Source organism: Protopterus annectens, chromosome 3.part1 (assembly GCF_019279795.1).
Source record: "Protopterus annectens isolate FY-2018-M chromosome 3.part1, PAN1.0, whole genome shotgun sequence".
Taxonomy (NCBI): Eukaryota; Metazoa; Chordata; order Ceratodontiformes; family Protopteridae; genus Protopterus; species Protopterus annectens.
Genome location: NC_056732.1, coordinates 1,471,019,056 through 1,471,091,144, shown reverse-complemented (window position 1 = coordinate 1,471,091,144; position 72,089 = coordinate 1,471,019,056).

Genomic DNA, 72,089 nt, shown 5'->3' with positions numbered 1-72,089 from the left:
AATGGCAAGAACAATGGAATGATTACATCCCTGAACATGGACACCATACCTTTAGATATATGCTGTGGAATGAAAAAAATGATTTCCTTGTAATCGCAAATATACGGTAATCAAAGAACAATTCATTGTATAACAGGTTCCCAGATCCCTGATAAGGGGATCAATTTTTAGTGGTGTGTTGTCAATGTGAAGGTTACAAGGTGAGTTATGCTTGCTGAAGGATATATTTATATATTTCATGGCATTTAGGTTTTACACCAGCTATTTATTTGGGTCAGGCCCTCTTTAAGGATCAAGCTGAGCTCTGGGAGTTTACTATTGCACCAAGTTTACAGTCATATGCAAACTTTGTTAGCCACAAACCTTTAACATGAGCTTTGTCCACCCACTCCCACTGGGAACCCTTAAGTACACTCCTAGTGGCAGGTCTTTTGGAGAAGTTAGATTCACCACCTTGTTTGTGAGCCAGTTTGCTGTCCAACAAGCTGCATGAGGATGTACATTAGGCTGGGATAGTTTATATATGCTATCCGAGTACAGGATGGCGTTGAATGTCTTTATGAGATTAGATGTGTGGTTTGTACTGATCGGTTGTCATTCATTTCAACAGTAGCTTTTCTGAAAAAGGCAACCAGGTTAGGTAAGCAGAATCTGCCCTTGAGGAATCTGAATTTATTAATTTTATAATTGTTTTTTTCCAGATCCTTACAGATAAGTCTAGCCATGCTTATGGGTCTATAATTGCCCAGGTCCATTAAAGCCATTCTTTGTGTAAGGAAGTGACTGTTTCTGTCCTCCATTCATCTGGCACAAAGCCTTTCTTGAATAGTCTCTGAAGGGGGTCTAACAAGTGATGTTTCAGGCTGACCAGAAGGCAGCCCAATGTATTATCTGGTTTCATATAAGTAGTGTTCTTGGTAGGTGGCATATTGCAGATTTGTTCTTGGAAGGTTTAAGGAGGGTGTAGATGTGGGTGTGTAATCTAAGAATGTTGGCCAATGTGGGTAAAATCTGAGCTAAATTTGTCTGCTAGTGGATTGACAATGTCCTCTGGATCTGAGTATGTGATATAATTTACTAATAGCCCTGAACAGTGCTGGGCATAATTTCTGAGGTTTCTAATAGAGTTAAAGAAGGCTTTGGGGTTATCCTTCACTTGGGTGGCTATTTTTACTTCATATCTGGCTTTGGTTGATTTGTTCAGGGTCCAAAGTTACTTGTTTAGTTTAACAACACCATTTTGTTTTCAAATAGATGTCCTTCTTGACAGGTGGCTGGATGCCCAAATTAACCACTTAGAGACCTTCCTCCAGTGACTTTTTAAGTTAGATCCCTGCCCTGCAAGGCCTTACCATCAGAGCCAGGCCCCAGCCTATCCCCATCTTGATGTTCCCCTCCATTTTATGTCTACGCCAACCTGTTTGCTATCCATACCTTCACATGACATTGTCCTTTCTACGTGTGTGATGTTTCTTTCTTCATTCTGTTCCCCCTCTCTCATTGTGTCAGCATTTTCTCTGTCATTCTTGTCTGTCTTTTATATTAAGCTGTGTGTCCCTGCTGTCGCATGTCTCATGTATTAAATGAGACACTGAGGCACTGTGATGGGTTCAAGTTGTTTATTGTACATAAACACATCAATAGCTGTAAATGTAACATATACTTAAGCTAAGTAACTGACTCATTACTTTAAAAACACACTTGTACATGCAGCTCTATTCATGCCTGCATTCACTCTGACTAGCGATAGAAAAAGAAACTGATCTTGCACGTGCTCAGTATCTTATCTGTACATGCTATCTAGCTACAGTGGCTGACTAGGTAAAATACCCACAAAGATCTACATCCTCCCTCTTTGATTGGTTTGACATGCAATAGGAGAACAAGATATTTTAACAAGCTAGATATCACATCAACATATAACAACAAATGAATTCAAGTCCAAGTCGCAGTGTATCTCGGAATGGGTCTGGAAATTCCTCCTTATCTGGTCACATAAAAACTTTGACTGGGTTTAGCAACAGGTACAGTCTCTGGAGATTCTCTCAAATGGAACTTCAGAGGTTACATCAGGATTACTTGAGGAAAGTACACTGTCCTCTGGAATTCAAACAAGTGTAGAGTCACTCTGAGAAACAGAGTCTCGGCCACAGGCAATCTGCTGTGTTACTGGTTTAGAGTCTGGTAATATGAGTCTTCGATTACTTCTGAAATCCATTTCTTCAGATAGTATGATTTAAGATATTGGTTCATCATGAAGGTTTTTGCAGATACCCAATATGGTCATATCCTGTAGATGTTTGCATTCTCACAATCTCTCCTTGTCTTAATGGTCTAAGATGTTTGCTGGACTTATCGTATTACAGCATTTGTGACTGATGTTTTCTCAAAAGCTGAGCCTTGACCATTCTGTTGCTTTTTACATTTGGTGATAACAATTGTTTACTGATTGATAAAGTTGTTCTTGTCTGCCTGGACTCTAATCTCTGAGCAGGTGAACCAAGCAAGTTATCTGAAGGAAGGTTTCTGAGATTAAGTAAGTTAAGAAAAACATCAGTACCATCTCTGTTGGATTTCTCCAACAAATGTTTCTTACTTTGAACTGCATGCTCATCTAATCCATTGGACTGTGGATACTCAGGACTACTAGTAACATGGACAAAGTCCCAAGACTCAGCAAAATTTTTGAACAGCTGACTTGTAAACTGTGCACCATTGTCAGAAATGACTTTGTGCAGACTACCATGGACAGAAAAAAATGTCTCTTCAACTTCGTAATGACAGTGCTGGATGTTTAGTTAGGATGAAGGTCAATTTCAAAACAATTCAAACAAGAGTCTACTGACACTAAGTAATGCTGACCATTCCATTCAAAAATATCAGTAGCAGCCATCGACCATGGTAATTCAGGAATCTGGTTTACTTGAAGTGGTTCTTTTTGTTGGTGCAATTTAGTACTATTGCAAATTGAACATGCTAGAGTTTCCTTCTCTATCCCGGGGATTCAGGAAATCTAAAACTCCATCCAGGAGGAGTGCAAGCAGCTGATCCGAAGTGCACAAACCTGTCTACACTGTTCCTGCATAGAAGACCGTGTGGCACGCTAACCACCTCATTTGCTGGTGAAAACCATGCAAATGAGGTGAATTAGTCATTCAGGAAGCTGCCAGGTCTCCATGCAGGAACAGTGTCAGTGAAGAAATGTGTTCAGTTACTAACTGAACACATTTCTGCAAAAAAGAAAACAGAGGCATGACAGCACAGATAAAAGCATGTACTCACATCTGTAGGCATGACAATGGCCAAATATAATAATAAAAAAATATATATTTTGTGGCAGATCTCGGCCATTTAAGCATAGCGCAGTGGCGCGCAAACACGATCGTGCAGGAAAAAAAATGTGAAAACCCAAGTTTAAAGAAAATCTGCATTTTGCCATTATAGTCTATGGCATGCAGAATCAAAACAATACAGGGGGACAGTGGTTGTCAAGGGAAAAGCTCCATGTCAGTGCAGTATCTATGGGCTAAGGCAGTGGGGTATGCAAATGAGGGGGAATTTACTGAATCACAAAATATTCTAAGCCCAAAACCTGCACCTAATCGTGTAAGTGCTAGAACAGGATCTTGTAGGTAGGAGGAGCAACTAACATGAAAAGGGGGTGTGTCATGCTTGCTGTAAGCACATTGGAGCACTATTGGCTGGGTTTGCACTTAGCTAAGCCCAGCTAAGCAAGGGGATGTGTCAGAATCTGTATAACTTTGATTATTCCAGCTGAACGTGTTTGTGTGGCATGCACCAGGTCTTTAAAGAAAATAAAACACAAGAAATGGCAGCACTGTGTATATGTAAGCAAGGGGGTGTGTCCAAGGCTGTAAAGCCTTGTTTACCTTGCCTAAACGGGTTTGCGCGGCGTGCCCCGGGATTTAAACCACAAAAATAAAAAAATACAGGAAATGGCAAGAGGAACAAGAAAAAAGGGAAATAGCATTATAGAGGCACTCAAATACAAGTAATAGAGCTGGCAGGTTGAATGCATCATACTCAGCCAATCAAACAAGCAGCACACCACTATAAAATATGCAAGCACCTTTCAGTCTGTTTTTCCCCACAAACCCTACACCACCAGTGTACACAGATGGGGAAATTTTACCTGACAAAACTAGCAAAATGTTCGGGGCTGCTGTTGCCCTCATACCTCAGTATGTGCGAGAGGCTGAGGGTGGTGAAGAGGACAATGCTGACAACTGCCCCAGACTTATGAAGAGGAGGAGAAGAGTGTTCAGGCCCAGGGTAATCTTCCAGGGGCTACATGATCTGGAGATAGTAGAGTGCTACAGGGTGAACAGGGACATACTGCAGCAAATTGTGTAGCTGTGCCGGCCTTGCCTCACATCCAGAACAAACAGAGGGGAACCCATCCTAGTGGATACCAAGGTATGTGTGGCTCTAAGAATACTAGCTACAGTTACTTTCCAAAGACCAACTGAGGATATCATGGGGGTCTCACAGGCATCTGCATCCAGGATACTCCACCAGTTCCTGGATGCTATCTGACCAAATGCTGAGGAGCACATTAAATTCCCCACAAGCCATGAGGAGAGGACCCACAATATGCGTCTCTTCCACTGTGTAGCAGACTACCTGGAGGTACTGGCTGCCATAGACTGCACACACCTCCACATCAAAGCACCACCTGGTGCCCGGGGTAGGGTCTACATAAACCACAAGGGGTTCCACTCCATCAACTGCCAGGTCGTGTGCAATGCCCAGGGCATTATCATGAATGTGTGTGCTGGCTGCCCGGGAAGCTATCACGACTCCCACATCTGGCATTCCTCACAGCCATATCAGTGATTTGCAAGGGGGATATTGCATATGGCCATTTAGTGGGGATGCTGGCTATGCACTGCAGCCGTGGATGATGACACCCATCTGAAATGCACACACACACACCCACACAAGAATGCCATAATGAGGCACATCCACAAACCAGGAGAATTATAGAGCATGTGTTTGGGATGCTCAAGTCACGGTTCCGTTGCCTTGACATATTCAGTGGAGCCTTGCAGTACTCTCCAGCCACATGTGCACACATGGTCATAGTATGTGCCATGCTACATAATATGATCCTGCATAAACAGCTGCACCAGGAATAAAATGGGAAAGGACCACACAGCCCCTCACCATTGCCAAGGCCTCCACAGGCACAGAGGGACTTGGAGGAGGAACATCCTGAGTCTGCCCCTGTAGGCAGATGGAGGCATGTCCAGTGTGTCCTGGTCTTAGCAAAGATTCAATGCATGGCACATATACAGACACTGTAGGTCCCCAGGGACTGATCTCTCTCTCTCTGTCTGACTTGCACACACAGTAAAATGGATGCCAAACATCACACCACCTATACCTGACCATATATAGGCAGTGTACTGTGTGCATTTGACATAGTCAGCCCTCAAGCACCACCCTCACAACTGCTGCAGGCACAAGGTAAGCCAGTCTCTGTAGTAAATTAAACTAATCGAGTAGAATTTTCTGATAGCATATCTATGGTACTGATCAAGCATGTAAGAGAATGGGATGGCTAACTGGGATAGCAGCAGGCAGCTGACAGATCTGTGGGACATCAGGATGTGTATCCCCGGTACTGCCCTACTCACACCATGCAGTACCACCCTAGTCAACAAAAAACACTGCAGTATATGTGGTGAGCCAAATAACTGGGTGGGGTCATATGTCACATGCATGGATGTCAAAGTGGGGGTCCCATACCCACCACCAACTCCACACAGCAGATCAGCTGTAGACAACCATACAGAAATGCATGGAAAAGGCCCCCACATGGCGACATCCATGAAATCCCCACCCACAGACTTTCACACAGTGATATCATAGCAGGTCTGGCAGTGGCAGTATGGCTTTGAAAGGTAAGAAGTCTGAAACTACAAATGTCTATGCCAAAACTGTCTTACCTCTGGTTGATACTGCTATGCCTGTAGTCTGAAAGAAAGGGCACACCACTATGCTACATGGGACCAAAATGTTAAGCAAATATCAGCACAGTCTGTGCAGATGTATATCATGTACAGTTGTGTCACCCTCCCATAGTCCCATAGAAATGCAATAACATGTTCTTAGACTTAAGTAGCATCCAGCTGTCACCCAGAGTGATGGCACAATAGTAACAGAAAGCAATTGTCAATAACACCTACAGTCAACTTACTAGTGGCATCCCAGGGGTGTATCCTGCTGGCGGCCTGGGAACATATGATCATCAGAATGCACTGCCCTGCTACGGATGGCCTGCATCTGTCAAACCTGGTCTACAGGCCTCTGGCAAATGCCTATGCCTCACCCACACTGCCCTTTAGGGAGTGTCATGGGGTCCATAACACCACCATAACACAGTCCACAAAAGGCCATGCTGACAACTGCTAGGAGCAAACCTGCCAGCCTCAGGGACCCATAAATTGGGACAAAGCCATGAATAATGGGGCGATAAAGGTCCAAAGAGAAGAACACCGGTGAAATACTGCTCTAATAATGTTATAAATTTGATGGAATAATTTGTAGTAGCATGGAATGTATGATGGGTACAAAGTCTGAAACTGCAATGTCAACTGTCGGTAATATCTGACTTCAACCCTGAGTGACTTGTAAAACATTTTTGCTGGAAAACCACACTTGTTTGGGTAACCAACAAGATATATGAGTCACGGATGTGGACATTCAGGGAGGGCTAGGAGTTTAGACATGGAATGCACTCACTGCAGGCAGGCCTAACCCTGGAAGATGGTGACATGTCTGCACCCACAGAACCCTGGGCCACAGCCATGGGGAATAACCACATCCCTCCCTGATCACTCATCCTATGCAACATCCTGACCCCAACATGTGACCATCCAAACAAAATGAGGTGGGCCATACATATATGTGTGACTAACACACACCTCCAGGCTGGTCAAACAGTCTGATACACACAAGACCCTCCAAGTGCAGTCAACCATTGAGGAGAGCCCAATGCAAAGTACTGGTAGCTATAGGCAAACATATCTGCCCAGGAGACACACACCCCACATATCCTATCCCCTACAAATCTATCTGGAGTCTGACTGTCACCCTGATCCTGTCTGACTTATATTACCCAACTATGGACTAGAAATCAGACTAGGCCAGAAAATAAATGCACAGAGATTCCACCATTGTAATATATCACCAAGGTGCTGGACCATTTTCACAGCACCAGCAGTCAATTGCTTGTAGGCACACCCCTCAACAGGCTAGATTATGCAACAGCCCATAGCATTTGGCCCATAAACCTTGCGTGCACATCATGCATCCTGTATTCCTCTGGTAAATCACTGTGATGATCTGAGGAGGTATGTCTCCAGGTACTGAAACAATACATGACAGTGTCAAATGGCATATATGACAGATGTCTGCTAAAATAAGCCCTGTAACCCTAGCAACCCATACATTACTGAGAGAAATTGTCACAATCATTGTATGGCCCATTGTCCCCACATTTGTATAGGCTATCTCCAGATATCCTGCACCAACAGGTTGAGAGGTATGGCTGTAGCACAAAACAAATCAGACTGGAGTACAACAGTCCCTGGAATGGAGTCCCACATGTACTATAGAAGGATACACTGGGCATGCTCATACACTTGGAGATTTTTTTATTTATTTATCATTTGTTAACCGGGAAAGTCTGACTTGGAATTAAGCCAATTTTCAGCAGAGGCCCAGGGAGAAATGCTCCAGATGCATGTCTTTGTAATGTGGGAGGAAACTAGAGCACCTGGAGGAAACCCACACAAACGCAGGGAGGACATGCAGACTCCACACAGAAGGCACCCCAGCCGAGAATCGAACTGGAGAACCTCTTGGCTGTGAGGTGACAACGCTACCACTGCACCACTGCACTGTCCATATGTCAGTAGGATCTAGGAATGAACAGGCTTTCCCCACCCAGTGCACTTTCCATTGGCCCACCTTAGCAGTCCTGAAGATGTCTGCCACCATAGAAGTCAATTTTGTTAAGGCCAGCCCCATGACCTCTGTGGCGCATGCAATAACTGCATAACACTATAATGCAAATAACTAGTTAGGTAGGCATTCTAATCTCAGCCCTGGCACATGTAAAAGTGTATGTGTGTGTGCTCACAACTAAAGGATTTTGGGTCCATTCAAACCAAGTACACTTCCCCTTTCCCTACTTTAGCAGTCCTGCAGATATCAGTCACCTTAGAAGTGTGTTCTGTCAAGCCTCAGTTCCCTATGCTCTGTGGTGCATGTGATAACTGCATAACATGATAGTATAAATAACTAGTTTGGGAGGAGTTCTAATCACAGTCCTGGCAAATTTAGAAGTGCGTGTGTGTGACAGTTGTGTATGCAAGACTGTGGAAGTTGTTTATAGGTGAAACAGTTTTATGCCATTCCCACCCACGACACTTCACAGTGCCCCACCTTATCAGTCCAGATTATGTCAGTCCCTTATCAGCAACTTTGGGCAGTGGTCAGCCTATAAGCTCAGTAATGTGTGTGATAAATGCTTAACACTATAGCACAGATGACTAGATTGGCAGGGGTTCTACTCTTGTATCCGGCAAATGTGTGTGTGGGTATGTATGTTTGTAAGTAGAAGTATTTTGATATGTTTCCACCTACTGCCCTACTTTATCAGTCCTGGTGATGTCATTCCCCATATCAGCACCTTTGGCCAACTCTCAGCCCATTAAGCTCTGTAGCGTGTGTGGTAGCTGCATAACACTATGGTATATATCACTAGTTAGGTAGGGGTTTTACACTCACATCTGGCAAGTGTTTGTGTATCTGTTTGCAGGACAAAGTATTTTGATAAGTTTAACACCCACTGCACTACTTTATCAGTCCTGCTGATGTCATTCCCTTTATATGTTCACAAGTGTGTAGTAAGTAATGGCTCAGGAACCTTAACAAGCCTAGCACATAGAAGGGCCCTGCCATTGTGCCACCCGATGTTACTTCCTAGTGCTTATATCAAGTATAGCCACTGCAGTGATCCTTGAGTTGAACTGTCTATTACCCATCCACTCATCAAGATTTCTCTGGAACAGGGTTAACTAGGTGCTCTGCATGAAATGTATGGGAAGTGTATTCCAGGGCATGTGCAGTCTCTTGGTGAGGGACCTGTCCCACCAGCATGTCGTAGTGATTGTGGTACTGAGGTAGAGGTCTCTACAGTGTGTGGTATGGATGGATTTATATGTAGCATTTCTAAACCAACTGGGTCAGACATGACTTTGTAAGTCAAGCACAGATAGCTGCTAATTAGGTGATATGACACAGAAAAATAGCTTGGATCTTCTGAGTCTGTCTGTGTAGGATGTGTGTTTAATGCCTAAGAACCCCTTTGTGAGGTGCTTCTGTAGCTTTTTCCAGCTGTAGCAGGTGTCTAGTGAGGTACATGGCAAATGAGCCATAATACTTTGGGAGTGGTCTAATAAGGGAATAGTAGACAGAGATCATTACCTCTGTCTTCCAGGATGTAAAACCCCTGGTAATGCAATGTGCCATATAGAAGAACTTCCTGACCACAGTGGCAATGTGGTACTTGAAGGAGAAGTTGCTGTCAGCCTGTTTCCCCAGATCTCTTATAATGCCTACAGTGTTCATTGGGCTCCCATTGATGTAGAACTTACTGGGAACTGAGTGTTTTACCAAAGTGGATGATGATGTCCACACCACTCATTGGCCTCAGTGAGGCCTCTCTGTAGGATGTCTGCATCACTTGTGGAGTTCATGATAGCTCCCAGCTTGCAGTCCTCTTTGAACTTGGTCAGCCAGAGTTCATCTGTGTTGGTCTGGACTCCTGAGAAGTAGATGCTGGACAGGACACTATCCAGTACTGATCCCTGTGGGACTCCACTCGTGACTGCTTGCCAGTCTGACTTTGAGTTGTAAGTTCTCTGAACCAATTTGCAAATCACCCACTGATATAGGGGTTGATGCCTAGTTTGTTGGGCTTGCCAATAATCTCTGACTGAGAAATGGTAGCAGAAGCCATGGTCAGATTGAGGTAGGCTATTTGCAGTGCCTTACTGTCATACACAGCCCTGGTGACTCACTGAAAGACATCAACCAGGTTGAGTAGGCATGATCTGCCATTCACAAAGCCAAACTGCATGGGGTCTAGAGTTAGGAGATCACCCATATCTTGGTCAGTCAGGTCCCTGATGATGCACCCATACCCGTACAGTGTAGACTTGTAAGGCTAAGGACCCAATAATCCACAGGGTCTGTAGATCCTACCCCTATATGGAGAGGGATGACTGTAGCAGTGTGCCATTTTGGAAGGACAAAGCCTGAGGTGTGGCTGTGACTGACCAGGGAACACAGATGTGGTGCCAGTTCTCTTTGTATGTCATGTAGAACACAGCCACAGATATGTTGGGATCCCATGGAAGCTATATCATTGCCTGTGGACAATGCAGGTCTAACCTGGCCTGCAGTAATGCTGGGTGCCTGGTATTCATCTGCCATTGTGGTTGTCCCTTTGGGGGGAGAGAAAGCTGGCACTGAATGTGTTGGCAAGACTGTGGCCAATATCTGTTGTGTCAGGATAGGAATCAGCATTGTGCAGTAACTCACAGCACTTGTGGTTATTGCTGTGGAGGTCATTGATATAACTATCAAAGGCTTTTGTGATTGTCATCCATGTCTGCTGCAAATCTGCCTTTATAGTTGCCTGTAGGTGATTCCATGAGGGATCCCAAGTTGTGTTTCAGGCTAATAAGGGGGTTAACCAATTTTGGGACACCACCATATTCTGCAACAGTGTCCTGCTTCTGTTGTACACTTTAGTAATGGCAAGGAGCCATCACAATGGCTTCCAGTGTTTGGAGGACAGTCTCTGTGTTCTCTTGGCTATGGCTAGTACCATGCATCCATGTACATGTTTGTGCAGTGCATATGTGTATGACAGTCATGCAGCTATTTCCCATTGGCATGGGTGCAGTGAAGTCATCCACCCCTGTCTTTATGACTGCAATGTCAGCACTAGAGAGGTTTTGCAAGGTAGTTACCTTTGTGGAGGGTGTAGGTGAGATATTGAGCTCCATGTTGATTACATCATGTTTGGATCTGACCAAGTAGGGATTGACGATTGTGTTCAAGCAACAGTCCTATATGTAAGTAATCAACACAGGTCAAGGTTGTTGCATCTTCTACTGGGGGTCAGTATGAGCCAGTCCAGGGCATTGGAACTAATGAATTTCATGAAGCATTGGGCCAGTGTACTGGTGCTTGACTACCTTCCCCAGGTGATGGAGGGGTAGTTGAAGTCTCCTACTATGTAAGTGTCAGGGTGTTGAGGAATGTGCATTGACAGTCTATGGACATAGCTGCGGACCGATAGCAGGCTATGGTGTGGATTGCACTATTCCCCAAAGTCAGTTTTACCGAAAGTATCTCCAATGCATTATGCTGGGATACTAGTCTGGAGGTGTGCATATCCATTATGGATATGGAGACAACACCACCTGTGGAGGTGTGGTCCATGTTTTGATGCTGACAGCTGTGAAATGCATCATAGCCTGTTAGTGCAGGGCTGCTGTGTGTTGCTGTGAGCCACCTCTCTGTTACATCACAAATGTCAATGTCCTCCACTCTGAGGAGTGCTTTGAGTGACTGCATCTTGATAGTTAGATGTCTACTGTTGAGCAGCATGACCCTCAGATCATATACATGTCTAGCTGTTACGGTGGTAATTTAATTTGGAACACTGCCTAATAAGGCACTATAGGGGTGGCAAGACACTTACCCTGTACCTGGAAACCCAAGGCTGACAGATTTAGGACATTTCTGACAAGGCATTGAGGTCTGTCAATCATGTTATCCCAAGCAGAGAGATACTGGATCCCCTGAGAATGACACACAACACGTAAGCCAATGTTGCAGTCAATTATCTGTTAATAGTCCTGCAGCATGATTCTGGGTGATGGCAGTATACTGCTCAGGGCTACTGTCACACCTGCCTGGACCACATAATCCAAGTTTTCGAACATGTCTCTTGTCATGTAGCCCAGGGAGGTGTGCCCCAGGTCATTCACACCCACATGGATGATGACAGAGTGATACTTGTAGCTGTTATAGAGTGGCCTGACTAGGTGTGTCATGTGTTGGATGCTGGTACGTGATAGAAAGTTGGCTGTTACTTCCTCCATAATCAACATAGAGAGTGGGATATCTGTGTGCCGCAGTACTGAGTCATCCATGATCACTGTATTGTGCAATGTGGTCAGCCTTAGGAGCTTAGGTTGAGGGGCACACTGTGTAGGTGACATATGTGTCATTTGGCATGTGCTATGTTGTGGTGTCTGAGTGTGTGTCTTGCTGGTCTGTACTGTTTGTGTAAATGTCCATTGAGTGCCTCTGTGAAGATGGATGTGTGGCCGTTCAGTGTATGTCAGGGCTATCATAGTGGGTGTTGTGGTGAGCAATGTAGTCCACTTGGTGTGGTGCAGGTGTTGATCTCATCCTCTTGACCAGCTAGTCCAGTCTTTGCCAGAGTGCATATTTCCACATTTGGTGATATAGTGGTAACTCTCACTGGTCTGTGTTTGGAGCTTAGAGGAGAGGGTTGTCTGTGTACATGTGGCAGTTGCAACAGTGCCTCAGAATGGACAAGTGCACCAGGTTAATGGGTAAAAGCACAAAATACCGCAATTCAATCATGTCAGGAGGGGTGGTCATAAGTAGTAAGTACTGGAGCTAATTCTATGATGAACGAGTACGGCTGATGGCTCCCAGGTGTGATATACTTATGATACAATAACCTGTGGAACTGCAAAGCTATGATGCTATTTGAAGTGCAAGACAGAAAGAACTAGCAAGATGTATGGGAGAAACTGAAGGCAGGCTTCCTGCCACCTATAATACTTTACCTCAGCTGTGCAGTTATCAGCACCTTTGGCCAGTTGTAAGTCCAGTAAGCTCTGTAGCATGTGCAGTAACTGCATAAGACTATAGTACAAATAACTGGATAGACAGGAGTTCCAATCTGAATACCGGTGTGTGTGTATATGTGTGTGTGTGTGTGTGTGTGTGTGTGTGTGTGTGTGTGTGTGTGTGTGTGTGTGTGTGTGTGTGTGTGTGTGTGTGAGAATGATGTACAGTGTGGGTTATACCATTTTGACTTGTGTACCACTCTTCACACTTCCCCTCACTTCAATTTAGTAGTCCTGTTGATGTCATTCACCTTAGAAGTACCTTTGGGCATGGTGAAATTGTATAAGCTTTGTGGTGCATCTGATAACTGAGTAACATTATAGTAGAAATAACTAGATAGGCAGGAGTTCTGATCCCAATACTGACAACTGTGTGTGTGTGTGTTTGTGTACATGAATCAGATACTATGTGGCTTATACCATTTTGATTTGTGTACCATCCATTACACTTTCCCCACACGATTTTACTAGTGCTGTTGTTGTCATTCACCTTAGAAGTACCTATGGACAAGGTGAAATTGTATAAGTTGTGTGGTGCATCTGCTAACTGTGTAATATCATGATACAAATAACTAGACAGGCAGGAGCTCTAATCTCAATACTGCAAGTGTTTGTGTGAGAATCATGTACTGCAAAGGTTATAACATTTTGAGTTGTGTACCACCATATTCATCCTAGTTTAGTAGTCCTATTGATGTCATTCACCTTACAAGTACCTTTGGATGAGGTGAAATTGTGTAAGCTCTGTGGTACATCTGATAACTGCATAACACTATAATAGACATAAATAGATAGGTAGGAGTTCTAATCTCAATACTAGTGGTGTGTGTGTATGTGTGTGTGTGTGTGTGTGTGTGTGTGTGTGTGTGTGTGTGTGTGTGTGTGTGTGTGTGTGTGTGTGTGTGTTTGTGGATCATATCTTGTGAGGCTGATACCATTTTTATGTGTGTGCCATACATGGCAGGTGACCACCTCCTAATGCCATTACTTTATATAGTGTGGTAATGGCATCTGCCTCACATGCAGCATGTGAAACCATTGTACAGGCCATACCAGTCCTCTGTACAGATGTGTCTGGGACATACAGATGTTTGGAACCTATTAGTGCTCTGTCTGCCTTAACAATGCCCATGTATGTGATATAGTTGCCAAATAGGCCACAGTGAGTGTAGTGACACATGTGGCAGCATCTGGTATCATACCTGAATGAAACAGCATACTGATATAACGTCTGCTACCCTCACACTTGTCCAGGCTTGTAGGTGCAATACATGAGTCCAGATGCTTGGTTTTACAAGTGAATTGTTCATGTCATAGGTCACATTAAAGGTTAGGAAAGGTGTGGACTGACATATTGTGGTCTCAATCAGTATATATCAGAAACAAATGGCATCTTAACAGGTGTGTGTATACATTTTATATCCACTGTATAGCAGTAATGCTTCACACATATCCCTACCTTAGTCAGTTTGTCCAACACATTTTGCTGGTGTCTGTCCAGATGTCTTGCACTGACAGGTTGTGAGGTTTGCTACAGGAATGTTACATTCTCTTCAGATATGCTCCTGTGGTGACCACTGTGATGCAATACAATTAATCCCACCACAAGTGAACATGCACATAAATCAATATGGCTATCAGTCATAGTTGTGTGCATGGTAACTTGCATGCCCTCCACATGCCTGGGGTATTGCCAAAGCACAACTGAATAATTCCATACTCACCAGCTTCAGGCTGCTGTCCCATATGCAGACCAGAGTGACCTATGTAATTGTGGGATAGAGGTATTGTCAGCAGACTCACATGTGCCCTTGGTAAATGATGGATGCAGCATGTCTGCACATTTATAGTACAACACCCAATATTACACAATTTGCTGTCCTTCACCATAGAGTTGCACTTTTGTGCATTAGAAATCCCCATCCACAACTGCAGTCTGATCTGGCACATGCATGTAGATACTGTACAGATACAAGTATGTCCCAAACAGTAATCTACTAATCCCTACTGGGACCTTACATGCATGTTCCTTGTCAATTTTGTGGGTACCACCCACCTCCAGCAAGTGGGGCTTTGTACCCTGGTGTTGTACTGTGATGGGTGGCCCAAGCTTGGCAAGAAGCTCCTCATTTGGTGTCAGTGGGGGCTGCAAAGCTGGGCTTCCACCTGTGGTTGTGGGGTCCATGACCACGGCACCAGCCCTTTACCAGGCATGAGGTTGGTGGCATGATGCTGCACCTGCTCATATGTACGCGTATGCAGGCCCACCTAATATACTCAGTGGACAGGGTCATCCCACAGGGTGGTCCTCTCCTGCAAATGTTGCTGGCTTCATCCCAACAGTACTGTGTGGTTCTGTATTATGGCTTCCATTATCAAGTTGTATTCTGTTGTTGAAAAGATCTCCCGCCGGTGATGTGACATTGCACCTGGTAGACACTAACAGGGAAACACATCACAGGACCCCATACATTTAGCAACAGTATGCCCAGTACCTGCACATGTACCTTGAATACCAGTAGCCAGCACTCACAACCATACCAGTAGCCACTACAAACAACCACACCATACCCCTGTAATCTATCAGCACAGTATCAACTTGCATTGCACTCCTGGTCCTGATATTGCCCGCAGTGAGGGCAAGTTGTTTGCATAATCCATCATTCCTCATTCAGGTTTGTGTACATGGATGACATTAGCCATCTTCCATGCGGATGGTGTGTGGATGGTGCTGCGGCTTGTTGTGACTACAGTGTGTAATGCAGCTGGGAGCACATCTCTGAGTTCATGTAGGATGCAGACAGGGATGATATGATGTCCCATGGATACTTACATTTGTTGCCTTTCACTAGGCAATATGTACCTTATCACTGGTGATGAGGGGAGGGGTGCGGGTGCAGTACAGATTTACCTATAGTGATGCTGAGCCAGGGGGGGTTGTTTGCCCTAACCCTATCTGCATCAGGTTGCCTGTAGCTATGTTGTGTGTGTATGTGATCTCATTGGCCCCCATTAAAGGTTGGGTTGGGTATGTTGCCTCAAAGATTGCAGACATATGGGAAGATGGCCTTGTGATTGTCCCTGGTGGATGTCACCAATTTGTACTCATAGTTGGCCTTACAGTATTCCACCTGTGACCTTATATGCTTGTTCAGACAATGGCTGACTTGGTGCCAGGTTGGTTCCTGCCCCTACTTTGCCCTGTACAGCCACTATAGGGACCAAGTCTGTGGTTTGTGTAATGCTGCTGTCCAGCAAAGGAGATTACTCTACGTTGGTGGAGGCAGGCATGACAAATAAGGTATTTCTGAGTCCATATAGCCATGTATGTGTTCAATCAGTTGTTTGTAGTGGGCATGACCACAAAGTCATAACACAGTTGGACACCTCTCCAATTTAGTAATGATAATCATGCTTATTGTACTAACCATGGCTTTGTCAGGGCAATGCAAGAACCAGTAGCTGTAGAAATGTCACTCTTTTGGGTGCACAGTAACTAAGATTACACACGCGTACAACATGTACAGCTGTTTTAACTGACATTTTGCATCCCATGTCTGTTTTCATGAGGTGGACACATACACCTACTCATACTGACATGTACATAGCTAATACCTCACATACATGTCTGTTCTATGTCAGTATGGCACACTAAATTCACTCTCTTGCTACACAGTCATCCCTCTCAAACTGTTACAGCAGGACATCTGTAGGATGCCATGCATACATGAGTGCAATGGGACAAAATCAGTGACACTATCTCAATATTGCTGCAACATACTTGAGTTATTCAGTAGCACAGTAGCCTTTGCACTGAAAGGCATCCCCTGAAGGATGTTCAACAGTCATATGGCAGGAAGAGAGGGGAAAGGCTAAGAGGGTGGTACTGAGGGGAAGAATTGTTAATGTTGGCAGTATGAGTGGTATAGGGACCAGGCTAGCTGATATGATGACCAGGGGATGGTTGATATCTTGTGTGTGTGCAAGAGACTACATGGAAGGGGATTATGGCTGGGTGTATGGTAGGCAGGTCACAATTGTACTATCAAGGTGTGGACTGGAGGTGGAAGGGGTAGGGTTTCTACTGAAGGAACAGTATGCCGAAAGTGTTTTTGGAGGATGACATAAGTGTCTGATAGAGTGATGTTTCTGAAGCTGTAAGCTGATGGTGTAATGATGACTGTTGTTAGTGCATATGTTATGCAAGTTGGTTGTGTGATGGATGAGAAAGAGAAATGTGACATCAGTTGGATGACATGGTGATGACTATACCCAAGGGTGACAGACTGGTTATTGCAGCAGATGTCAATGGGCGTGTTGGTGAAGGGAACAGAAGGGATGGGGAATTTATGGGTATATATGGTGTTAAAAGGGGTGGAGATGGTGAGGTGGTAGTGGATTTTGCAAAAATGATGGAAATGGCTGTGGTGAATATGCACTATAACACGAGCGAGGAGTATAGGGTGACATACAAGAGTGGAATAAGATGCACACAGGTGGAATATATTCAATGTAGGAGGGGCAGTTTGAAGGAGATTGGAGACTGTAAAGTGGTGACAGAGGAAATTGTATTTAGACAGCAGATAATGTTGCTATGTGAGATGATATTGGTGATCGGGATGAGGAGGAGTGTGGTGGCAGTACCAATGATCAAATGGTGTGAATTGGAAAAGTGTGCTTGTGAGGTGGAGTTCAGGGATGAGTTGAGACAGGGACTGGGTGGCAGTGACAATCTAACAAATATCTGGTTAAGTACAGCAGAGCTGTTAAGGGAGACAGCTAGATGGGTGCTTGGTGTGACATGTGGATGGAGGAAGCAGTACAAGGACACCTGTTGGTGGACTGAGGAAGTACTAGACAGTATACAGAGACAGAGTTTGGGGAAGAAGGAGTGGGATTGTCATAGAGATGAGGAAAGTAGGCAGGAGTATGAGGAGATGATGTGCATAGCAAAGAGAGAGGTGGGAAAGGCGGAGGATGGGCATATGAAGAGTTCAATGACAGGTTGGACACTAAGAAAGGATGAAAGGAATTGTACCAATTGGCTGGACAGATCCACTTAGCTAGGAAAGATGTGCAGCAGATAAGGGTGATAAAGGATGATGAAGTATATGTACTCAAAAGTGAGGAAAGTGTGTTGAGCAGATGGACAGAGTACTTTGAGAGGCTGATGAATGAGTAGAATGAGACAGAGAAGGTTGGATGATGTGGGTATGGTGAATCAGGAAGTCCAATGGCTTAACAAGGAGGATGTATGGATAGCTATGAAGAGGATGAATACTGGCAAGCCTGTTGGTCCACATTACATACCTGTGGAAGCATGGGGTTGTTTAGAGGAAATGGCAGACTGTTTACTGATATCTTGGGAAGTGTGAGGTTGCATGAGGAGTGGAGAGAAAGTGCTTGAGTAGGGTGTTAAGAATGAGGTTGATGTGCAGAGCTGTGATAACATTGACCAGTCACAGCATGAAGTTATGGGTGAGAGTAGTGGAAGCTAGGTTTCACAGGGAGGTGAGGAGTACTGGTCAGCAGTATGGTGTCATGTGAGGAAAGGGCACCACTGATGAAATGTTTGCTCTGAGACTGTTACTGGTGGAATACAGGGAAGATCAGAAGTCGCTCTGTGTCTCTCTGGACTTACAGAAAGCATATGACAGGGTGCCTAGACAGGAGTTGTATTATTGTATGATGAAGTCATGAGTGGAAGAGATATATGTAAGAGTGGTACAGGATATGTACAAGAGTGGTGTGACAGCATTGAGGTCTGCATTGGGATTGATGGATGTGTTTAAGGCGGAGGTGGGATGACATCAGGGATCAGTTATGAGCCCTTTCTGATTCGCAATGGTGTTGAACAGGTTGATAGACAAGCTCATACGGGAGTCCCCATTGACTATGTTGTTTGCAGATGACATTGTGATCTGTATTGAGAGTAAGGAATGGCTTTTGGAGACCCTGGAGAGGTGGACATATGCTCTAGAGAGGAGAGGAATGATGATCAGCAGCAGTAGGAAAGAATACCTGTGTGTGAATGAGAGGGAGGATAGTGGAATGTTGGGGATGCATGAAGTACAGTTGGCAAAGGTGGATATGTTCAAATGTTTGGGATCAACATTTCAGAGTAATGAGGACTATAGAGGATAGGTGTAGAAGAGAGTACAGGCAGGATGGAGTGGGTAGAGAAGAGTGTCAGGAGTTAAATGTGACAGGCGAGTACCAGTAAACTTGATATGTAAGGTCTAGAAGAGAGTAGTGAGACCACATATGTTATATAGGTTGGGGACAGTGGGAGTGAAAAAAGGCAGGGGTCAGAGCTGCACATGGCAGAGTAACAGATATTATGATTTGCACTGGGTGTGACGTGTGCACAGGTTTAGCAATGTGTATATGACAGGCTCAGGCCATGTTGGATGGATATGAGACAGTACAAAAGATAGGCATAGCTATGGGCACGACTTTTGCCAATAGCTGCGCCAGTCTTGCTTTGGTTCACTGGGAGTTAACATCATTTTTACAGACCAGTGAGTACAATCAATACTTGTTGTGGTACGTCTGTTTTGTGGATGACATTTATCTGCTATGGGGGGGCTCTGAACAACAGTTACATGATTGTTTGTGATACCTAGATACCACTACTACATTTTTAAAGTTTACATGTAACTTTTCAAGTGAGAGTATAGATTTCCTTGATGTAACAGTCAGGAAGACAGAGACCAGAAAATTAGAGACTAGTTTATACAGAAAACCTCCCAGAAGGAATGCTATATTACATAGAAGAAGTATGCACCCTAACCACATTAATAGGAACGTCATGAAAGGTCAGATTTTGAGAATCATGAGATTGCATAACAATGAAACACAATTGGTAACAGCACTACATAATCTGAGAGAGGAATTTTTAGAAAGAGGCTATTCCAAACAGAATTGGACAAATGTATAGATGAATCATTGAAGGAAAGGGGAATGGGGCAAGCCTATTTTGCACTGCAAGCAGAACCTGCAGCTGATGTAAATAGAAGCGATAATAAGAAACTTAGATTCCCTATATCATTTACTAGCGATATTAATGTTTTTTTGTGAAGTGTTTAAAAAGAACTGGAATATCTTGACAGCAGTAGATGAGCTTAAAGATGTGTTGGAAGAGACCCCACTGTTTTCCTTTAAAAATAAAAGATGCCTCAAACAACAGTTGATTATTAAATATTATTCTGCACATATTGACATCTTGAGTACAGAAATTAATCAAATAGATGAGGAAATCAGGATGTATGTTTATTTTGAAAAATTTAAGTTTGATTACGAACGTATTTTTGCAAGTATTGACACTTACATGGCTAAATTGAAAAATCAAAAGACAAAGAAGCTGTTTAGGGATAGACATGTTTATTCATCCAATACAGCTTATCCTAAACTAGCAAACTTTGTTACTCATGAAGAGGTTCTGGGTTCTGGGCATGATAAGGGCCCAGGGATGGACATACAAGATTTGGAAGAGGGGGAAACCACAAACAATACCAGTAATTGGAATGTAGTTAGAAGAAGCAACAGGAATAAGAACAAAGTAGGTGGGCATGAGACCCAACCCATAAATGCTACTAACTCGAACAATGATAACCAGCATTTTTTAGGGAAAGCACCCAACCAAGATCAGGAGGAAGAACAAGAAATGGAAGAATTAAATGTTGAAACACAATTCTTTGAGGCTTCTAACTATCCGAGTATTGTTAAAAATAGGAAAGGGGATTTCACTATCTATAATTTTTCATCACTGACTCTAGAACCAGAGTTAGTTGAGTTGCTTTCACTAGGTTATAATTTTGTACCATCAAAACACTTTGATGTTGTTAAAGTGCTTATTGATCTTAAGTGCTTTGTTAGGAAACTTAATTTAAAACTTTTGTTTAATAATTCTAACAAAGAAGATAGAACTATATTAAAGCTTCCAAGCACTTTTAACCCATTTTTGAAAATGCCAACTAGATATTAGACATCTAGATAAAACAAAGGGGTACTTAAAAGCACTTTTAACATCACAAAGGACCAGTTGCAGGCCCTTAACCAACTTAAAGAATCCTCTGTCAGGGTTATGAAACCAGACAAGGGAGGGGGCCTAGTTGTCTTTGAACATTTGTTTTATAACGAAAAAATGTCATTGGTTTTGGATACACCTGCTTATGATCACTCATCCCTTAATGAAATGAATATAAATATTCATAGGATTAAAGGTTATTATAGGGACCTCTTTATTGAAGGTAGAATAAACCATGAGACTTATGAATATATTAACATCACCCAACCAAGATATACCCAAGATTCATAAGAATCTTGTGGATCCGCCTATGAGAGCATTGGTTGATGGAAGGTCCTCCATTTCCTACCCATCAGCCAAGTACATAGATTTCTTATTGAACAAATACTTGCAGTACATTCCAAGTATTTGTAAAGATTCATGGAGCTTTTTAGGAAGTATTAATAACATTGGATTTGACAGTGAGTACAACTTTCTGACAGTTGGTCTACGTTGATTCATACACTTCAATACCACATTTGGAGGCTATTGAGTGGTTGGAACTGTTACTGTCTGAACTAAAAGCTCCAAGGGATGAGATCAATAACATAATAGAACTTTTAGACATAGTTCTGTCTTCTAACTTTTTTGTTTTTGGAAATGATTACTATATCCAGAAACAGGGTGTTGCCATGGGCTCCCCATGTGGTGCCATAGTAGCCAACTTGTTTATGGCACATTGGGAGAGGAAATTTGTTCTGAACCATCCATCATGGAAAGACAAAATATGTCATTATACCAGATTCCTTGATGACATTTTTATTTTGTTCAAGGGCAATGAAGATGAGGCACGGTCATTGATTGATTATTTCAATAACACCACATCATTCCTTAGGTTTACTTCCAAATTTGATACTTTTGAGATAGATTACTTGGATGTGAAATTGAAAAAGGATATAAGTAATCTTAGATTTACTTCATCCATTTATCGTAAGGACACTTACATTAACTCATTCTTACACTACACAAGTGCCCACCCATACAAATTAAAAAAAGCAATTATTAAAGGACAACTAGTTAGGGCTGTTAGAATGTGTAGTGAATTTGAAGAATTTGAGAAAGAATGTACTGTCCTTACTGATTTTTTCTTGGACAGAGGTTATCCACCTTCAGTTATTGAAGAAATAACATTAGAAGTTTCTAATAAAAGAAGGTATGGGATTATTTGTCCCATAATATTTGACCAAGGAATTGCAAACTCAAGTGAACAAGGCACTATAATGGAGGTTATAGATACAGGATTTAGTCCTGTTACTGTTACAGAGGAATCTAGAAGTGATTTTTCCCTTTCATTTTCCACTGTCTTTAATCTGAATTCAAAAGAAATATCTGATATTGTCTTCAAGAACTGGTATTTCATTACTAACAATTCGTTGTTAGTTGAGAAACTTGGTATTAAACCAACGATTACATTTAGGAGAGGTAACAACATTAAAGAATTATTACAAACAAATGCACCAAGTCAAGCTCTCCAAAAAATAAAAGGCTGTTTCACTTGTGGGTCCTGCAACTGGTGCCATGTTTTGCGAACTGGAAGTTCATTTAGTATTGGCCACAACAAATATTGGATAAACTGTAGAATAAATTGTGACACAAAATCTGTTATATATGTTGCTCTCTGTATTTTATGTCGGAAAAACTGATAGAAAATTCAGACATATATCAACATATATATGCCATTAGGAATAAAAAGTGAGAAACATGTGGAATCTAATCATGGGCATAGTTTTGTGTTTATGGGTATTGACTGTAAACAGAAGTCTATCAGGGGAGGACCTATTTCTTTATTATTAGAAATTTTAGAACTACAATGGCAGCTTAAGTTAGATGCCTTTAATAGGCCAGGCTTAAACGAAAGTTGCAATATAGCCCCTGTGTTGAAATACAGATCTTACCTACGCTGATTTATTACAATTATATTTATTATAATTATATTTACAATATTAATTTGCTCACAATAGTGATCTAACCAGATTTATTCTGTCTAGTATAGATCAAATGAAATTGTTTAATATGCAGTACAATGTTTTTGCACATAATATGGTTATTAGGGTTACATATACATATGTGTTATTTATTTATTTTTTATACATGTGTTTCATATTAATGTGCATATAGTTATACATACATGTACATACACATATTTTTATTTCTATATACACATATATATTTATATGTGCATATATATGTATATATACATGTGTATTATTGTACTTTAAATGCATTTATTTTTAACGTATTTATTTTTATTGGAAGGGTAGGAAATTCTATAGATGGTTGTTTAAAATGTTTTTAACAAATATTGGTTTGCACATATTTATTTATTCAAAGGAAGTGATGACAGCTGATTTTCAACAAGGCTGCCTGTAGTATAAAATCTGGTTGGCGCCTTTTTTGTGTTTTTAGCCTCTGAGGAAGCTACATTTATGTAGTAGCGAAAACGCTATTTATTTTTTGCTTCAATAAAATTGCGTTAAGGCTTTTTGACTATACTGGCGGTTGAGCACTCTTTCTGTATTTTCAAACAACAGTTGTGTTATAGAACACAAATAGCTCGGCCGCCTATTGTGTCTTTTAGGTTGGGAACTTACACATGTAGGAACTGTGCAGCATGTAAGCATATACATTCCTGTACGACTTTTACACATCCACACAGTCAGATAGTATTTCAGGCTAAATGTTATGCTGACTGTGAAACTAAGAATGTAGTATATTTCAGTTTTTGTCAGAAATCTATGTTTTTTTACATAGGGAAGACAAATAGAATGCTGAAGGACCGAGTATTAGAACACAATAGAGATATAAATAATGGAAAGGAGATTAGTCCACTGGCCAAGCACGTTGAGGCAGAAGGGAGGGATCACATTTTTAAATTTTTTGTCTTAGAGGTTATTACAGAAGGGATAAGAGGGGGTGATGTGAAGAATAGGACCGAAGCAGCTGAGCAAAGGTGTATTATTAAGTATAATGCAGATACATTACCAGGTATAAATGAAGCAGTATCACTCAAACCATTCCTTAAAGCTAGAGCCCTTAGACATTAATTATATAGTTTATGTGTTTTAAAATGTATGTATATATATATATATATATATATATATATATATATATATATATATATATATATGTGTGTGTGTGTGTGTGTGTGAAAAATATGCATAGATGTTTTGTTTTTTGTTTTATTTAAAAATGTTAATGAAGTTTTGACTATGTACTTACCATTAATGTGTATTGTTCTTATGGATTTTAATTGTTAATGTGGGAGGGTGAATTGATTGTTATTAATTAATGGTTGATTAGTAAGCATTTATAACTGAACTTAAGTTACTCAACTGTTGTCTGAGGAAGCAGTCATAGAGATCGTGAAAGCGCTTACATTTGTTATTTTAATAAAGAATGTTAAACCTAGCTGTGGTGGATCAGGCTTTATATATTTTCTGCATCAGGATATGAGACAGTGTTGGAGAGGCAGCATTACATCAGTTTGGAAGTGCTGAGGAGCGGTGCTGAGTAGATTGTGAAAAGGATGGTAAGGATGTAGCTGCCAGGTAAGAGGAAGAGAGGAAGGCCTCAGATAATGTTTCTGGATGTGGTGAGAGAGAAAATACAGGCGGATGGTGTGAGAGAGCAAGATTCAAAGGACAGGAAGAAATGGCAACAGAAGATCCACTGTGGCAATCCCGAATGGGAAAAGCCGGTGGACAATGAAGAGGATGTTGTAATGTCAGTCTTCACAGATTTGGCAAGGATTTGACTGACATAAGACAACTCTACAGGTAAATGACTACAAATATGAGGCACACATATGGTCAGTGTGCAGAACACTGGACAGGTGAATGGTATGAGCTCAGTATATAGCATGCAGTTCAACACACACATCTGCAGCAGTACTTTATTCTGCACATGCTCTGTATAGTTGTTTTATATTTACAAGACAAAATGTGTATCATAGTTATATGCACAGGTAAGATATGGATAAGTACAAGATCCCAGTAGCTGGCCTAGTCACTACAGACAGAGCCACACGCTCTGGCCATCAGTGCTGTTCAGCAGTACATCAGTACAGCAAATCTTGTTGAGACACATGCTTTTAAACCCCTATTTTCCATTATTACAGAACACCTACTGCATTCAATTACATGCTTAGTTGTTTATATACCCTTTTTTCTGGATATTTCACAGACATATCCTTTCCTATTTTTTTTCACACTACTTCAGCTTTGCACTGATGGAATGTCTATGACAGATGTGGTTTGAATAGATGGCAGCTTGTCTTTTGTAGGTAATGCTCATGACCATGTGATGGTCTGAGCACCAAATTGGTGTTCCCCAGTTGCTGACTGCATGCAGAGCAGCTGTGTAGTTATTGCAATAGCCAATGTCATGGCAACACACTCCTATAACTGAGTACTCCATGTGGGTGTTGGCCCTTTCCCTTACCTGTGAGGGAGAGATCCTGGAGGTGTGTGAGCTAATACCTCTTACAACAAGACCTGTGGAGACATGCCAAATAAATGGTGGGGAAAATTCAAGACTTAGAGGCAGAATGTGAGTATTGCAGTTATATGTTTTGAATACTGCTTGTTTAACAAGGTTTGTCTAAACATGCTATTTCTGCATGGGTTTCAGTGTGACAGAGTTCTGTGTCTGCATACCTCTCAACTGTAGGGCTATCCACATAATGACCAGAGGTTTCCCTGTTATGTTTGGTCTGTTCCTCAGACAGGTGTTGTCCTTGGCAAATCGATAGCATACTCTGGTGATTGCAATCAGTATATGCCAACATCCATTTGTGTTTCAGACTTTATATCCCTCAGAAAAGATATGTTACAGCAAACCCTGTAACACCAGCAGTTTTCTCAGTGTATAATAGCAATATTTCAAGTATGGCCATGTTTTTCAGCCTCTATCCCAAATTATGTCAGGCTTGGTACAGATACCATACAGTAGGAGGTTGATAGGTAGGGTCTACTATTATTTTGTTCTGTCATTCCCGCTGAGTGGAAAGGGTGGACAACATGTGGGAGTCTGTACATTCAAGAGGATGGTGTATGGAGAATGTTCTTAGATGCCCTTGTAACATATGTTATGTGGGGGAGAATAACACGTGCTTTAAAACTAGGCTGTTACAACATGTGAGACATATTACTGATTAGGAAGAAGGCAGTTCTATAGCTGTACATTTCAATAATTCTCATCATGGGGGTAGTAGTCATGAAAGAAGATTTGATATGTACAGAATCGGTTTAAATTCTTAAATGTAATACTTTATCCTCAGCGGGTTGAATGTGTAGCATAATTGGAGGCAGTGTATATACATGTAATTAAGTGTAGTGGGCGACAAGGTACTGCTTTGGAAAGAGTCTGTTTCTCAGTCTGGTCAAACAGTCATAAAAGAACAATTGTTATGTACAGAATCAATGTATTTTTTAAATGTGATACTTTATCCCCTAGGGGGCTGACTGAGAAGTGTAATTGGAGGCTGTGTATTTAAATGTGCTTAAGTGTTAATTGCTTCTTATAATTAAGGCATGTATTTCTTGTAATGTGTTACTCCTTGAAGGCTTTGTCAAAGACACCAGAGTAAAATGAACTTGTGTGAATTACTGGCTGTTTGTATTTTTGTTTACTATCTTCACTCAATGCAGTTGTTTTGCTAATAGATCACTGTATATGTCTGGCCATTGTGTATGGCCTATCATGGTTTTGTAGCAGCATACTGTTCATTAATTATTTGAACTTGGGGGGGGGCAGATGTGAGTGTCATGGATCCTTTCATATCCAACTGTGCATGCTGCCCCAGTTATGGGTGGTCTGTCAGCAGCATATGTTTGTATGGGCATTTAGAGACATTAGAGACATGTATGCATACAGTATATATATATATATATATATATATATATATATATATATATACACACACACACACACACACATGTCAGTATTTCTTGGTAATATATCTGTATACTGTTATACATATATATGTATCTCCACACATATCTCTCTCTCTCTCTCTCTATATATATATATATATATATATATATATATGTGTGAATATTTTTTTCATGTATATATTTGTAGATAATCATTCCTGATTGTCTTTCCTATTGTAAACTGACTGTATTGCATGATATGTTGTAAAAAATATCCTGACATGTCACAGCTAGGATGGCCTAGTGGTAAATTGCTGTGACTATGGTATATAGCATCCCGGGCTCAAAACTGAGCACCATTGATTATTTTGTTGCTGGCCAGAAGAAGGGCTGCTGGATACAGATTGATTGAGGCACTTTTAAGCAGTTGTAAGCAGGTTTGCTTGGGTTTGCGTGGCACTAACGATGATAAAACATCGTTAAACCGATAGGGGCTTAAACTGTGTAGACTTCCTTTACTGAAGCTTACCAGTGTGCAAATCCACTTAACAAGGCTTAAACCAGCTAAGCAAAGCTTACAGTTGCTAAGGATTGCTTATATTTTCATGATTAAGCAATCCCTAGCTAGTTTCAACAGAGCTGCGGCAGGCTTAGTTGGCCGTAAACAATTATTTAAAAAAAAAAAAGTAAAAATTTTTTTTTAAATTTCCATATGGCATTTTCCCAGCCCTACACTACTATACGTGAGGCATATGACTTATAAATATCATTCCAATTCATAAAAATTAATTTACAACTGGTTCCACACATAGAGTATATTGGCCAGAGCTGGAGCTCGAACCATGCATGTTTGGCATGCAAACCAGAGCTCTAACCACTATGCTACATCAGCAATGAGGATTTATTAGTCTTCACAATTCTATTTGACTCTCAAGCAGCATTTAAGCTGGGCTGAGCAAAGTGCCTCGGCATGCAAACTAGCTGTGCTTTGCTTAAAATTTCTTTTTAATTGTAAAAAAAATAAATAAGATATATTAAATTATTACATATATCTATCAGTAGGTTGCAGGCATGTGGGGCAGGGATCTGGCCATTTCGAGGATAATCATGTAATGTGTAGGCTGCTACTTAGGGACTGTGCGCTTACTTCTTTTTTTCTTATTTCAGTATCCACGGACACTGACATGCTCAGTTTTACATTCAGTGTCCGCGGACACTGAAATAATGCATAATATTAGAGACAGACTCTAATATTATTCTACTTCCTTGTTTGAAAGTGTCATATGGCACTTTCTGAGTGCAGGGGGTGTGTTTAAGTGTCCATGCAGGATTTATACACACCCCCTGCACTAGTACATGGATCGTGTAGTAGTAGGAATACAGCAGCATGCCTTCATTAATATGTAGGGTGCACTGCTGCTGTATTCCTACATGTAGTCTATTCTTACACGGACTGTTCATGAATCCGGGGGTATATCTTTTGACATATGTAGAAGGCCAAAATACTATGCTTCTTGCCCTGCCTTTGGTAAAATCAGTACCCAGGTAACCATGATGCAAAATTTTGATATATTCCTGTTGTAATTCTCTAGGAATTACCACTTTAGGACCTTTCATGATGATTACATCTTTCATCATGAGGTTATCTTAGTAAGAGAAATACTTCTGTACAAGTGGTAAACTAGTTTGTCATGCTGGCCATCCTTGACTGATAAAATGTTGCAGCTTCTAGAGAATTGGGTCTGAAGCTGTATGATTTCTGAGTTCATCAAGATGTGATGAGGAAAATGTTCTGACTTCCATGACTTCAAAGTCTGCTTTCTCATTGTCATGCTGTTCTGTTGTTTGTCTGGGTGCTCGTGACAAAGCATCTGCAAGGCAGTGATATTTGCGGTTAGTATAGACTATATTGAAATTATACTTTTGTAATTTTAACATTACGCATTGCAGGCGAGTTGAAACAGTATGCATTGGCTTTTTCAGAATTGTCACTAAAGGTTGGTGATCAGTCTCTGTTTGATTAGATTTGCCTTAGATATAATCATTGAACTTCAAGCATGCAAACACTACTGCCAAAAGCTCTTTTTCAATTTGTGCATACTGAATTTCAGTTTGGGTTAAAGTTCTGGATGCATAGGCTACTGGTATGCCTTCTTAAAGACATGCTGCACCAAAACCATACTTTGAAGTATCACACAGGTTTCAGAACATCATTCTATTTCATTGTGGGTGGACTGGCAATTTTCTGCTTCGAAACATCAAATCCTTTTTGGTGTTGTTCCAACAAGGACCAGTTTACATTTTTGCATGTCATCTCACGTAAGGATGTGGAAAGCTCACTCAGGTCTGGAATGAAGTTTCCTAAATAGTTGACCATATCAAGAAAACATTGTAAAGATGTGACATTTTCTGGAACTGGCATTTCAAGAATTGCTGCTTGCTTTGACGGATGTGGTTGTAAGCCAGAACTGGTAAGCAAATGACCCACATAAGTAACTTCTTTCAGTTTGAATTTGCATATCTAAACTAAAGCCTTGCTCTAATGCCCCAGACAATATACCCTCCTCTTTCCTCAAATGTGCAGCTGATGGTATTGCTCTCCCAATCAGTATCCTGATCAATAGATCCTTAAATGAATCATATGTGCCCAAACTCTGGCATTCAGCCTACATTCTTCCTCTTCACAAAAGAGGCAAAGACACCTCTATCTCCAACTTCCGCCCCATTGCCCTCCTATCTCCATTATCTAAAAATTCTAGAAAAATGTGTCCACCTACAACTTATGCCATACCTAATTCAGAATGACCTCCTTACTCCCACCCAGCACGGTTTCCGCCCTGGCCACAGTACCATAACTGCCCTTCTATCCTTCCTAGAACTGTCAATCTAGCCCAAGACTCTGGACTCATAGTATCCGCAGTTCTGCTAGATCTCTCAAAAGCCTTCGACACCATTTCCCATTCACACCTTCTCCTCCATCTCACAAACCTTAATCTCTCCTCCAACACTCTTTCCTGGTTCTCCAGCTACCTATCAGACAGATCACAAGCTGTCAAATGGAAGAACTCCTCCTCTTCCTTCCTGCCTACACCTACTGGTGTTCCTCAGGGATCCATCCTCGGACCCATGCTTTTCAACATCTTCATAAATAACCTTCATGCTTTCATCCCTGACACTACAGTCATCCAATATGCTGATGACTCTACTTTGGTCTGTGCCGCCCCCAACATTCCTGAACTTCTGGACAAAACTTAAATAGCTTTTTCCACTACTGAGAGCTGGGTGCACCAAAATCACCTTTCCCTCAACTCTAATAAATCTAAAATCCTAATATTCCTCCCCACCAAGGTTCCCTCCTTTGACAAAAACACTTTCAAGGTCCTAAGCAAATCTTCCAACTCAATAGAAGTAGTCCCCTCTGCAAAACTCCTAGGCATTATCATAGACGAACACCTCAAATTCGATCTCCACATACTTCAAAATATAAAGAAAACCCACCAAAATGTAGGCATGCTATATAGGAACAATCAGTTTCTATCCAACTCCTGTAGGCTTACCCTGGCAATAAGCTACCTCCTACCTTCTCTCCTATACAGAGCTCCTATCCTAACCAATCTGTCCACATCGATCACCTCTAAACTTGAAGCTTGCTATAATAAGATCTCCAAATTTGCCACCAAATCCAAAACTTCAACTCACCACTGCATCTGCCTTCAATCCCTGAATTGGTTAGAACTTCCTAACCACCTAGACTATCTCCAACTAACCTATGCTCATAAACTAATATTCTCCCCTGATAAATGCCCAGCCTTAAAAAATATTCTTCCTCCCTACATCCCAACCAGATCTTTGAGATCTGAACACCAAAACCTAATCTTCATTCACAAACCCAAACATCCTGCTGAGCAACTCCTATTCTCCTTCTCCCTAGGTAAAAAATGGAACTCTCTCCCTCCTTCACTTAGGACTCTTCCTAATCTTGAAACCTTCAAACACTAACTCTTCCTACACCTATCTTCCAAATGGAAATGCTCATACTTTCACCCTACATAAACCTTCCCACTAAACTCTGCTCACTCCTACTCTACTACAGTCTTAAGCTTAATCCCACTTCTCCAAAGAATCTGTAATAGCTGACATCAAACAATCTCCTAGATTGTAATTTTTTTATATTAAAAAAAAAAAAAAAAAACGATGATGAATATTACACTTGCAATTTTCTTTTCTTTTTTGAATGTATAACCTACATTTTTGTAACCTTTCTTTTTTGCTATTATATTTTGTACTTAATTTCCAACATTTTGTAACCTATTTGTATTTGTAACCAACTTTCTGTATTGTTCATGGAGCTTTTCTCCCCGGGCCTCCACTGAAAATGGACACTTCTTGGCCCAGTGGACTTCCCCAGTAATCAAACTGAAAATAAATAAATAAAATTTCTGAGGATTCTGTTTAAGATTAACTTCATATGCATGGTCTAAAACTTTCTTGAGTTTTCTATCATGTTCAACTTCACCATTGCACCCTACAATAATGTCATCTACTACAATAGCACATGGATAACCTGAAAAAATTTGTTCTATCGCACATTGAAATACTTCACTGGCAGAATTAATCCTAAATGGTATTCTCAGAAATCTGCATCTTCCAAATGGTGTACTGAAAGTGGTTAACAATGAAGATTTGCAATCAAAAAATTTGCTAAAATTAACCTTTTTCCATCTAAAACTGAAAAAAAAGTGGCATTTGGCATTAGAGTAGCTACTTCTACTATGCACTTCGGATGATGAGGGCACTTAAGTGCTTTGCTTAAATTTCTCGGATCAATACATATTCGAATATCACCTGAGCATTTCTTATGAGCTATGACCATGGAGGATACCTACTCAGTCTGTTTTTTTACTGGAGTAAGGACACCTAAATTCATTATTTTGTCAAGTTCTGCTTTTATTTGCTCTGCATTGCTACCAGAATCTTCCTTGCTGGTCTGACAACTGGTCTTACTTGATGGTTTAACTTCATTGAATATGTGACTGGAAGTTTGCCAAGCTCATCTTTGAAAATATCAGTATACTCACTAAAAGATTTTCTGTATAAACCTACCGTGGTTGTTGTTCAGAGTTATATGGTAAACTTCTTTATTAAATGAACTTAGTCCCATTCTCAAGCTGTCTAGCCTGTCTTTGATGCCTAACAGTGACCGCGTGTGTCTTTTGACTTCGTAAAACTGCAAGTCATAGCTGTTTCCAGCAGAATGGCATGTGAGAAATACTGCGCCATCAGTTTGAATCTCTTCACCACCATAAGCAACTAGTTTTGCACACTTTGCTGAATCAAGTTTCTCACCAGCTCTTACTTTGGCAAACATTTGTGCTGATATAACATTGCACTTGGATCCGGTGTCTACTTTAAGCTCTACAGGTTTCCCATTAATATGAACAGTACAAAATATTTCACTCTTTGCTCTCAAATGATAATCTACTGTATTAATTGCCTCATCAATCACAGAGACAACATCAGCATAGAAAGTTTGCTTGCAGCTCTCTATCTGATCTGCTAGCTTCTTCAGATGCTCTCTTTTAATAAAAGTATGTGCCACTTTAGACTTGCAAAGTCTTGAAATGATTCCACTTTTTACATTTAATACATTTCTGACCAAATACTAAGCACTTCTTTCATTTAGGTTCATAACTGCATTCACAATTACGATAATTAACAATAAGTTTGTTTGCTGAGGCCCCATTCAGTTTACAGTTAATGCTGGGTACTGCCACACCCCTTGGTTTATATTTCTTTTTCATCTTAGCTTTGTGTTATACACTATCAACATTCGCACTGGCAGACACTGCATGCAAATAGTTCTGATTCGTAAGCATATGTGTATGCTGTCCCATAAGCTCATATATCTGACAAATCTCAATGGCTTTACTCAGCATTAAATCACTCTCCTGAAGCAAAATCTTTCTCACTGCATCATTATTAACACTGCACACAAGACTGTCTTTTATCATCTCATCTCTCAGATCACCAAATCTGCACATTTTTGCTTTATTTCTTAAGCTGGTAATATATGTTGGTATAGTTTCACCAGGCTTTTGATTTCTTGTGTAAAACATGTGCCTTTCCATTGTAATATTTGTTTGAGGGTTACTCGTTCTTCTAAATTTACATTTTAAGCACTCAGGGTCTTCCCGCGTTTCAGCCTGTATCACAATATGGCAATTCTCCCCCCTCCCCTGCATATATGGCAAGTGTATACACAAATGAATGTTCCCTCTCAATGACTTCTGAGCCAGCTAAATTAAGAAGTTTGAATGCCTTTGTACATGCATGTTTATCAGAAAATGCAGCCTGTATGAAAATATCATATTCTTCCTCAAATACTTGTCAGTTCTCAGCAATATTATTATCAAACATCAGCAGTCCAGAAATCCCTCTACCATAACAACAAAATACTTTTAAATATAAGCATAGACCAGGTACTTGTAATTATGCTCAACTGCACAACAATCTCTCTGAAAAGGCTTTACTTTAACATTGCAAACACTGTGAACACTCTGGATACTTCAGATACTTTGAAATGTTTTCTTAATGCAAAAAAGTAGTACATTGCAAAAAATGCACTTGTTTTAGCCTTTTTGTACATTTTAGTACTTTAAAAATTACTTTGAACACTTTTGTATTTCTTTGGAATACTTTTATCAGTATGTCGCAATTTCGGTAATTATTTTGAACATTTTGAATGCTTTGCTACTTATTTGGTGACTGAAAAAATCATTTAAATGAGTTAAGTACCTTTGAATAACTGCTGACCTGTTTGCAAGTTGGATCCTGTATATTCCATCACTTCTAACTCATGGTTTGTGATTTGCTTCAACTTTCGATCCCATTCTGACACCATTTAGCATGTCTTGTGTATCAAATGAGACACTGAGGCACTGCGATGGCCTCAAGTTGTTTATTGTACATAAATACTTCAGGAAATGTAATTGGAACCTATATTCAGTGAACGCTGAAAATATCGAAGTAACAGGAAAACAAATTCTTTCCTAGGGAAAGAATTTGGTTGTCCGTTTCTGTTGCTTCGGTATTTTCAGTGCTCTGGTGGAAAGTTACGGGTCAGGTTCAGGTAAGTGTGGGATTGTGTGGACGTGTGGGTTAGGGCGGGTTAGGTGAGTTAGGGTTAGGGTGCAGGTCCGGTAAGTGTGCGATTGTGTGGACGTATGGGTTAGGGTGGGTTAGGTGGGTTAGGGTTAGGGCACGGGTGAGGTGACTGTGCGATAGTGACGGACCTTAGGGTTAGGGTTTGGGTTAAGGTAAGTAGATAATTAGTGGTGTATGCATAGTTTAGTGTAGGGTTAGGTGTAAGAGTTTAGACGTATGTGTGTGGATTGCTGTTTGTTTGGTGTGCTTGTGTTGTGTGTATGTGTTTTGGAACAGCAAATTTTTTCCCTATGAAAAAATTTGCTGTTCCGAATGCTCAAGGTTTTTTTTTCCGATTGCTAGTGTTCAATATTAGAACACTCGACATTTTGAATGTTCGGTGTTCTAATATAGACCCGAGTAGCTTATATGCACATTCTATCCAGCTACCGTGACTGACTAGGTACAATGCACACAGTGATCTACACCTGCTACCTACCCTAACCCTTTTACCTTCTTCTTACTTCCTGTACTATCTTTTCCAACTTACTTTCTCTTAATGCACACACACACACACACACACGTGTGTGTGTGTGTGTGTGTGTGTGTGTGTGTGTGTATATATATATATATATATATATATATATATGTATGTATATATATATATATATATATATATATATATATATATATATATGTGTGTGTGTGTGTGTGTGTGTCACATTTATATGTGGTGTATGTCAACCTCATGTAATAATTAAATATAGTGGTTATAATTTTTGCACAACCATGAGAAAAAGAAAAAACACTCCAGTAGGCCCATCATAGCACATGCATGATCAGTGATCTAACAGCCAAAGTATAATAATGACAAACAAATTCAGGGAAATGGCAATCAGAAACAGGAATGAGGAGCTAGTCGGTGAACTGATGCCATTCGATGCAAGAAAAGGATATGCCCTTCTGCTAAGAAGATGAGAACTATTCATAAGGCTGCATTTCCCCTACCACATGTGTCCAGAGCTTACAAGTGTTTCTTGATTTCAGACATTATTATGTGAAATTTATGTTGTACCATGTTACTAGCACCAGTCTGTAGACGGATAAAAAAATATAATCCCTGGGATTCATGAAGCTTGTGCCAGGTGCAGGCGTAGCGTTGGCATTCCAACACCAAATATTGCCGGCGAGTGATCCAGGTACGAGCAGTTTCCATGTGCACTACCTGTGTACACTACGCCCGCACAGCTCCTGGCCCCTGTATGCTAATTATCCCATTTGCAGCAGTGTAACATGCAAATGAAGATATTTAGCGATCCAGGAAGTGGTGCAGGCATAGTGTAAGCATGCAAAAATGTAAACCGTAAAAAACGGTTTACATTTTTGCAAACATATAATCAGAGCCATGACAGCTGGCCAAACACATGTATTATATCGTTAATATATACCAATGGCTAAATATAAAGCCATTAGCATAAAAATGTACAAAATATAAAAAGAACATTTAATTTCATTTTTCGCACTATTGCAAAGTTTAAGCGCAGGCCAGCGGTGCGCAAACCGGATTGCAAGAAAAATAGAAAAATATAGAATAAAACTGCAATGTAACACATATCATGATTTTCCCATAATAGTCAATGGCAGGCATGTTACACCACACTATGGTGCAAGGGTTGCTAAGGGGCTGTGACAGTGTTTTGCGTGGTAGCTAGGAATTAGTAGGCAATGCCATGCAAATGAGAGAAGTAATAGTGAATCACAGATTTCTTGCTGGTGTAAGGATGCACCTCACAGTGTAGCATTATAACACTGAGATGTGCCCTTGAGATAAAGATGACATCAAGAGAGGGCTGTGCCCCCTTTGCTGTAAGCACATTGGAGCATTGCTAATCCGGTTTGCCTGTAGCTAAGCAAAGCTGCAGAATAGGGGTGTGTCGAACTGGCTATAGCTTTGCTTAGCTGAGAGTACACAAGGTAACCGAGTATGCATGTGAACGGAGATGAAAACGTGCTTAAACCCGGTAAATGGCGTGCGGAGCTGAAACAAGAAGGATATAGGAAAGAAATAAGGAAATGCTGCAACAGGAAAATTGGAGTACAAATGACTAATTAACACCTAGGAACCTACAGTGGGCCATTGACAACAGCTAACAAGGCTGCAAGCAGCTACCTGCAGAACAGGAAAGGGGAGGGGCTGTACTGCAAAGAAAACAGGAAAGTGTCACAGCAGAACAAAGCAGATTTGCAGTATATCAGCTAAAAGATACATTTTGCAACACATGACTGGGTAGGGAAAGTACAAAACAAGAAAGACGGCAGGTGGATGCATGCCTGATAATGGGAGGGGATCCAGGTTTAAAAGTGAATTAAAGGGCAACGGATTAATCAAGGCAGGCAAGCATAACTCCACACTAAAGTCCCCACACTTGCAGTACTCACTGTAAAACCCATAATTAAGATACCCTGCAGCTGGAATTGCTGATACACACCCAATGACATCAGTAGTCTCCATAGCAAAATAGTACAAAGTGTGAAAGCACCTCACACACACTTGTGCATTCCCATACACCCTGCACCATTGGTGTATACAGACAGGGAACTTTTAGTATGTACATGTTAGGGGCTGCCATAGCTTTGATCCACCAGCATGTGTTGGAGACTGAAGGTGGTGTGGAGGATGGTGCACACAACCACCTCAGGCACCAGAGGAGGAGAAGAGTGTTCAGACCCAGGGTAACCTACCAGGGGCTACATGATCTGGAGATAGTAGAGTGTTACAGGGTGGACAGGGACACCCTACAGCAACTTGTGGAGCTGTGCTGGCCACACCTCAGAGCCAGAACTAACAGAGGGGAACCCATCCCAGTGGATACGAAGGTATGTGGAAGCCTGAGAATACTAGCTACAGGTACCTTTCAAAGGCCAACTGGGGATATCATGGGGATCTCACAGGCATCAGCATCCAGGGTACTTCACCAGTTCCTGGATGCCATGTTACCACATGCCAGTGAGCACATATACTTCCCCCGAATGCAGGAGGAGTTGGCCAGCAATATTCATCTCTTCCACCATGTGGCAGAATACCCAGAGGTACTGAGTGCAATAGACTGCATGCACATACACATCAGGTCACCACTCGGTGAGTAGGGTAGACGCTACATAAACCACAAGGGATATCCCACCATCAACTGCCAGGTCATGTGCAATGCCCAGGGCATTATCATGGATGTGTGCACTGGCAGCCCTGGAAGCTATCACGACTCCCACATCTGGCATGCCTCACAGCTGTAACAGGTATTTGCCAGGGGGGACATCCCATATGGCCACCTGGTGGGGGATGCTGGCTATGCACTGCAACCGTGGATGATGACTCCCATCAGAAATGCACACACACCCATGCAGGAACGCCATAATGAGGCACACACACAAACCAGAATCATCATAGAGCGCGTGTTTGCGATGCTTAAATCATGGTTCTGTTGCTTGGACATATCTGGTGGAGCCTTGCAGTACTCTCCAGGCAAGTGTGCCCACATCTTCATAGTATGTGCCATGCTACACAATATGATTCTGCGGAAACAGCTGCAGTATGGGTAGAACAGTGAAGGCCCTCACAGCCCACCACCATTGCCAAGGGCCCCACAGGCACAGAGGTACTCAGACCACAAACACCCTGAGCCAGCCCCAGTAGGCAGATGGAGGCATGCCCAGTATGCCCATGCCTTGGCAAGGAGGGAACGTATAGCACACACACTGAGAGTGTAGGCACCTAGGGATTGACACCTTTCTCCACCTGCACACACAGTAAAAATGGATGGCACACACACAAGACTACTTGTAAATTGTCATGTATAGGCAGTCTACTGTGTGCATCCAACATAGGCAGCCTTCAGCTATTGCACACACAACTGCTATTGGCACAAGATAAGTCAACACCTGAACAGTAAATTAAACTATCAGCATGTGCTGATACTGTATGTATAGGTTCATAGGTTCATAGGTAGGTACTTGGCTAACTGCCTGAGGGCATTCATAAGCCTAGCCAAAATGTGTCAGCTTTTGCCACCCCACTGATTCATTAACTGTCCCTCTGTGGAGCAGAGCCAATGGCGGGATCCCTGGGGTGTATCTACAGTTCCCCATCCACTCTTCAAGGTTTCTCTTGAAGAGTGTTAATGAAGGGCTCTGTATAATGTAATTAGGGATGTTGTTCCAAAGTATGGGGAGTTTCTGTGACAGGAATCTGTCCCTCCAGCATCTTCCAGTTATTGTTGTGGCAAGGTTTTGCTCACTACAGCATGTGGCTCACTGTGACATGGATTCCCATAGGTGGAGCATATCCATTAAGCCTGAGTTCGACATGGCTTTGTTGGCCAACAGAGATCATCTCTGAGTAAACGAGATGCCACTGAGTAAAGTAGGACCTTACCCGACACCTGCAGCAACTGGAAAGACCCCAGAAGTACCTCACCAAGAGGATCAAGAGACTCAAACAGATGCCCTATGTAGTTAGGCTAAAGAAACTCCAGCTCTACTCAGTTGCTTACCGCCTACTCAGAGGCGATCTGTGCCTGACGTATAAAGCCATGTCCAACCCAGAATTAATGGACATGCTCCACCTCAGGAAATCCAAATCCCTTAGAGCTACATGCTCCAGGGACTTAAACCTCAGCACAGAAATAAATAGGACATGCTGGAGGGACAGATTCATATCCCAGAGGCTCTCCTCACTCTGGAACAAAATCCCAATCCATGTTAGGCAGAGCCCCTCGATGAACCTCTTTAAGAGAAATCTTGACGAGTGGATAGGAGATCGTAGGTTTACCCCTGGGATCTCTTCTGTGTCCCTACTAGACAGAGGCACAGTAAACTAACCTTAAAAGGGCTATCTTCTGTGACCTACTATACAGAGGCACAGCCAACTAATCTAAAAGGGTGGTGAAAGCCAAACACATTCTGGCTAGATTTATAAATGCCCTAGGGCAGATAGCCTAGTATCAACCTATGAACCTATGAACTTTAAGCACTCACATAATTGCAGTGATTGTGCAACTGAAACAGAACCAAGATTCAACCAAACACAAACAAGAAGGCAAACTGGTGGTACCCTGCCTTAAAGTGTGCCACAGAAGGTAGTAACTGTTGCAAGAGTGAATACACATGAGTGGTGGTGATCCCTGATCAGCCTCAGTAAGATGCAGATACACCATATAAAACCACACAAAGCTACTGTGAAACTAATCAGTCACATATTATGAGGCCAACCACAGAGCATTCTATAGTTGTGTCATGAATCGTAATGGCAACAACAAGACCTGCCGTGCTTCACAGCACTATGGCATGGGAAGTACTGCACCTACAGAAATAGCACCTGTTCATCCAGATAGGGTCTTGGAGAACCTAAACCCACTCCCACCTTCCCCCCAACAGGTACGCATACTTATATATCCATGTACACTACAGAGCCCCCTATAATAACAAATATGCAGGTACAAGCTGCACTCTCTAAAGCCATACATATAGCTTTCATGGGACCTGTCAACATCCCAGGATGTATCCTACAGAATTGTCAGAACAATTTGCTCTCCACATACACATCATGTTCAATCATAGCTTCATGTCAGGCTGTGTACACACTGAATGGTGCACAGCAACAGTTATCACACCCCACAAAGGGAGAGACACCACTGATAATGGGAAATAGTGCACAACTACCCTGATGAGTCTGGTCTGTAAGTCTATGAACTGTGATCGACTTATTTGATGTAGTCAATACAGATGTAGATGACAGTAAGTTTGATTCACACAGCATATCATGACCTTGCCAGGTCTTAGGACACCATCACCTATACTGTGTTCCAGCTACACTCAGTAAACTAGGTGTATATTCCTATGTCACAGGAGTGGATGGTAACTGGACTGCTGGCAGAACCAACACTACAGAAGGTGTCTGACTAATACACGCACATCAAACTACTGCCAGCTACAGTAATACAGGGTTAATTCCTGGTCCTCCCCCTCTTTGTTATCTATACCACACAGACTAACACAGAAGGCATCTACCTATTGATGTTTGCAAATGACTATGAACTAGGAGCAATAGTTGACTCAGTGTGTGCTGCGGTCAACATAGAGAAGGGCCTTTGTGGGTTGATGTGTGGTGTTTGACGTATGGACACAATCTGACAGCTAAGTATTGCATTGTCATCCCCTATGTTAAAAACCCTGTACCCATGAACTACCACCTAGGCAGCGGTCAACAAAATGGAAACTGTGTGTGTATGGGATGTAGCTGGACAGTAGTCTTTCCTTTGATAGTTACTTCGCCACACCAGATAGGTCATCATACATGGCACCCCTAATCATGACAGGGTGCCATTTATGAATATAGAGATCATTGTTCAGCCATACTCAACACTCAAGTGGCCCATAATAGATCACATAGCTCCTTTAAGGGCTATTGGCCATGTTCAGATGGCCTACACTGGCCTTCCCAATCCCTAGCTCCACTATGTAGCATGATGCCTACCCTGAATAAAGCCATGTCCAACCCAGAGATGTTGGACATGCTACACTTACACATCTTGATTCCAAATAAACACATACTTCATGGACATCCACCTTTCTAGTACATAGGTTCATAGGTTCATAGGTTTATACTAGGCTAACTGCCCTAGGGCATTTATAAGCCTAGCCCAAAGTTATGTGGCTTACGCCTCCCCTTATGCTAGAAATACTGTGCCCATTAGTTTGTTGTGCCTCTGTCCAGTAGTGACACAGAGATGATTCCCGGGGTAAACCTACGATCTCCCATCCACCGGTCAAAATTTCTCTTGAACAGAGCCAGCGAGGTGCTCTGCCTCACATGGACTGGGATTTTATTCCACAGCATGGGGAGTCTCTGGGTGATAAATCTATCCCTCCAGCACGTCCTATTTATATCCGTGCTAAGGTTTAAGTCTCTTGCTCTAGTGGTTTTGGTGGATTTGGATTTTTTGAGGTGGAGCATGTCCATTAATTCCGGGTTGGTCATGGCCTTGTATGTCAGGCACAGGTCACCTCTGAGCAGACGGTATGCAACTGAATAGAGTTGGAGTTTCTTCAGTCTGGCAGCATATGTCAGGTTTTGGAGTCCCTTTATCCTTTTGGTGAGGAACTTTTGGGGTCTCTCCAATTGCTGCAGGTGTCGGGTGAGATACATCCCGAATGGGGCATTGTATTCGATCATTGGTCTGATAAATGAAGAGTACAGGGGAACAATGACCTCACTTGATCTGGATGTGAATCCCTTCATGATCAGGTGGGCAATGTAGAAGGTCTTTCGAACCACTTTAGCAAAGTGAGCGTCAAACGAGAGGCCACTGTCAACCTGGGTCCCCAGGTCCCTGATAACCTCTTCTGTGCTTAGTGGGTTGCCACCTATATGGTAGCTTGGGGTTACCTTGTTTTTCCCGAAGGGTATGACTATACACTTTTTTGTGTTTAACTTCAGGCCATGGCTCTGGCACCAGCTATCAGTTTCCGTGAGACCCCTCTGAAGGATGTCTGTGTCCGATGTACTATCCACTATGGCACCCAGTTTGCAGTCATCCGCAAACTTTGTCAGCCATAGTCCTCCTATGTTTGCCTGTGTTTCTGAGAAGTAGATGCCGAACAATAGGGGGCCAAGGACTGAGCCCTGTGGGACTCCACTTGTAACCGGCTTGGAGTCTGACAAGGCTCCAGCAACTCTAACCCTGTGGGTTCTGTCCTTTAGCCAGTTTGCAACCCATCTTGTGACATATGGGTTTACATTTAAGCTGGTAAGTTTCTCTATAATACCCGAGTGGGGTATTGTGTCGAAAGCTTTTGCAAGGTCAAGGTAGGCTGTATACTCTGCCTTTCCCTCATCAATGGCCTTGGTGACTGTTTCGAAGAAGTTGACCAAGTTCAAAAGGCAAGATCTGCCCTTGACAAAGCCAAACTGGGTTTGGTCCAAGGTCTGCAAGTCCCCTATGTCCTTGTTTATGAGTTCCATTATGATCCTCTCCATAGCTTTGCAGACCAGGCTTGTTAAGCTTATGGGGTGGTAATTACCAGGGTCCGTAGAGGCACCGCCTTTGTGGAGTAGGACCACCGTTGCCGTACGCCACTCCTTGGGCACATATTCTGTGGTGAGGCTAAGATTAAACAGCTGCCTTATGTGCGGGTTTAGTTCTTCATTGAGTTCATGTAGCACACAGCCGGGGACCCCATCTGGTCCCATTGATGCTGTGTTTTTAGCTTTAGAGAGAGCAGCTTTCACCTGTGCATTTGAGATGTCTGGGAGGCTACTCTCAGTTGGGATAGTTATCTCTCCTTTGGGGGAGAGGGGGTGAAGTTTGTGCTGAACCTGTCTGCCAGTATGTTGGCAATGTCTGTGGGTTCAGTGATTTTTGTATCATTTTAGACTAATTCTGAGCATATCTGGGAGTTTCCACCCAGGTTTCTGACATAGCTGAAGAAGGCCTTATGATTGTCTTTTGAATCTATGGCAATTTTTCTCTCAAAGTTGGCCTTGGATGATTTTATGAGGGATCATAGTTTCTTGCTAGTGCTGATCAAAGATGCCTTCCCTTTTTTGGGATTTTGCTCTATCATGTAATAGCTTTCTCCTCTTATTGTAAAGTTTGTTTATGGCTGGGGTCCACCAGACTGGATGTTTGCCCTTGGTGGAAAGAGTCTTGGTTTTATTTGGGATTGCCTGATCCATGCAGTCCTGAAGGTGTTCATAGAAGGCATTTGTAAGGGCTTCCGCAGCTTGGGTTGTGGTTTCCATTGGCTCGGAGGCCTTGAAGGATACCACACCTGTCTTGAGTAGTGTGAAGTTTGCTTTAGAGAAGTTCTTCACTGTGGTCTTTTTGTTTGGGGTGGGGCGGATGTGGATTTCTAGTGAGATTAGTTTATGATCTGATCTCACCAATGAGGGATATACTTCTGGTGTGGAGCATTTTGTCCCCATGTTCGTGATGATGAGATCTAGTATATTTTCTCCTCTTGTGGGGATGGTGACTAGTTGTTCCATGGCATTTGAATTTATGAACTCCAGGAACCTTTGGGCTAGAAAGTTTGGGCTTGAGTAATGTTCCAAGTCTATATTCGGGTAGTAGAAGTCACCCAATATGATGGTGTTTGGTGATACATTTATACCCTCCAGTGTCTTCAGGAAGGCTGTGTGGGTTTCCTGAGTTTGAGAGGGTGGCCTGTAGCATGCTAAAAATTGTAGAGCAGTTTTGCCTATGGTTAATTGCACCTGGATGGTTTCCGATGCTTCGTGCATAGCCACCAACCTGGAGGTGTGGGTATCCTTGATGAATATGGATACACCCCCTCCTTTTGTGGTGTGGTCCGGGTTTTGGGGCCAGAACACATGATATGAGATGAAACCTGATAGTGCCAGGGTGCTCTCAGGAGCCTTGAACCAGGTTTCAGTCACAGCACAGACATCGATGTTCTCCATACTGAGAAGGGCCTCATGTGCGTGCATTTTGAGATTTAGACTTCTGGCATTGAGCAGCATTACCCTTAGTTTCTTCACGTTTTTGTTTTCTAGGGTGGTAGGTTTAGAATTTGAGCCTTGCCTAAAAAAGGCACTATGGGGGTGGTAAGAGCCTTAGCCAATATCCAGAATCCCAGGGGTGACAGGTGCAAGCCGTCCCTTGCGAAGCAGTCGAGCATGTCATCCCAGGCAGACAGGCACTGGATCCCCTTTGAATGACACCAGAAATTAAGCCAATTGTTAAAGCTGATCATCTTGTCACTATATTGTGGCATCATTCTTGGTGAAGGAAGGATACTGCTCAGGGTCAGGGTCATACCTGCCTGGGCTACATAATCAGAGAGCTCCTCTATGTCTCTTTTCATGTAGTCCAGGGAGGTACGTCTCAGGTTGTTCACACCAGCATGGACAATGACTGTGTCATACTTGTACTTGCCATGGAGTGACCTGGGTGCTTGTGTTATGTGGCGGATTCTAGCGCCCGATAGGCAGCTTACCGTGACCTTCTCCTTGTTCAGCCTGGTGAGTGGGACGTCAGTGTGTCTGACTATGTCACCTATGACAAGTATGTTTGGTGTTGCATTTGGCCTTAAGGGCAATGACTGCTTTGCACACTGATTTTGTTGTTTATGTGTTGTTTGTGTGGTGTAATGAGTTTGCAGTTGCTTGGGTCTCTGCTTTGGAGGCCTGTGCTGCTTAGGTAAATTTTTACTCAGAGCCTCCGAGTATGTCTTAGTGTGATTATGTGTTTGATTCAGTGGTGTGGTTGAGTTATGTGAGACTGGTATTGTGGTGTGTGTAGTTGCCTTCTCCTCCTGCCTGGTCTTGCCAGTCCTGAGTTGAGAGAGCTCAGCCTCCAGTTTGACTAAATAGCTGCATCTCTCGCAAGTGTTAGTGTTACGTGGGAGGAGGAGAGGGTTGTCTGTGTACATGAGGCAATTGTAACATTGTCTCAGAATTCCCAGATTCACCAACTGGGCAGGAGAGGACGCCAGCATCTGACCCTTCGACATGCTAGAAAGATTTATGAGTTGGTATGAGACAGAAAAGTAGTGGGCTTAGCAGGGAAGTGGGCACTCCTGGGGGGTTTTGCTAGTGAGAGATTTGTCTAATATAGGAGTGCTTGACCTGCAAAGAGAATGCTTATAAGACAAGGGATATGCTTATAAGACAAGTGCTGAGCTTTTTGAGAAGAAAAAGCTATTTGGAACAAGTGCTGCACTTTTTAGTGAAGGTGTAAACTGGTTCGGTTCCTAACAGAGCAGTTCTAATGGAAAAATTGAAGAACAGACTTTCTGGAGCCAGAAAGAGTTTAACCTTGTTTAACCGGCGCTGCCCGATGCTGCTCTAGTGGCAACTCCGTGCTAAATCACCACAACATGCCTGACAGATCTCTGTCCCATACACTTCGCATACTCCTGCCATACTATGCATCCCTGTCCAGTGAAGCTGCACATTGCCCCTCTTTGTGACATGGTGTGAGGACCGCATGGCAAATATATCAGTAACCCTGTGGATCAGTTCTGTGGCACTGCTTGAACTGGCCACTGAAACCTACATGTCTGTTGGCTACAGTTATGTAACCTTTCAGCCTAGGCTCATAAATGGCCCAGGGCATATAACCTACTAGTTCACTATGACCATACATGCTATAGTTGATATCCAACCCTGCAAATACCATCAGGCTAGCCATTGTCCCATGTGTTTCACATGTGCAACATGGATAATACATGGCAGGATGCTAAACAGCTGTACAGTGCCATGTAGATGTATATGGCAAAACACATTCATGTAAAACTTTCTGTGAGCAAGTCTGCAGGGTCACAGGTCACGTCCCTTAAGGCTGTGTATGATTATATATGTGACATATACACAGCATTAAGGTCTATTGCATTAATGTGAACACATCCAGACATGTGCTGATAGGAAAAGACACCAGTACAGGCAAACAGACATGCCCACATCAAGACATCCACATGGTGTATGAGCAATGTCATCACATGACACACACCTATATGGTGATAACATCAAATCACCAGTAAGTGTCAAATATGTGTGAGTTAAACATGTCAGTGGTGTTAGTGTCATGTAGATTTGCAAAGACATATTTGTAATCTTAATACATGTGATACACATGTATGTTCAGCTGTACTTCTGTACTTCTCTGTGAGTTACTGTGACCTGTCTCCATCATTATGTCTTCCAGGTATGCTGTGTGCCAGGCTGCCACCATACACCCGCTTGGAGGATGAGGTCCTCATCCTATACCTCCTCGACAACCATGTAACACTCTTCAGCCATGTGCCACAGGATGCAGAGCAGTGGGATGCCCAGTGGGAGGAACTCCACAGGAGGGTAAATGATGTTGGTGGACACAATCGCACCTATCAGCAGGTGCGTTGACACTGCACAGACCTCACAAGATGGGGGAAACAGCGTGCTAATGCAATTGCCAGGGAACAAGGTGCAACAGATGGGGGGGCACTCACCCAGTCCCCACTCATACATACCGAGGAACTACTGGCCAACCTGGGGACACCTGCAGACCTCCATCCACAAGCTTTAGCTGGTATTGTGGAGGTGGGTGTCTCTCAACCGCAGAGTCTGGAGTTGCCTGGTAAGTCACTACTGCACATATAACACACCTATATTTCATATAGTTACATCTGTTACTGTACAATATGTAATGTAACATCATATGCAAGGCATGTATGCACACATGCCACATACTAAAGTCTGCTACTCTATGTATTCACAGATGTGCATACTCCATAGTATAATCTATTGTACTGGCTTATGTGCTAACATGGACATTGCACCCTGTAGCTATCACAGAGGTGTGGATAATGATACTACTGTGACACTCCTATTTAGGTACCTCTGGCATTTCGCAGCGACATCAGCCTGTTGCAGGTGAGATTGTTATTTACCAGGCTTGATACTGCACAGATCATATTAATTGCATGCTATCTGCTTTGTGGCCATTTAACACACATACACATAATGTATGGTGGTCCTGCTAATATACACTGGTCAGACCTGCAATGCATCACAGTGGTTACCCACGTGGAATGATTGAATACTATATGAAACACCTACACTAAACTTTGCAAACTGTCATTGCCAGATGTGTGGACAGCTGTGAATACAACAGTGGAGGTGTGGTTCACTGTAAAGACAGGTACTACAGATCAGCATTACACATGTGTGGAATACAAACTGTACTATACAGAAAGCATATGTGTACACACACTCTAAATGTGTTGGAGCTGGAGTATGACCAGCCCACAGGATTCACCCTTGTGGATTATACCTTTGCTATGAATGTCACACAATGTCATGTGCTAACTGACATGTCCATTACATGTAGTGGGCTGACTGCAACACTGCTCAACTATCCTGCAAAACATATCTCACATCCCAAACATACCACCCTTTGTCTGCATAACCCTGTCCTCAGTGGAGCATATGACATCTATAGGTGTATGTCATATGGGATAACACTGACATGTGACATAGATACCCATCACAACCATTGGACAAAACATGTGTACACATGGCCATGGAGGATGGCCAGAGACATGAAGCAACACACACAGTAGACGTGATGTACATGTGTGTACACCCTGTTGTACACTGGCTCGACACAATACAACTATGGCCTTTGTGTAATGGTGATATTGCAGATGTGAAACACTAAACATCATACAGGCCTGTGCACAGCTTGTGTAGGCATGACATCGAAACCACCGCATAACATGTCTTGAACATCTTGAGTGTGTCATGACATCAAAGCATTCACCTATACAGTATCCAGATACATACATGTGTTGCACAACATACACATACAACCACAGCAGGCCACAGATACATTACATTCACCTTGCTGATGTTAGACACCACTGTCATACTGGCTCCGCATGTGTGTGAGGTACACAGATGGCATGTGGGACATAGAGTACTGTTATGTTAGCCATATCTGGACATAGTTGTCAGGCATCAGTAATATGGTTGCAGATGTGCAGGGGTGTCATCTGTATACCCTACAGTGACCTGTGTCACACATTCCACATTAGGGTTTAGTGTGTATACACCTCAGTGATGTTGGTCACATTCCACATTAGATATGTATTGTATCTGAACACAGTCATGGCTATGAACTGTGTCTGTAACTCACACGGTATAACAGTAGTGAAGCCACATGATGCCCTGCAATGGCTATGCACATCATATTTGTAGGGTGGACTGACAACATTGCGTCAGTTGAAGGTCCATGTTAGTATAACATGTCCCTGCACTGGGACACCATTACCTTACTGTATATTTGAAAGGACACCATTGTATTACACATGTATGCATGTCATTCAACACATCAGCAGAAGATATGTCATACTACATGTGATTGGCAAGGTCATATGCCACACAGCAGGCTGGTGTACTGTTAACCTGTTCTGGCCTGTGGCACCATTGCAAAGTAGGGACAGTGATGTCAAACATGTGTGTACAGCCACATGCACATTGTCTGCAGACTCAGCTTATGGGTAGGCAGAATAATGTTGAACAGACATGCACTGCTTTGGGGGAGATGTGCAAGCTAGGGCCCAGGCAAACATAGTATTCACTCCACATACCTTTCTGCACATGTCCTCCTCACACATAGGGGCAGTGGACAACACAAAGCATCTGTGGCAGATGTACAAAGGTCAGTAAAGTTCTGTTAACATGTGGGGTATGTTGCACAAAACATGGCAGTGTGGTGCAACAGTGCATAGTGCATGCATTGTGTTGCAGGTATGGGGCATAAGCTACTAACACAAATGGTGCAACACAGGGACGTATGCTAACTACTACTATAAATGTGTAAGGTGCATGCCTTCTGCTATAACCCGTGTATGCTGTTGTGTGCAACTCAGGGATGTATGATAACTACCACTATAATTGTCTAAGCTGAATGCCATCTGCCATATCACATGCATGTTGCATGCCATTGGGTGCTATAGCATGTGTATGTCTGTGTGTCTGTGTGTGTGTGTCAGTCTGTGTGTGTGTGTGTGTGTGTGTGTGTGTGTGTGTGTGTGTGTGTCTGTCTGAGTGTGTCTGTCTGTGTGTGTCTTTGTGCGTGCTGTGCTGTATAACTTGTAATGTACAGTTCTTGTCTGCCCCCACAGGTGTTCATGTAGGTGCATTGCCCTCCTGTGGTCCACCTGATGTTAGTGTCCCCACAGACTCTAGCAGTGATGATGACAGTATGATTGAAGCACAGGCAGGGTTGTCAGGGGCTGGATCTGTGCCATTGGTTGCCATTCCACCTGTATCCCCCTCATCCTCGCACACAGTTCTCCTGCCTACACATACCCCATCACCAGTGGCCATAGAGGAAGGACAGTTGGCAGATGGTAGCATGGAACAGGGAAGTGTGAAGACTATGGAAGGTGTGCCTGCATACCATGATCCCAGCCAACTGACTGGTGATGTCCCACACAGCATGTGCCCAGTGTTGGTCATAGGAGGACCACTGGCCAACATACCCCTGCAAGACAAAGCACATCCGCTGGTATCACCAGACGCATGTTTTGGGCTGTAATGGAGGCACAGGCATGTGCTGAATGGCACAACAGAGAAGATCTGAGGTTTCAGAAGGCTGCTGTCCATTCTTTACCTGACAACATCCAGGCAATTGCAATTGCTCACCATCATCTTGCAGATGTCTTGGATAGATGATTGGGTGACATGGTCTGAGTCCTTGACCATGGCATGTCAATCCTTGAGCATGGAATGTCTGTGCTGGAACATCTGGTGGGAGTGAGGTGTCGGGCACGTGGACGTAGGCCAGCTACATCACCTGTTGAAGGTCTACAAGAACATGCTACTTCACATGCCCGCTCCCATAGTGGCGGTAGCAGCAGCAGTGCAGCTGGTGCTGTGCTGTCCACACCAGGACACAGCAGGCCACGTGCACGTGGTCCTGGATGGTCCCAACAGGGACACGGTTCCAGTGGACATGTGTCATCAGACAGTACCCAATCTGGACCTCTGCCTGGTAGTGCCCGTGCAACCCCTGGCAGGCACAGGTCACGTTGCTGTGGCCAGATACCGTGAACTGTGGAACTTTCCCTGTACAGTCTGCAGCTGTCAATAATACCCCAGTGTAGGCCAGCCACATGTCAGACCTGTGTGCATACATACACACACACACACACACACACACACACACACACACACACACACACACACACACACACACCAGAAACAAATGTAGGGCATCTCAATAACACACGCATAACATCCACACATGCCCATTGATATCAAAGGCCCTAACCGACACACATGATGTCATCCAATGGTGCAGCCTGGGCCTCTGGCAAACATTATTACCTTGTGCATATGATGATGCCTGTGCCACATCCCTGTCATCCACATTATCGGTGCAGGGACATGCTCATATGGTCAGATGCACAGGGTGAACATACTAGGAAGACAATTATAGATTAATATTGTTGAGTAGTGTTTGACAGGCAATGGACATACCATGTAGTACAGTTTTAGAATGCATTTGGTATGTTTGACAGTATGTATCATGTGTAACAGTAACTGCATGTTGATCTTGATGTTCTGCCTTCCTCTTTCAGGTGTAATTGCATGTGCCAGGGGTTGTCAGTGTTTGTGGTTAGTGTCCCATATGTAAATGTTGACTACTCACAGATCTGCATGACAATACCTGCATGCACTTTGTAGCTTCCATATCGCAGTTTTAATCTCCCAACTTTCAATTATGTTTACTGATCTAATGATCCAAGAGCATGATAGCTGTGTAGTAATCTACTGTGTTCAGAACCATCACATCCATAGTGGGTGACATCACAGGTATAGTTACCTGGAGCGGGGCGGAGGTAAAAGAGTAGTATAGCAGATGACAAGGGTAAAAGCCAGTGGAAAAAGTGGCTTCTCATTGGGAAGTAGTAATACCTGCTCTCATGACAAAATGCAAACACAGACACACCCAGGGATTCACAGACACAGTAACATGCCCACACACTCACGGATTCACAGACAGTAACACACACTCTGACACACACACACACACAGTTGCCAGTGTTGGGATGAGAACCCCAGCCTATGTGCAAATCATCATTATAGTGCTATGCAATTACAAGATGCGCCACAGAGATTACACATGTACAGGTAGTCGGAACGGCCTAAGATCGAGGACATCAACAGGGACACTAGATTGCAGTGAGTGAATGTGGGGTGGGGGGTTCATCAGTCGGCTATATAATAACAACAAGCCTCACCCCAGGGTGTACATGTTTACAGGCGGTTAGAATGCCCTTCTAACATTGATGACATCAACAGGGATATTAGATTGCATTGAGTGGATGGGGGAGGGGGACTTAACATTTTATTTTGGTAAAATACAGCCTCACACCAGGGACCGGACGGCCATACATACGCACACACACACACACACACACACACACACACACACACACACACACACACACACACACACACACACACACACACACTGTGGCATTCACAAAGATATACACCTATGTCACACACATACAGAGACTTGACATGTGTGAGATTCAACCGCCTGTCTATGCCTTTCTTTCTACACTTCACTCTGTACTGATGTCTACCACAGTGTTCAGGAGAGTGAAAAACATTTGGGATGTATTCCCCACCATACGTGACATATATGGACACACACACACCCACACGTGTCAGTATTGTGAATCAAACACCTGCCTATCTCATGATAGGTATTACAGAGTTACAGCACTATCGCACATGCTACAAAGTGTACTGACAATTTCATTTGCCACCTGTGCTGATAAATGCACAATATATGCACAGGGGAGGTGTTACTGTTACAGGGGTCAAGAGGTTTGCCTTCAATGTCACCCTTACTGCATTCTACATTGTGTGTCTTCCACTTCAGTTAACAGAACCATAGTGTAGCAGTTACACAGGTTATTGTAGGAATGCTTGTAACACACCTGTGAGGTGTCCTCAGTAATCATTCATCTGCAAAGTAGCCCCACCACTTAGTAGTCATGTCCAAACATCTGTCCATACCTAAAGTACAGCTTCCTGTACTTTGAGCATATCACCATATACAGTTGGCAATGTTGAGGCTGCATTGCAACAGCATGATGTACTAAGACAACAGTCACCTTCAAACATCAGGCACTGCACATGCATGGAATCTAAACACACATCAATACATGTACACATATACAGTCTCCATCAGTAAGTGGACTAGCAGGTCAAGAGGATACATTCCACACCTTCCCCACACAATGTGTGAAACCTAGCCGGGCATTACACCATAATGGCTATTGTATTCATGTACTGGTAGGACACACAACCACCTTCACTGAGTAGTCAAGTGTACATTCATACCAACAGCACATATCAGCAAGACACACACACAGGATTATTCCATGTCATGATCCCACAAACTGTTATTTGACAGTTCCACAGTGAAGTCAGGGCACTGTATTGGTCAACAGTGAGTACTTCATATATGCCACACACACCTCATTATTACTGGAAAAGTGTCAGCAATGTGCTCTGTTTGAGCTAGGCATTATACTCATTCAAGCATGTGTGAGGTCTGTGGCTTGTAAACATCTAACCCCAGTACATTCTGGCTGTTGTGGTAATAAGGTTAATGTCCAGACAGCGCACAGCATGCATGGCTTGCAATTGTTGACATGGGGTATATGTAGGAGCTGTAGGCACACATGGCTGCACATGTCATGGATGTATCACCTGTAACTACTCAGGAACATACAGAGCATAGCTGTATTTCTCTGAGTCTGCCAATACAGGCCATGTGTGTAGGTCTTATGATCCTCTTATTTGGGTATGTTTGTAGGCATTGCATTAGGTGGACATGTCTAATGACATACATGTCAATGGGTTGTTGTATGATATGACAGGTGTCATGGGTGACCAGTAGAGAGGGAATATCACTTCTGTCAACATAGATACCAAACCTTATGTATTGTTATCATTCAGCAGCCATGGACCTATCTGCCATGTGCATGTGTGTAATGAATGTAGCCACCTGTATGTAGAAAGGACAACAACAGCTATGGTATTTTCATTTATGTTGTATGAGTGTGGGATGTACATATCCAGGGCAGGTACATTTAGGTCATATCCAACCATGAGGGTGTTGTTTACTGGTGTTCAGCAACAGTCAACTGTGTTAATGCTGACAACATCCGAGGGACCCTAGTATGTGTACAACTGACCTGGTTACAAACAGTGGTATAATTGCATTGCATAACAAATTATGTAACGATGGCAACACATGGGTACTTTGCACAGTTGATGTAGGGCTAGGTACAGTCCTCCATTCGAAGGTTATTTGGTGTTCTGCCATACTATGTCATACCACATGTATGGATGTGTGTTGGTAGTCTGAGGACATGGTGGTGGATGTATGAAGATACACCCTAGAATGCAGTTTTTGCCATGGTCACCAGTACCTGACTCATCTGTGATGACGTATGTCAGAGTAGTGGTCTTTACTTGTGAGTAGCCTTTATGAATATGTGGACACCACCACCTGGAATAGTCCATACCAGTGTTATGGCCCACATGTCTGGATCTGAGTTATATGGTAGTAGTGCAATTGCACTACAGAGCCTTCAGCCAGGTGTTTCTCACTGCACAGATGTCAGTATTCTCCACTGTAGGTTCTACATTGAGCAAATGGATTATGAAAGCCACACATCTAGCACTGGTTAGCATAAGCATCCAATGCAATTGTCTTGTAGGTGTCAGGGTGTTACTTCTGTATTTAGGACTTTTGCCATGGAATGGCACTATATGGGTAAATGTGACCTATGTATTATCCACACTCCCTTGAATCATGGATGCATGTGCTGTGTGACAAAGGCTTGTCTTTCAGTTATGACATCCTGGAATGACAGACACTGGATAACCTCATAATTACAGCAGGATATTGCATCATTGTTTTGGCCAAGCAGTTGCCACATGTACCATGACATCACTGCGAGTAGCAGTAATGTGGTTGGTATCAAATGCTACATCTAAGATGATGGACACCAGCAGACATTGTGTACATGACCAATGTCAGATATATTTAGTGTAGCAGTCCTGCTAATAATGACAACTACTAACACAGCTGGGAGAGGTCGTCTTGACACCTGCACCTCAGTACCATTAGACAATGGGGCTCACATATTATGCTTGCACATGCCACTGTTCCAAGTATAATGCCACTGTCCACAACCTGCTATCATTGTATGCCTTTCAGGGCAGCAATGTGTGTGACACATGCTGTAGTTAGCATCCACCTGTGTGTCCCAGTTAACATATTGTCTGTCACTTCCACACGTGCATGAGTGTGTATACTTCACATATATATGTCAGTACATCATGTACATGTATGCATGTGTATCACACAGCACAGACACAGATATATCATTTACGAGCCATATGCAGGTATCTGGTAGTACACCTGTATGATGTGCATATATACTGACAGTTAAGATGTACATAGCTGTAAACCTGTGTGTTTACAATAGGGGTCCATTACAACATGTTCTGTACATGTAAGTGTATGAGCATGCACACTGTGGCCTTTCATGGTTAGAATCTGAGTGCATCCCAAACAGCCCTGTGCTACTGAGTGTATGAGTGTACCCACTGCCACCTTGTGTAATTTGAGTCAGTGCATCTGAACAAGCTCTTTGTTTCTAAGTGTATGAGCATTCCCAGTATAACCCTGTGTAGTTGTAGTCATAGTGCATCCCAAATGGCCTTGTGCTACTAAGTGTATGAGCATGCCCACTGTCACCTTGTGTAAATGTAGTCAATGCATCCAAACAAGTCCTGTGATTCTACGTGTATGAGCATGACCACTGTAACCCTGTATAGTGATAGTAGTTGTCCATTCCACAGATGGGCATACTCCAGTTTAGGGCTTGTTGTGCTACAACTATAACTCTCAGGCCTACCTACTTCTTACCTGCAGATGATGTGTCCTGGAATGTTTGTGCATACAGGTTGCAATGGACTCCTACTTTAAACACACAGGTTTACAGCTATGTACATCTTTACGGTCAGTATCCCTGTTGTTGTCCTCACTCTTAGAAGGGCATTCTGACTTCCTTGAAATGTGTAATCTCTGTGGTGCATCTCATAACTGTGTAGTACTGTAATAGTGATCTGTAGAGAGGCATGAGTTCTGATCTCACCACTGGCAACTGTGTTTGTGTCAGCAAATGTCTGAGTGTGGTTGTGTATTTGTTTGCATCGTGTCATCACAGTGGGTTTTGCTGCTTTCCAAAGAGAAATCACCTTTTACACTGGCTTTTATCCTTGTCACCTGCTAAACCATCATTTTCCCCCACCCCACTACAAGAAATCAGTCCTGTGATGACACCCAGCTCAGAAGCAGAATCAGAATAAGTGTAATTGTATGGTGTCTGTGGCACATACCCCAACTGCATACCACTCTACTAGTTACCTTTACATACGCAAGACTTGTAAGCACAATACTGGCAAGTGTGTGTGTGTGTGTGTGTGTGTGTGTGTGTGTGTGTGTGTGTGTGTGTGTGTGTGTGTGTGTGTGTGTGTGTTTGTGTATGTCTGTGACTACCTTGTAGCCAGGCATACACATGTGTTATGTCTTTTAACATGATGCACACCATGGTAGTCATCTGTGGTGAGTGGAGTCTACAAATTATTACATAGTTAGGAACAGAAAAGAATAGACAGTCAAGAACGACTACAGTTGGGTATGTTTTTTCCTGTGCCACTGTCGAGCAGTGACACAGAAGTGGTCACCAGGGTGTATGTCCATACCCATCATTCCCCCACCCAAACTCCACATTCCCCGGGGTATATTTCCTTAGCCATCATTCCCCACCCCAAACTCCACATACACAACCATCCCTTATCTGGTGAACTGATTACAATTTAAATGTTATAAAATAAGAGATGCCTCTGTTTTGTGTACACGTCAGTTCCTTTGGATCCCTTCTGTGTCACAAAGGGTGTTCAGACATGTGTGTGCGTGTGTGTGTGTGTGTGTGTGTGTGTGTGTGTGTGTGTGTGTGTGTGTGTGTGTGTGTGTGTGTGTGTGTGTGTGTGTGTATATATATATATATATATATATATATATATATATATATATATATATATATATATATATGGCTATAGCTGTGTCTGTGTATATGCGTATATAAATATGTGTGTACACATCCCGTAGGTGCATATATGTATTTAGTTATGACAGTTGTACAGATGTAGACTTATCTATGTTGTTTCACAGAGTACAGTACATTCAAAGGTACTGTACATATGTACACAAAGTGACTGTCCCATTTGTTTTCAGTACTGTGGAATACTTGTAGTAAGATGTGTATTATAAAAACCATGAAACATGTATACAACCCCGATGGCTGATTAGTAAGTCCAGTGACCTTGGTGTGCGTGGTCCTGGGTTCAAGACCTGCAGGGCTTGTTGGTAATGTCATTTAGGACTGAATAAGACACTTTTATGCAGCTGTAAGTGGGTGTAAATGTGTTTTCACAACAGTAAGCAGTGGGTACACACAGGTACAAGACATGTACAACTAACACTACACTAGAAATGCCCTTCTTTGGCAATCCTGCTGATGTCACCCACCTAGAAATACACCTCTGGGGCTGCTATAACCCAATAATCTCTGTAGCATGTCCAGTAACTGCGTAATGCTGTAGTGTGATAAACTAGTTTGGTAGGTGTTTTAATCCCAGACATGCTAACTGTGTGTGTGTGTCTCTCTGCCTGAGAAGGGAACAATGCTTTTAAGAGTACGTACACTCCTTAAGATTCTCATACATCCTGCTGATGTCATCCACCTAGAAATACACCTCTGTGACTACTGCAACCCAGTAATCTCTGTAGCACGTCCTGTAACTGTGTAATGCTGTAGTGTGATAAACTAGTTTGGTAGGTGTTCCAATCCCAGACATGCTAACTGTGTGCATCTGTCTGCCTAAAAAGTGAACAATGCATTTTAGAGTACGCACACTCCTTACGATTCACATACTCACCTTTCGCAACCCTGCTGATGTCATCCACCTAGAAATACAACTCTGTGACTACTGTAACCCAGTAATCTCTGTAGCGCATCCTGCAACTGTGTAATGCTGTAGTGTGATAAACTAATTTGGTAAGTGTTCTAAACCCAGACATGCTAACTGTGTGTGTGTCTGTCTGCCTGAGAAGGGAACAATGCTTTTTAGAGTACGCATAATCCTTACGATTCACATACTCACATTTGGCAACCCTGCTGATGTCACCCATCTAGAAATACACCTCTGAGACTGTTGTAACCCAGTAATCTCTGTAGCGTGTCCTGTAACTGCGTACTGCTGGAGTGTGATTTAGAACTGTGGTAGGGATCCATCCACAATCATGGCAGTTATGTATGTTTTCTGTGTGTTTCAATGTCTGTGTAGGGAGCAATGCATTATATCCTACTCACTTGCAGGACATTTACAATGCCCTACTTTGGTACTCTTGCTGATGTCATACCCTGTAAAATACACCTCTGGGGAACAGGTTCCCTAGCAATCCTCGTGGTGCGTCCTATAACATCTCCATGCAGTAGTGTGATATAGACCTTGGTCATGGGTTCTATACCCCCACATGTCAGCTGTGGAAATGTTGTGTGTGTTTCACTGTCTGTTTTGTGAGAAATGCATTTTGGGCTACTCACTTGCAGAAAATCTGAAATGCCCTACTTTAGTAAACCTGCTGATGTCATTCCTTGTGAAAAACACCGTTGGGGATGGAATAAGCCAGTAATCTCTGTAGCATATGCTATAACTGCATACTGCTGTAGTGTGATGAACTAGTTAGGTAGGAGTTCTATTCCAAGACATGGCAGGTGTTTGTGTGTGTTGGACAATCAAAGCCTGTGTGGAGGTGGTTGTGAATGCCTAACCACTGGACATGTTGAGGAGCGGGTTTTGTGGTTTTCCTATATGGTGGCCATATTATATGTCACAATGTCCACCTCACAAGGTTTACAGATTTTAATCAGCCAAGAGACTGGGTTAGCAAGCCATACCCCTACATCTGGCAAAAGGCCTGATGAACACATTAAGCAACCCTACTATTACCCAGACTACGGTCTGAACCCATGTGTCATGCACAAACACACTTGCCTAGAATATCTCGCTATGTTGCTAGTAACCTGCACATTGTTGGCAGATAGTAGGCATGGTGTGATTGCAGTGGGCTGCAGAGGGCATGGCACTCTGTCCAACAGTACAATAGGCAAATAATTGCAGACAATGCACCTTCACTATGTTCCTCACTGGACACCTGCATCATATGTTGTGTAATCAAATGTGATCCACAAAGGACATACAATGCTTTACACACATGCCCTGTATGAACAGATGCCATTGACACCAGGGAATACTTGTATCATGCTATCATTGCAGGTGCAGGGTCAACCTGCTGTCTATTAGCAGGTCCTGCCACACCAGGCCAGTATTGGCACAGGCCAGTATTGGCACATCTGATGATAACAGTCAGTATGCACAACATGTGCCAGGCAAGTTAGGTACACATAAACATGTCACTGTACATTATTGTGGGACGTGCATATCCCAGGCATTGTCCATGTCAAGGACTATCAAACACAGACATGGCATGCATTGCAAAGCAATGGCCACACACAATGGTAACCAGGATGACAGGACAGGTCATACAATACCCATCTGTGTGGGACATTGCAGACACTACACCCCTGAACCACACTGCAGACCATTGTCAGGTGGCCTGATGCCAAGGATTACCCCTCACCCAGCCTTGTACAGCCATCTTGCACAGCCAACCACTACACACACATGAAGCAATGCACACATGCATGTCAATACTGGCACCTTGTGTCTGCATGTGGGGTATGATGTTTCCAACCACAATCACACCCAGTATAACTCCCATTGGCATACTGACTGATGTCAGACACGTTCACATGCCCTAGCCCATAGAACCTCAGGATATCCCCTGTGGTGCATGTAATACCTGCACATTACTGCAGTGTGGCAAACGTAGTAGTTAGGATTTGTATTTGTGAGCCTGCCAAACTGTACCAATGTGTCTGAGTCCCTTAGAGAGTGTGGTTGTGTTGACAATGACATCTGTTCATGTGGACAGCCATGTGTGCTACACCTAATGTATGTCTACTATATCTCTGTTGCAGATGTCGCTCACCAGCACACATATATGTTCTTACAGCACACCATGTCAGCTATGCGACACATGGAGTAACTGCATGCACTTGTAATAGTAATGGCTAGTCAGTCAGGGATTTGAACTCCTGTACTGGTAGGTGTGTGATAGAAGATGCTTAGGTTTTTGTCTCCCAGTCCTTCTCTGATGTGCTTTGCCTCTGTCTGTCCCTCCCACACACTCTCTGGTGGATGTGGATATGTGCACCTGCTCAGCAGCAGCTTGTGTTTGTAAGTGATGGTCATGATCAGGTGATGGCCTCTGCACCTATTACTGTCCTCCTCTAGCTGATTGCATGTGGAAAAGCTGTGGTGACATTCTCATAGCCAATTGCATGGAAACACAGTACAATATCTAGGAACATCATGTTGGTGTTTGCCCATGACAGTCGCTGTGAGTGGAACCTGCATCTGGTGTTTGGTAAACAGCATCACAGATTAAATCTGGATATTCCTCAAACTTAGACTGTGGAAAATAGCCTATAGAAAGGAGGGTGATGTGCCAGACATTACTACAGCATGTAAGTGTAGCTATGCTTCATTCAGACTACTGCCAGTTTAACAGGTTGTGTGTGGTAACGGCTAGTCTGCATGTTTTAATAACTGAGAACACATTGCTCTGTTTGTGAGGAAACCCCATCTGTAGGGTCATGTGGACTGGTCAGTGTGTGGAACCATTTGTTTCTTGTGTTACTCACAGAACACACATCTGTGAACTGCAGAAGCATAGTGTGAGGATGGCAGTCAGTACATGGTGACAGTGATGAGAGTTACTGACATTGCATCCCTGATTGGACATACGTCACATGAAACAGTGGTATGATAGTCACTGTCTGAGGTTATCACAGTGACATGCCAATAATGGGCCACTGTTCATAGCTGCAGTCACAAGTCACCTATGCTTTGGACAGATGCCATGCAGTATATATGCATGTGTTGTGCTCCCTCTGCAAATGTATGACATCTGTTGTCTTGGGGTAATGGTAATATCTATGCATGCTGTTATAAGTAATCCTGAATGCTGTTGGGTATTACTAAGCCTTATCTGTGTTAAAACTGCAACACCATAGGCTGTATGGGATTGCAAGTCCCGGTGGAACCACCTGTCCCACTTCAGCTGGCCATGGCACTGGGCACCAGCACATCTGGGGCCCAGCCTTGGACCTCCACCTCTGTTGGCTCTGCATCACCTTTGGGTGGAACCACCACTGAGGAAGGGGCTTGCCCCCCCTGGGAGCAGGTCCAGACAGGAACTTATCAGCCATCATACATTCCAGGCCGTGGTGTGTAAGGAGCTCAATAAAGGGTTTTGAGGCCAGCTACACCAGCTCAAGGGCAGAGTGGCACAATTAGAGGGTGAGCCTGCCCCTACTAGACAACCCCCAGCACAGCCACCTTTGGGGCTGTGAAGGTGCAGTGGTGGCTGCCCATGGGTGGGGACCTCTGTCCCACTGTTTCCATTTGGGGGCTCATGGCCTTGTGACTGCCAAACATCCCTCCCCATCCAAGGTGATTCCTCCCACATGTGTCATATACTGCCCCTGTATGCTGTCTTGTCTTTCATCCTACCCAACCTATCCTCCACGAGCATACCTTCTCTCCTTCCCCAACATCCCACTCTCACCTTACAAAGACTGAAACAAAAGGCCAATCTGTTCCCAGAATGACTGTTACCCCAGACATAGCTGTCCACTTCACACATGTCCACTGGACACATGTAACCTTTTTAATTTGCATCACAACATATTACTGTTGTCCTCACTCCTCTCTCAGGCACACAATCCTGGTATGCACATGACTCCTAAAGGTTCCAGGTACATGTGATGCAGACGACCGCAGTGTACACATGACACTACCGGTCCCTCTATGGTTACCCCATTTAACTTTTTAATGATGATGATGTTGCACACAGCACCTTGCAAGAGTACTGTTCTCACATTAAGATTGGACAGGAACTGTTTTGTTAATGTAAATAAAATGCTCAAAGTAATGTTTTTGGGCAATGTACAAATGTTTGCGTGTATTAATGACACGTCTGTCTGAAGGAGTCTTGATATTACATAGGACAACACCACTACATAATACAGGAGTTGCTAATGTTTTCCTTTTCATTCTTTTTTAATGCTTTGTTGTCACGTGGTTTGTTCTTGATATATCTATATATATCTATATCTATGTATGTAGATATATCTGGACATAAACACACACACATGCATCTACATAATGAAATACATTTCCTATACTGTTGAATGACTGTGCTGGATGATATGTTTGTGATAACATCAGATGTCTGTATATCTGCCATGGCTTAGTGGTAAATCACATTAGCTGTGGTGTGCAGGATCCTGGTTTCAAGCCTTGCAGAGGCTGTTTATTTTGTTGCTGGGCAGAACAATGGGCGTTGGATATGGAGTGATTAAGGCACTTTTAAGCAGTTGTGAGTGGGTGTGCATGGGTTTGCAAGACGGTAAGCAGTGGTTACTTTTGGCTACAGTTCCTTACACTCAGTTACCTTCCTGATTGCTTAACCTGCATAAGCAGTGCTTACCCCCACACAAACAGGCTGAAACCCACTCACTGCTGCTTAAAAGTGCTTACTCCCACTTACCCCCATGCTAATTTCTTTAAAAGAAAAGAAAAAAGGGATGATAGGAAAGTGGTGAAAAAGGGGCACAAAGAGGGAAAGACAGTAGGCAAGGTAGCTAGGGATGTGCAGGAAGGGTGTATGGAAGGTCCATAGCAGTTCATTTCTTCTAAAGCAGACTTACAGTTTCAGAGCAGTCCTTGGTCAATTGTGATTGTTTCTCAAACACTAACTTGTCTTTGCTTTGGCTCATTAGCAGCAGTACAAAGAACTGCCTGCTCACACCCTTGTTCTCCCCTCCCCCTTCCCTGTTTATTACCTTAAGACAATCGCAAAGTTAATAAATATTACCTGTGGCAGGCACCATTTTTTAAAACTACAATCACCCTTGTCACTATCATATGTTCATTCATCAATTAACACTGTTACCTGATTGTTTCCAGCCCCCTCATAAGAGCAACTGGGTCTCTACCTGCTTCGCTCCCCACCCTGCCCCCTATTGCCTCCAGCCCCCAGTGGTCCCACCTTTATTACACTCACAAAACCCTCTCATCTTTCCAGTAGCCAACCACAGCGCTAACACTGCCTCCTCCATCTTCCCACTACTATCACACCTCCTCAACTAACATGTACAAGCATACCTTACCTATGATCACTGCATGCACTCTCCTTGCATATCTTGCATCCTACCAAAGCTCTATCATTCCCGCACTCAACCACTACCACTGTACTACTACTCACACCACCACTCATGTCTCACCCTCACTCAGCTCCCCTCCCATCAACTCAAGAACCATCCCTATGCACCCCCCCACATATTCTACCAACTATATTACTCAAACATAAAGCATCCCTACAACTTAACATAGTAACCCTCCCACCATACCTATTTCCCAAAGAGCACAATCATAAAGTTTCCTTTATAAACAAACACATTCAAAAACCGAGAAAACTAATAACCTCATGCATATCAAAACTAGCCCTAAGTGGAGATATCCACCCCAGCCCTGGCCCTACCATCGCCAACCCCAATTCTCATAATCAGACTAGAAACCACAACTTCTCCCATATTACAGACAATAGAAAGTCAAATCACTTCCTTCTACTAAGCCTAAATATTAGAAGTATATCCAACAAAGTCCATGAACTCCATACCACCATAGACTTGTACTTCCCAGATATAGTCATCCTGACAGAAACCTGGCTAAAACTTCACATTACCAGTGAGCAAATACTCCCTACAGGTTATGGCATACTAAGAGTAGACCAGCTAAACAAGAAAGGAGGCGGTGTAGCTATAATATTTAAACAGCATCTAAACATGCAGATCTTAAAATCATCAGCTCCACAAATAGGCAATGAAGGAATAATATATACCAACCTCAAAATAAACCAAAACAAAACTATCAACATAATTGGATGCTACTTCCCACCTGACCAAAACATCCCTCCATTAGAAAACCTCCTCAACTGGTCTACCCACCATCTCCCCCAAGAAACTGTCATTTTAGGTGATTTCAATATTGACTGGCAATCCTGTTCTGGCAACCATCCAACCCATCATGTAAACCTTCATGGCTTCACCCAACTAGTCCAGTCGCCAACCAGGATAAATAAAAACTCCAGCAAGCACACTACCCTGGATTGGATACAGTAAGAGCCCCCAGTCATATATAACAGGCTGCTTATCAGATAGTCTCAGTGATCACTCCCCAACATTCCTACTGAAAAAATACCTATACCAAGCTAAACCTGTCATCTACCATCAGATACGTAAAAAAATAAACTTTAACCCACTCACATTCATCTCATCCCTCAAAGAATGTAACTGGCATCCTCTAAAGTACCTCAGTCTTGATGACGCAGTTGAATTTTTTAATACTACCTTCCTGAGCATCTAATTACTATGCCCCATAAGACTTTCCAGAATCAAAGCACAACCCTCCCCATGGCTACAGAAAACCACTAAGTCAGAAATGAAAAACAGGGATAAAGCCTGGGAGCACTGGCGCAAAACCAAGACCCCCTCAACTAGACAGAAATTCCTAGAACTACGCAATAGAGTCAAAAAGCTAATAAAACAGGGCAAATTCCAATACTACCAGTCTGCCCTAGACTCCTCCGAACACAGCCCCAAAGAATTCTGGTCCTCCATAAACTCCATCCTCCACCCAGGTAAAGTCAGTACCCCTCCTCCTAACATCCCTCACTCCTCAGAAAATATTGCTACCTCATTCAACACACACTTCACACAAACCATACTATCATTAGCTAAACAACACAACCCCCCTCCACTCCAACCCACACCTTCAACTACTAATCTCCCTACTGCCTTCTCTTTTTCTCCTGTACCTACCTCCAACATAAAAAACTCTTAACTAAACTTAAACCCACCAAATTAGCAGCAGACAACCTCCCAAGTGAATACCTACAAATTGTAGCTGATGCTCTGGCCTACCCAGTATCCATCTTGATTAACCGATCTCTGTCAGAAAGTTATGTTCCCACACTGTGGAAAGTATCACATATAATTCCCCTCCACAAAGGCGGACCCTCCACAGAACTAACCAATTACCATCCCATAGCTATTCTCTCTCCACTCTCCAAAATACTAGAGAGATGCATACACTCTCAGGTCTCAGACTACCTCCTTACTAACAACCTCCTTTCCAATACTCAGCATGGTTTCCGACCAAACCATAGCACCACCACTGCCTTACTCTCCTTTACTAACACTATCCTTCAGCATAAAAACAATGGCTATCTCTCCTCTGCTACTTTCCTAGACCTATCTAAAGCATTTGACATGGTCCCACACAAACAACTTATCTCTGTCCTCAATAACGTATCCTTCTCACAATCAGTCACCAACTGGTTTCAGAGTTACCTGTCTGACCGCCAACAATCCGTTGTATGGCAGAATGACATATCTCCCCAACTACCTGTCTCCATAGGGGTTCCCCAAGGATCCATCCTTGGACCCCTACTCTTTTCTGTTTTCACAAATAATCTAGCCCCTGACACCACACATGGCACACTCATACGCAGATGACTCGACCATCATCTGCTCAGCCCAGTCCCTACCCAAACTACAAAAAGTCACACAGGAAGCCTTTTCTTCTGTTGAAACTTGGTTATCCGATGCCCAATTAATACTCAACCCAAACAAAACTAAACTACTCATCTTCCAACCCACCAAACATACTCAAAACAACTCTCACTTTAACATCACAGCAAAAGACAACACCACTATATACCCAACTGAACACACCAAATTGCTAGGAGTGGAAATAGACAATAAACTAAAATTTGACATTCACATATCCATGACCATAAAAAAAGTCCACAAAAAACTAGGAGCGTTATACAGAAATAAGCATCTTCTCACCAAAGCAGCAAAGATTTCAATAGCAAATTCCCACCTTATCTCCACCCTACTTTATGCCTCTCCAATATATACCAACCTAAGGCAATGTGATCTAAACAAGCTAGAGACCTGCTACAACAAAATTGCCAAATTCACCACAGGGGCATCCTACCGTAGTCACCACTGTCTCTCACTTGCTGAACTGGGCTGGCTTGAACTCCTTCACCTCCTTCAATGGTATCAACTCTCACTCGCCCACAAACTAGTAAACCATCCACTAAATGTCCCATCCCTCCAGAATCTACTCCAACCCTATTGCACCACCAGACCACTAAGATCCAGCAACAAAAATCACTTGCAGATCACTAAAGCCAATAACTCTGCTGCTGAAGCACTATTCTCTTGCACCATAGCCAAATTATGGAACTCCCTTCCACCCACAATTACCTCCGTACCATCATGCACCCACTTCAAAACTTTACTAAAAGCGCACCTAAAAACATGCTGGCTATGCCCTTGAAACTCCCACTCTATCACCCACCCCATCCAACCACTACCTTTCTTTCCACTCCACTAACTACCTTGATTATAGCAAGTTCAGATGCTCATAAGCCTAGTACTTATACAGCAGGAACTTCTTATTTTAACATTTGTTAATGTCTGTTATGTACTTCACAGATAAAGATTCTAGTTGTCTACTGATGTACTATGTTCTTCATCTGTAAATATGTTGTAAGTAATTGCTATGTAAATTGTTAATCGCTATGTAATCCAATGTAACTACTGTCTGTTTATTTTAACTGTGGAGCTTTTCTCCCCAGGCTTCCGCTAAAAATGGACCTATGTCCAGTCGGACACTCCCGGTCAACAAATATAAATAAATAAATAAATAAAGCAATGGCTGTGCATATGCAATAAATTTGGCGGTACATTTGGACACTCACAACCCTGAGAGAAGGGTGAGGGCAACAATAGTATGTTGTGATGTCAATTAGAAATGTTTACATGTGTCCAGTGGACACGTGTATGAAATGGACAGCTATGCATGGGGCGAGCTTTTTTTGCGGGAACAGATTGCCTTTTTTCTTTTATTTTTAGGTGAGAGTGGAATGTTGGGGAAGGAGAGTAGGTATGATCAGGGAGGATAGGTTGGGTAGGATTACAGACAAGACAAACAAGACGCATAAAGGGGCGGTATATGACACATGTGGGGGGGGGGACCTTGGACAGGGAGGGGTGTTTGGAAGTCACAAGCCCATGAGCCCACAAATGGATACAGTGGGACTGAGGTCCCCACCCATGGGCAGTCACCACTTCACCTTCACAGCTCAGAAGGTGGCTGTGCTGGGGGCTGTGTAGGAGGGGCAGGCTCACCCTCTAGTTGTGCCACTCGGCCCTCAAGCTGGCGTAGGTGGTCTTGAATTTCCCTGTCGAGCTCCCTATGCCCCACGGCCTGGACCGTACCATGGGTGGCAGGTACCTGTCCGCTCTCACTCCTGGGGGGGTGAGCCCCATCCCTTGCGGCGGTTCCACCTGAAGGTGGTGCAGGGCCAATGGATGAAGAGGTTCCAGGCTGGGCCTCAGATGTGCTGGTGCCCGGTGCCATGGCCAGCTGAGGTGGGACAGGTGGGTCCGCTTGGACCAGCCTTCTCATATGAGCTATGTTGTCACATGTTTAAGGTAGATATGGGTTAGTAATAGTCAACAGCATTCACGATTAGTTATAACAGCATGCATAGGTATTCCCATTACCCAGGGCACCAGATATAAATAGTTGCAGAGCAGGCGGAACACATGCATATATGGGTAAACAGTGGCCATTACAACAACATGCAGGTTTCATTGATGGCAACAGGCCACCAATATGGGAGTATTTTAACATGGCACATGCATAGAAACAGATGTGAATATTTATAAAACAATAGGACATATGTCCCAACAAAGGTTAGGAGTGTAGACATACCAAATGAGTTGTGTAAATTAGTTATTTTTGAACATATAGTATGGTTGAGAGAGAGATAGAGAGAGTTCAATTAACAACTAATAAATCCTTGTAGTTTTCACAACATTCGTAGTCACTGCAGTGGTCTGTCCCTTACATGTATTATTACACTACCCAATGGTGTTATATTGTACAATGGTATGTTTGTAGAGTAGTATGTATGGGACCTGTGTCTTACGTACAGGCTTGACAAGATGCAGGTGCTAGTGCAACATGTTTTGAGACTGCTCTCATATACTTTGGGTGAGATGCTGGGATGACAGGTATGTTTGCATGTACATTCTCTGACTATCAGTTATATGTCATTAACAGCTGCCTACTTATTTCTTGGATCATCACACTAATTTGTCAGGAGAACAGGGCAAAAGGGAGGTGATGTGGGCCATTTATCAGGACATACTGGGCAGATTGGAACAGTTGAGGGGTATGAATATGCATACCACTCTCTATATGAGCATTCTAGCAAAATCTGTGCAGTTAAGTGTAAATATGCATACAGCCTTCTCTCTGAACATTCTAACAAACTGTGCGCAGTTGTGTGGAAGGATTATGCATACAACTTACTAGCACTCCTGGGATCCAAAGCCCTGCTGTGTGACAAAAACATTACAGTTAAGATCACTGTACACTATGCTATCAGGCAATTGTTATGAAGCATCTCTGCAATGTATTTTGTCTAATATGACTGACCTGTTTGCACTTCCAGTATTGTTATACAGCACTTCATACACATTTTATCTGCATACCACAGTGTGAGTAACACTGCTCACTACAACAGTACTATTTAATAACTGCAACAGTACAGCAATATATGACTGCAGAGTAAACAGAAGCCATGCGGGGAATACTCCTTTATTCGCAGCATATTATACAACTCTGTATACTGGTACAACACTTTCTGAGGTTCTTACATTTATTTGTTATGACAGTACATGCAGGCTATTTACTAACCTGCCTCACGATGCATCCTTTGCAGCCTAGCATCATAGGCTTGTTGGTCCGCAGCACACTCATCTGCAGCTGTCAGAGAAGTACAGTGATATTTAACCATACCTATCCATAGTATACACAAGCTAGGCAATTATTAACTACATAGTGGAAGGAGTACTTAGTTCTGGGGCATTCTGCATCTGCCTTGCTTCCTGGATCCACTGTTCCAGGACATTCCCCCTCTGCCGCTTCAGGTATGCATGGTGGTGCCTGAACTGCTCACCAGTCCGGGGGATACCTGTGGCACTAGTGAGGTCACAGGCGAGACTGTCCCAGGCCTCCTTTTTGTACGGCGAGCCCCGATACTGGCCCTGCAGTAGTCTCCTGTCATGGTGCTTTACCAGGAGCCATACCATGAATTTGTACTCCTAGATGCCTCAGCGCTGCACTCTAAAGCGAGTGCCTTCTCCCACTCCAGCCATTCTGCCTGCAGGGGGATGCTACAACCAGTTACGAGTTGTATTCCCACCTCTTCGGTTTACGTAGGGCTGGATTCCCACACTTTTTCCATAACTGGCCAGTTTTGGAAAGGCTAAGCTATGGGCACACCTGCTTACTTCATGTTGACACTGCTTAAAGAGATGTACCTGTGGACATATTGTATTGGCTTCCCTACAGATTGCTTACAATTACTTAGTTGGGCTGTGCTGCGGTTAGCATTGCTTATTGGTTATCTAGCCTTATATTTGCCTTTTGTCAACAATGTCTTACTCGTTACAAGTTATATATGTGTCTGGTATCCGTCATTCATGTGTACATACACTGTATGGAGTCCTGGGGACTTTATATCTTTATTAGAGTGACACCTCAACTCTATGTTTACTGCAGTATTCCAATTCACATATTTATGGTCTGTGGCAGGTTATAGCACATTACACTGTACATAGATTCAGTTCACATATTTGATTTGATTTCCCTATTGTGAGGATTAGTTTGCTTATGCCTCCTTTATATGTATTGCTACCATGGCATAGTGGTTTACTACTATGACTAGGATGTACAGGGTCCAGAGTTCTATCCTTGCAACGGCTGGTTATTTTGTTGCTGGCCAGAACACGAGCTGTTGGGTATAGAGTGATTAAGGCACTTTAAAGCAGTTGTGAGCGGGTGTGTGTGGCTTTGAGCGGAGCTAAGCAATGCTAACCTCCGGATACAGTTTCCTACACTCAGTTAGCCTCTACATTCTTTCACCAGTGTGATACTCACATACCAGCGACCAAACAGGCTTACACCCGCTTGCTCCTGCACTTGCAAATGCACTGCATTTGGTGTTTGCATCTGACACTCACACCCTGGGTGGGGGTGAGGACTATGATAATACCTTCTGATGCCTATTACATTAGCTTACATGCCTACAGTGGGGTGCTGTGACCATGTGTTCGTAGGTGTTGTGTAGTGGGTTATGCAAGGACACATATGGTCATACTGTACTTAGCCATTTAAACTGGACTGTGCTGCATTGGGACCCATATCAGGAATGGCTGCCCATTAGGCGTAAGCATGCCGGTCAACTGTATGGAATCCGCGGCCTGGCCAGAGTTTGCTTCATACTATTGGTGTGTTCCTCTTACAATCTGCACCTGCCTGGAAAAATACCTGGGAACTGACACCATTAAATACAGACAAGTAATTGGGTTTAGGACCCCACATCCATCAGCCGAGTCATGCTAATGCATACCTATTATTCTATCAGCTTTCTAAGGTTGTAAGTGGAATATGTGCTTTCCGTCCCTATCAGACCTCTCAAACAAGTGGGGCCAAATTTCAACTGAATCAGGGACAAGTCAAAAAACACTCAGGGACAATCATGGACACTTTTAAAATATTAGTGCTATTAACTTGAAACATTGACATAATCAGAGCATGTGAATTAATAAACATTTTCTGAAGTAAAAAGAGTTTATAACACTTAATTATTGTCATTATTCATTAACTGTAATTCACCACCTTTCCTCCAAAAGTCATTAGTTTTAGGAGGGATTAAGAGTAACAGAGTTAAAATTTGAGTCAAAATCAGGGACGTCCCTGAAAATCAAGGACAGTTGAGAGGTATGGTCCCTATTTGTTCCCCCAGTGGTTTATGTCCTGTCCAGTGGATTTGCTCTTAGGGGCTGAGAGGTATGGGTGTAAGCTTTGCCCATTTCATAATATTACTTACATCTCCTGGGTGGTCCTAATACAACTGTGCCAGCCAACACCTGCACACCTAGGCCCACAATTGCATACCCATAGTTCCCCCACCTGCCCCTCCTCTATAGCACTAATCCTTACTGTAGGTGCAGGTGGAGTCTAACCACACCACTACACACTGCCCACTCTCTGCGTGTCAGGACCCATGTCGTACTTTGTGTCGACCCATGGGTTATCAGGCTTGCACAACCTACTGGTCCATGTAAGTCTACAGCCTGGTTTGATGACTCATGACAGGAGCTGACTCCAATGATCAGTAATTTTTGGGGTGTCCCACAAGGGACACTGATGTCTTTGTTTCAAGATTAGACCTGGCAGGTCTCTCACACTGGTAGTATCCTGCCTGTGGTCTGGGAAGCAGTGGTGTGTTTACTTTTATTGTGTGTCTGTATTTTCATCGGTCTAGCTGGGGGGGGGGGGTGGGCTGATGTTACATGTTACACATTTGTTGAATGGACACCTCACCCCCATATGCACGATGTAATTCGTAACTGCTGTATCATAGCCTAGTTATATACATTATATTTACACACACACACACACACACACACACACACACACACACATATATATATATATATATATATATATATATATATATATATATATATATATTACTATATACAGATATATCTGTATATGTATGCATACGTGTATACATTTATATATTGCTGTCTATATATTTCTAATGACATATGGGTGTATGGGTGTCTGCATATGTATATATCTATATGTGGGTATGTATATGTATTCTGTCTCTGTATGTATACATTTGTACTACGGAGAGGGAGAGGTATATCTCCATGTAGCTATGAGTAGATATACACACACATACCTCTACATATATACATCTACATCTGGTTATTCCATTCCTTGCCATGTAGATTACACTTTGCTGCAGTGGGACTCATAGTGGGTGTGGCTGCTCGTTGGGTGGTGCCTCTGCCCAATGAACCCTTTTGCTTACATCCCTGGGGCTGTCCATATAGACCCACATCAGCCAACACCTGCACACCTAGACCCATAACTAGCTACTCATAGTTCCCCACCCTGCACCTCCTCTGCAGCACCCATCCTTACTCTGGGTGCTGGTCGGGTCTGAACACATCACTACATGCTGCCCACTCTCCACTTCTCTGGACCCATGTCATACGTTGCCTTGACCCATGGGTCATCAGGCTTTCCCACCCTTGTATTTCAGGTATGTACACACCCCGGCCAAAACAGTCGATGTATCACCTTCTTTTGGTTATATGTCAATGTTTAGGGCGTGCCACAAGGGACGCTCCTGTCTGTGTTCCAAGATTAAATTTCATGGGTGCACTGTGTACCCCCTGGCTGTATCCTGCCTGTGGTCTGGGGAGCAGTGGACTAATTACATTGTTTATGGGTGTGTGTGTAATTTTCCTCTGTCCGGCTGGGGGGGGGGGGTCATGCTACATGTTACATGTTTCTTGCTTGGGCCCCTCACATCCATTGGCATAGCCTGTGAACATATGTCATTCTTGTGTGCTGTTTACTATCATAGCTGTATATCTGCGTATATCTACGCACACATACGTACGCACACACACACACACACACACACTTACATATATATATATATATATATATATATATATATATATATATATATATATATACATGCACACACTATATATAATATATATATATATATATATATATATATATATATATATCTGTCTGTAAGGCTAGGGTTGCCACCTTTTCAGATGGCCAAAGTGGGACAATTGTGGTAACAAACATCAGATTTTGCAGGCCAAAACATACCCACGGCCAGTACAATGGACAGAACTTCACTTTTTGCCTAAATAAAAGCTTATTCTTGTAGCATTTTAGTTGCTTATTCTGTTTCTTATAGCATTTAGGTGTTTCAGATACAGAATAACTGTTTTATGCAACTATTACATAAAATATAGGAAATAATTTTGCCCTAATATTTCAGGACAGTTGCCATTCTTACAATATTTTTGCAGGACACAACTGCCCAAAGAGGGACTGTCCCTCGCAAAGTGAGACAGGTGGTAACCCTATGTAAGGCAATGCATACCCCAGTG